A 72089-nucleotide genomic window follows, 5' to 3' on the forward strand; every position below is an offset into this window, starting at 1 on the left:
CCACGAGATTTTTCTTGGGTTATTTCCTTTGTCTTATCTTACGTCTCGCGCTAGCTCCTTATCAATAACATCTCGGGCAGTAACCCTTACTTCCTTTCCTTGACGTCATGTTTGCATAATGTTCCGGAATCGTAGCATATCAGTAGGATTTGCATAAGTGCAATCTCATTCCTTTCTCATTTTTATTGCATTCTTCGTTGACCATTCCATAGTTACTAAACCACTTAATTCTGACTTAATGCCACATAACTCCATATTCCGCCCTTTAGGGCAGTGCTAAGATTTAGCGCTATGATGATTTACCTCATTGGCATCTTTTCACATCATCGATGACTCTTACCCGCCTTGTGGTAATCCTTCTGCACTAAGGATAACAAAATTCCTTACTCGCGATGGCCACAATTAATGTAACTGGCATATACAGTCATTTAAGCTTAACTTTGCTCACATTGTTTGCTTTAGGGAAGCGTCTTCCTGAATGATCATTCTCTGAATTTCTCATGAATCTTCTTCTGTTGTCCATTCTATTATCGTCGGAACGCAATCTAAAATTCTCATGATATCGACTGTTATCAAATCACTCAGTCCCTAATTCATGTTTAGTTTATCTTGTTCACCAGCCCATACTGATTTCTATTATTTCTGTGGTCTAACTTTTCGTTTTGGTAATCACGTTAGAGTCACAAACTTATTCCTTGAAATGACTTTATGGCCTATACTCTTTTGTTGTCCTAAGGCCTATCGCCTCTCGTCTCTTCCTTCACTTGACTATAGATTCTGTAGTACTGGCATCTTTTGATCTACCGTTGTCATCCATGTATCATATCTTACTCATAATGCTTCATTAACTCTTTTCTTATTTTTTGCTAACATTTATGCCTATCACTTTATTCTGATTCGAACAAGACATTCTTTTACTTTGAGCTCCCCTTTGCTCCCTCCAGTGGCTATTTGGGTTGCTTAACGTTCTCGCTATACTAGGGACACGAGCCACACTATGGTAATATTTATTCTTTCAAGGCTTCCAGGTTTTATCTTCATAGTACTTATATCTAGCTATACTATTTTGGAGTGTGTCATCCGGGTGTCTCACAAGGAGATCTATTAGCACATTTGCAATATCCTTCGAAAATCTCAACTAACGCAAACAATTAATTCATCATTTTGGGTCACTCTAACCCCAGCCGGATCCTGATATCCCTTCCTTTTCTTAATCTACACCTGTTCGCCCCCAATTGGGTATAATAGAGATGGGTATGGCCAATTATACATACCTCTATTATTGTTGAGGGTAACTCACAGTGCTTATATTTTTCTGTCGGAACTGTAATATTGATAATCTTCATTAACTGGGCGTCTCGTACTCTTCTTCACCTTGCATTTTTTACATGCTGAAACTTGTGTCTCCCTCCTTATTCCTTTTTACCGTAAGAGTGGATAGACATTCTTGCCTTAGGGATCCTTATCAAGAAACTTACACATCTTAGTATATACACGATTTGCTGAATACCTTATATTTATCAATCATAAGCATGATGCAAAAATTGAGTTCCTCTAACTCAACTCTTCCACAGCTCTATCTCTTACCAACCGTCTTTCTAGATATAGACATTGTCGTATTATGAATAAGATCGAGTTTAGGAAATTGAGTTCTTACAACTGAGCTCTACCACACGATCTAGAGTAGGAAGAAAGAGTGACAGTCCTAAATACCCTGTAGCCTCCTACTTATAAGTGCAGTGCACGACACACCCATAAACAAGACACGACTTGTAGACTCCCTAGGACAGAACTGCTCTGACACTACTTTTGTCACGACCCAAACCGATGGGCCTTGATGGGCACCCAGTACCTTACTCAACCGAGTACCAACATAACGTATCTTTTCATGTCATACTATCATAGATAACTGAGGTGGAAGGCTAATGTGAGATAAGTAGAATACAACATGTGATATCAACTTATACATAAGACATACGGGCCTATGAGGCCAAAATAACCACTCGTACACTAAACATAGGCCAACAAGGCCATACAATCTTTTACGTGCATGACATCTGTCTACAAGCCTCTAAGAATACATAATTTTCATAAAGTTCGGGACAGAGTCCCGCCATACCAAACAATACACATCTAAATTATACTAACCAAACAAGCAACTCTCAAACAAATGGAGCACACCAACATCTTCCGCTGAGCTGATAGCCTACTTGGAGGGCTCTCGAACTGTCTATCGGGACTTGGGGGCATGAAACGCAGCATCCCCAAGCAAAAGGGACATCAGTACAAATAATGTACCGAGTATGTAAGGAATGAAAATCAATAAATAATAGACATGAGAGAAACATGGAGTAAAAGACTCGACATATACTTTTGCATAGCTCTATGAATCATTTCATTTTTATAATATCATGCATATGCGTATAAATGTCATACCATGCATAGGTATATGCGTTCATAACATCATCAAGCCTCTGAGGGCATTCCATAATATCATTTCAGCCACTACGGGAAAATCATCAATGTATACTAGCTGATCAGGTGGTGGTGCATATATAACGCCATAACCTTTCCCATATCCCATATACATATATATACGCGTATATAACGCCATCTAGTCATAGGTCAATGTGCATATGTAAATGCATGTAAAAATATGTTAATAAAATCTCTCAGTACGTCATAAGACCATTATGACTCTGACTAATATCATGAAATAAATTTTACCAACTTACGTATTTTTAAGACCCATGAACAGATGATAGAATAATATGACACATAGGGAATCAAAAACATCGACATCTCTAGTATTTCGTTGAACAGAGTTATTTATGGAATTTATGTATTTTCTCGTTTCGTTCGTGTCGTATAGATCATGTTAAAAAGAAAGAAGGGATAGCCTTAACATACCTGAGTCGATTCTCTTAACAATCTTCTAACATACGTCAATTGCGACAAATCACATAACGGTGGATCAAAGTAGGAAAGAATCCGTATGATATTGTTTGAGAATGATTGCACCGTACTCCCTTAGAATCGTAAAACCTCGTTGCTATAACATCACATAGTCTCGTATGATCATTGGTAGCAAAGTCACATTGATAATATTTGAATAAGTTGCTGAAGCACCCTTCTTCATTTTAGAGATTCTCAAATGAATTTGAAAGGCTTTATTAACCTTTAGGAGTGGGCACTATATTTTGTCTTAGTTGTCCATCCAATTCTCTAAGAATGACACCTTGAATAATTATATAATAGTCATATATTAGGGGTGTTGTGGGCTGCCACATTTTAGTAGTTAATTCTTATCCAATAGTGTCCTAATTAATTGTTTATTAATTTCTAATCCCCATTAACCAATAATTAGTCAATTATCCACATAATTAGGAATTATCTCAATTTACTTAAAATACTACTCACTTTTAGTTCACATTATACACCTTACTATCATGGCCATGTGGTACCTTATATGGTACTAGTCCATAAATACCGGGTATTATAACTCGGACCATATTTTATCCCAAATTGAAAAACTTTGATGAAACTCATTTTCTTCGATTTGCTTGCCCTCTCACCTTCACAAATTTACTTATTCCTTATTTGAAATAGCATAATACTTATAATTACAAAATAATCTCATTCCCAAGCTTGCGTCAATTAACTTACGACGAAACATCAACGTACAAAAAAAATGTGGGACGTAACATCTCACTTATAAGCTCTCATTAATTTATTTATGGAGTTTTCACGTATGAAAATATGGGATGTAACAAGTAACTCTTCTAAACTTAGTGCTGAGGATATAAAACCTCGAATTACGTACTATGTAATAGATATTGAGGTGGCGCACATGCTAGGTGACAGGCGTATATACGTGCATCCTGTGAATTGTGACTCCATTTTTTATGGCACTGTTTAATGGCCCTATTTTGTTGTTATCTGTGTTTTTACCATGTGATTAAGTAATTGAGTTGTCAATCATGCTAGATATCATGTTTAGGCTTTATGTCGATATTGTTGGGACCCACAGTGGTCGTTTCTTGCTGTCATCTCACTATTTTCGTTTATATCCCGTACTCAGTTATATTCATGCATTGTTATATCATATTTCAGTCTCAGTTATTTATTGATTCATCATGTCATTGTTCTGAGTTATTTTCATGACATTGTGAGACCGTGGGTGAGACTGGAGAGGTTGATGACCGAGTAAGGCCGAGAGCCTGGTTATGAGTGACAGTTGTGAGATCGGGCTGCACGCCGCAGTAGCTATATAGATGATTATGATAGTGTTTGGGCTGTAGGAGCCCCTCCGGAGTCTGTACACACCCCCAGTGAGCACAGATTATAGTATTGAGGGATGGATTTCCCTAGACATGGATTTTTCCGAAGTACTTGATACCTGGAGATGTATTTCTCCACAGGGTTGGATTGCCCTTTTTCCTCGATATTGGGTGACTTATATCTAGTGCTGTATATATTTCGGGATGGATTTTCCTGGGTCGTCTGGGCCATATACAGTACCGAATTGTTGATCATGATGAGTGAAAAGTGTGAGACAGTGAGATTGAGTGCTCTAAGAGTGTGAGTACATGATTCATCTCTGAGATACATGGCATTCTCGTGCACACATGACATACATGCAAAGAGATGCATATTTTCTCATGCTCTATGGTATCACGTCATTTATGACTTTATTACACACATTGAATATGTAGGCATAGATAGGTATTTTAAACTTTCTATTTATTGTGGAAACAATTTTTGGAAAAATTTACAGTTTTCAAACTATCTCATATTTTACGACGATTTCGGTAAATGATTTGAGTTTTCACGGATATTCTTGAAAAGTGAAATTATTTTAGGAAAATTGGGAAAAAGCTGAGCATGTTTATCTCTAAGTTGCATTCTTATTTATATGCTCTACGGTGTTATAAACTGCTATTGGTTATTGGTGTTGGACCCGACCTATGTTCCAGCTCGTCACTGATTTAAACCTAAGGTTAGGTTTGTTATTTACTCAGTACATGGAGTCAATTGTATTGATTCTACACTTCTGCACATTGCGTGCAGATGTTAGTTGTTGTTTTTGCTGTGCTCGATGGTTGCCGGATTTGAAGATGTACCTGCGTTCCTGTTGTAGCTACCTCTTGTTCATGGTAGCCTTAGATTTATAAAAAACTTTGTTTATTTACTTTTCAAACAGAAGATGCATTTACTTCTTATCAGCTTTGTGAATTCTATTCTTAGAAGCTTATGATTATACTACCGGTCCTTGGAAAAGGTTTAAGATTCAGATAATTCCTTTGTTTGATTGTCTCATTACTAATATTGAAATTGGACAATTGTTAGTTGGCTTACCTAGCAGGTTGGGTTAGGTGTGCCATCACGACTAGCGGATTTTAGGTCGTCACTGATTGGTATAAGAGCTCTAGGTTCATAGGTTCTACAAGTCATGAGCAAGTGTCTAGTAGAGTCTTGCGGATCAGTATGATGATGTCCATACCTATCTTCGAGAGGCTACAGGGCATTTATGATATACTTCCTATCTACCTTTCCCTATCGTGCGGCATCGATTCATCTTGAAGCGTAATTCTTTGAATTCTTTCCATGCATTCGTATGCGCACGTGAGCGCTCGGTATCAGTTGTGCATCAACGGCTTGTGATTCCATAGATAAGGTACGAGATCTGATTTTTGTATGTTGATGATGGGCCAGTCTAGAGGACTTGAGGTCGGGTTTCGACCGTAGCTTGAGCATGAAGATTTAGACAATGTGAGCACGAACTTATGGATTTATATGTCCGGTAGTATCCCTATTAGTGGAATTTATGGCTGGATGGCTATGTGATGAGTATGATGTGACTGCGAGATGTGTTCATATAGTTTGAACATGACAAGAAGAGTTTGTTTGATGTGTAGAAGGAGCTATTGGGTGCTTGATTTCTGTCTTTATTCGATGTATAGGCTCGAGTTATAGGCGTGTTAAAGGATCTTTCATGTTGTTTAGTTGTAGAGTGAAGTAAGTTTTCAATGTCTTGATATGAGTTCAGACTTAGGAAGATTAAATGACTGCGTAATAATTATGACTATAGAAGAGAATAGAGGAATGTTAGTTTGATGCAAAGCTGGTGGGTTATCTCCTGCGCGGGTGTCTTGAGGTTTGTGTGATCCTTATGTTGTTTTGTAGCGAGTTCTCTTTTACCAGTGAATTATATGTGTTGTAATTTGAGTTTGGATCGCTTATGAGAGATAGTAGATGATTTGAGATATTAGATGATTTGTGTTTCATGAGCTTATAGAGGATTTAGTGTAACCTCACTGCGGTATTCTAGCAGTAATAGAGTATGGACATTATGAGTTATTGTGTGTTTTGATCTATGACTTTTATCTAAGTGGGGGAGTCTGCTATTACTAAGTTGATTGCACGACTATATGTTGTATTGGTTTCGGTTTGAGGTATATTTGTGAATAAGTTATGTTTTGTAGAGGGTGAGATCGAGTAAAGGAATTTCTAGATATGAGTTGTATTATTCTTTATGAGGATATGGGAAACGTGGAATAATTGAGTTGTTATGCGTAAAGGATGTAGTTTGCATGGAGTGGGGTTTCGCTCGGTTGCTTAGAGGTATGGATTACTTCCCAGGGTGTTGGTGAGCTAATGGGGCACGGGTCATGCAGTCCGTTTGGTCAGTTTAGTCGAGATTTAAGCAGAGTGGGAGATTCTTGTGAAAGGTCCTAATGGATTCGAAATTTAAATGTAGCAATGGGAAATTTTCAAGATTTGTATATGGTTAGGGTCGGGGATTTTTCATTGGATGGTGTCGAGACTCACAATATTTCTATATCATTATGGATTCTACATTCAGTATCAAAAAGGTAAAATGAATAGCTTAAATTCATAGAAGGTCTCTTCAGATTGGGTGTCTTGGTTATGGTACTTTTGGGGTGCTTAAGAAGGGATGCAACGGTTTATGAGCCTTAGGGCGGTGTGGTTCTATGCTAAAGTTTGTAGGGCAAGTTTTGGTTAAGGTTAGTAGTGTTCTAGCAAGGAAAGGTATCAGTTTAAAGATAATTCGAGAGAAACTCGGAGAATTAGGACAAATTGGTAGTAGGTTGGACTTGCACATTAATGGATATTATTGGTTCTTTGGGTACTTATGATGCGGCCAGTCTCTACAGGTATTTCATGGCAATGCTCTCAGGTTTTGGCGACCTACATGGCTTGGTGAAGTTAGAAAGATTCGGTTATGATAGCTTGGTTATGTGCAAATGGGCTTCGAAGAGTTCTCAGTGGTTTCTGCCACAGTTTGAGGGATATATTTCCTACTGACATGAGGAGCATGTGGTGTATAGTGATTTTCTCCTGGATGAAATCAAATGGAAGGTCCTTGGCTAATTTAGTATGTAGTTGATTGTGGCAGGGAGTGGATTACGAAGTTCTCATATTTTTCGTATGATGGCATGGTGTATGCGGTGTGTTGTGTAGGATTGGGATTTGCATGTGTAAGGGTACAGTTCAATTTTAAAGGGAAGGTCATGAGTCCTTAGGCAGCATGGATAGTTTCAGATGACTAGGTAAATGATACTACTATCTGGCATGGCTTGATGAGAGTATACATTTCAGAAGTGGCAATGCGTTTTGATCTATGGATACTTCATTGGTATTGCGGCACTCTCCTGGTTGATCGACTGTTGATGCTCAAATTTTGCTTTATGGCACAGAAGAATTATAGAAGTATTCCTCGTAGGATGATTGTGTATTGGAGAAATGTTAGACATTCAGGCGGTAGAATTAAGATCGAATATGGTGATCCATAGGTTCTATGGATTTGGAGACTGGGAGTTCTCATGAGTGGATGGTTTCGTGGTAATGGACTGTGAAAATATAGCCAAGGTTAGTCAGAGGGTAGTATGTGTTGTGATTTTATTATTGTGGACTTTCTGAGGGTTATTTATCTATCTATAGGTAACCAGAGCTGATTTGGGGGTCCATTGGTAGGATCAATTAGGATGTGTATTATGCACCGAGTCGGATTGGTTGGCTCCATACTGCTATTGTTGAGGGATGTGCCTTTCGGTTGTTGTTGAGGTTATTTGTGTTCTGAAGTGATCTGTGAGTTACTCTTCTATACTACGAGGTGTTGTGATTCGTTGGCCACATGCACATATGGTGCAGTTCTATTTTGGGCTTTATAGCAGAATTTGAGCGAGATGAGTATTTGCATACTGCAGGATTGATTGCGTGTTGGCTATGTTCTTTCCGGATTGTAGTGTCGTGTTATTTGCTCTCCATGGTTATGGTAATGCACTTTGGGTACTCTATGTCGAATCTCGCGTGGTTATTGATTTTGAGCAAGGCGGCTCGAGGTATATAATATGGACCAGCATTTGGATGGGGTCACACATTGCAGCGGAGTTATGTTGAGATATGATCCTTTGTGTTGGATTCATGTTTTTTGGTTCTACGGTGTGTGCTAGGCTCTTAGCATGGCGTTGTGATGGTACTTGTTAAGATGGCGGGACAGTTCTCTCGTTTGAGTCATTTTCATGATTGAGTACATTTGGAAAGTTGCTATTTGGTGCAGGGGTTGCACGGGTTGTGGTTTTAGATTGTATTGATGTGTCATGTAACTAGAGTGGATGGGTTGGATGAGATGAGGTCATTGGACCTTGAATGTATACTATCGGATTTGATTGTGGTATGTTTGGAAGGATGATATCGAAAGTCGGCTTACAAATCTACTATGGTTCTTATCGGAGGAGAGGGAGCTCCACGACTTGTTGATCTGGTGAATGGTTATGAGTTTCTACGTGTTTCTTTCATCATTGGCAGTGTATGAAGGTGCTAGAACGAGGCTTTGTTTGATAAGAGGTTTATTACTGTCATTGGGTTATTTTGAGTAGCCACTATGATTAGAAGACATCGCTATAAGTAATTGAGTTATGCAGTATATCATGTGATTATATCTTGGGTCATGGTGAAGACTTGATACAACTTATTCAGACTAGTATAGTGTGTAGATGTAAGATTCTAATCTTATGGAAATTCCGGATGTTAGAAATTGGATTCAAGGGCTTATGGGTTAAGGTTGAAGTAATGATTTTCAGTTACGTCGTGTTATCAGACCTATATAGGATAGGGTGATGTGGGATCATCCCCTGGGTATGTTCATGGTAAGGTTACACGGCGATTTGATGGCTTTTGGAAAAACTCTTGGCACGTTCGAGGACGAACTTAAGTGGAGGAGAATGTAACGACCTGGTCAGTTATTTTGAGCATTTGCACTTTGCTCGGTTGTTTGGGGGCATGAGTAGCTTCTTATGATGTATTAGTACTTATGTGAATCGTCGAATTTGGTTTTCAGGCTATTCAGAATTGATTTAGAAGAATGATTTTCAGCTAGAAGCTTTAAAATTTGAAAGATTGACAAAGTTTGACTACTTAGTAATTGGCCTCGGATTAGATTTTTTATGGTTCTATTAGCTCTATTGGGTGATTTTGGACTTAGAAGCGTGTTAAGATTGTGATTTGGAGGTCCATAGTAATGTTTGGCTTGAAATGACGAAAGTTGAAATTTTAGAAAGTTTGACCGAAAGTGGAACTTTTAATATTGGGGTCGGATTCCGATTCCGAAAGTTGGAGCAGGTCCGTAATGTCAAATGTGACTTGTGCGAAAAATTTAAGGTCAATCGGACGTGATTCTATAGGTTTCGATATCGGCTGCGGAAGTTTGAAGTTTCAAGTTCATTGATTTCGAATTGAGGTGTGATTCGTCGTTTCGATGTTGTTATGTGTGTTTTGAGGCCTCGAGTAGGTCCGTGTTATGTTATGGGACATGTTGGTATGTTTGGACGTGGTCCCGAGGGGCTCGGGCGTGTTTCAGATTGTCTTCGGATCATTTTCCTTTATGTTTTCAGTGCTGAGGAGCTGCTGGTTCTGGTGTTCCGCACCTGCGACTGATATTGCATAGGTGCGATGGAAACAAATACAACCCAAGCGTTGCAGATGCGAGATATCACTAAGAGGTGGAGGTCCGCAAATGCTGAGGTATTTGCGCAGAAGTCCGACCGCCGATGCGGTCAGGGCCATCGCAGAAGCATCTCTCTCGCAAATGTGAGTCCATCATCCGCAGAAGTGGAGGTCGTAGATGCGATAATTTGACCGCAAATGCAGAATAGCAAGGCAGAGTTATAAAAATCGAGGTTTTGGTTCTTTCTTCATATTTTCAGATGTGAGTCTCGGATTGAGGCGATTTTTAAAGCAAATTTCATCACAAGGATTGGGGTAAGTATGCTCTACTCAGTTTTGATTACATTTCATGAATCTATCTTCATTTTTGGTAATTGGTTGATGAATTTAAAAGAGAAAATGGAGGGTTTTGGCCTAAAATTGTATAATATGAATTTTTGAGCTTTGAGTGAAACTAGTATGGTTGGACTCGTAACTAAATGAGTTGTCAGATTTTGTGTATTTTATCTGGTTCTGGAGTGTGGGCCCGGGTCTGATTTTTGGCCGGAATCGGAATTTGAGTTAGGATTCGATCTTTATTATTTGAAATTGGTTCCTTAGGTTTATTTGATGTATTTGAGTTGCTTATGGCTAGTTTTGAGCCGTTCGGAGGTCGCTACGCGCGTGAGGGTATTCTTGGAGCATCACTTGGCTTACTCGATATTGAAATTTGGCTTGTTCGAGGTAAGTAACTCTTCTAAACTTAGTGCTGAGGGTATACAACCCCGAAGTACGTGTTATGTGATGGATGTTGATGTGGCGCACATGCTAGGTGACGGGCGTGAGTGCGTGCACCCTGTAAATTGTGACTCTGTTATTTTATGGCACCGTTTAATGGCCCTATTTTGTTGATATCTGTGTTTTTACCATGTGATTAAGTAGCTGAACTGTCAATCATACTAGATATCATATTTAGGCTGTATGCCAATATTGTTGGGACCCTTAGTGGTCGTTTCTTGCTGTCATATCACTATTTTCATTTATATCCTGTACCCAGTCATGTTCATGCATTGTTCTATCATATCTCAGTCTCAGTTATTCATTGATTCATCATATCATTGTTCCGTATTGTTTTCATGACATTATGAGTCAATGGGTGAGACTGGAGAGGTTGATGACTGAGTGAGGCCGAGAGCATGGTTATGAGTAACAGTTATGGGATCGGGCTGCATGTTGCAGCGGTTATTTTAATGATAGTGATAGTGCTTGACAGTTATGGGATTGGGCTGTACACACTACCAGTGAGCGCAGATGATATTATTGAGGGATGGATTTGTATAACGACCCGAATTTCCCACCTTGGGAGTCGTGATGGCGCCTACTAATGTGAGCTAGGCAAGCCAATTATTTAACCATCTACCTTTTTTTACCAATTTTATTCTCTTTAACAATTACGAAGAAATAACATTTAAACAGCGGAATATAACATAAGCGGAAGAAAACAATAAGCCATCTGAACATGAATATCTATTACAACTGTTTGAGTCTCGACTACCCAGAACTGGTGTCACAGTTTCACAGAAAGTCTAAGAATACTACAAATAAAGGTTTGAAAGAATTAATTACAACACTGTTTCTGGAAATACGTGTAAGAAATAGAAAAGTAGATAGAAGGAGACGCCAAGGCCTGCGGACGCCTATAGGACTACCTCGGGTCGCCTGATGATCAAGAACCAGCAATCTCACTGTGGTCCGAAGTCCACAATACTAGAGTCTGCACAAAAGAGTGCATAGTGTAGTACCAGCACAACCGACCCTATGTGCTGGTAAGTGCCTAGCCTAACCTCGGCGAAGTAGTGACGAGGCTAGGACCAGACTACCAAATAAACCTGTGCAGTTCAATTATATACAGCGGGAAAGAAATACAGAAATAAACAAGTAAAGTTGGGAGGGGGAAACATGCTTCGGGGAATAACAGGTAAAATAAAATATCAAGAGAATTATTAAGGAATCAAAACCACCCACTAACAAGAAAAAGGGAACAAAGGCAGATTTCACTTTCTTTTCATATCTCATGGTAGGCGTGCCACCTGCTCCCATTTCACCTGTCTTGTGGTAGGCATACCACCCGTTTCCATTTCATTATATCTTTGTTGTGGCGTGCAACCCGATCCATATATAATATTGTTGCGGCGCTCAACCCGATTCATATATGATATCGTTGCGGTGTGCAACCCGATCCATATATAATGTTGTTGCGGCGTGCAACCCGAACCATATATAATTTTGTTGTAGCGTGCAACGCGATCCATATATAATGTTTACAATTATAACGAGAGTCCCGACAAAATATCAATAGGGTCTACACTATCCTGGTAAGGGACTCGACAGCAAAAGAAATCACGTCCCGGCAAAAGAGAAACAACTATAGCCAAATTTGATACCATACCTAATTACCTTAGCTATAACCAAACTCGTTACAACATCCAACCACCTCAGCTATAACCAAACTCGTTACCACACCTAACTACCTCAGCTATTATCAACCTCATTCCGATACCTAACTACCTCAGCTATACCCATAATCCCTACCCAACACAAAGAATCATCAACCTAAGTATCCGTAATATCAATTAAGAACACAATGCAAGGGAACCACAATTCAAACATAGCCCGACAAGGGGGGCAACATAATGATCTCTTCTCTTTCTCACTCTTACTTCACAATTCACATCACAACTCGAGCCAATGCTCTAGAGTTTCAGTTATCACTTATACTTTCACAACTCGAGCCAATGCTCTAAAAGTTCAATTGTCATTTATACTTTCACAATTTCACTATACAACTTGAGCCAACGCTCCTCAATGTTCATAGGTCACAATTCTTTCCACAAACTTTATACAATAATTAGAAATCTTCACCAAGGCATGAATAATACAACTAAATCATGAAAATCACAATATAAGACTCACGGTCATGCTTGACACCAATGTATAGATACTCGTCACCATGCCTATACGTCGTACTCAACAAGAAGCAAATAGCGAATATGACACAACTCCTAATCCCTCAAGCTAAGGTTAGACTAAACACTTACCTCGATGCCACGAACACAATTCACGATTCAATTATAGCTTTACCCCTTGATTCCACCGCCAATTCGCTCGTATCTAGCGACAAGTTACTTAATTACATCAATAAACGCTAAATGAATCAATTTGAATGTATGAAAATGAGTTTTCCAAAGTTTTACCCAAAAAGTAAAAATCGCCCCCAGGCCCACATGGTCAAAACCCGAGGTTCGAACCAAAACTCGATTACCCATTCCCCCACAAACTCAAATATATAATTTGTTTTGAAATCGGACCTCAAATCGAGGTCCAAATCCCCACTTTTTGAAAAACCTAGGTTCTACCCAAAACACCCAATTCCCCCATTAAAATCATTGATTTGAAGTTGAAATCATGTTAAAAGATGTTAATGATTGAAAAAAAACTAGTTAAAAATGACTTACAATTTATTTGGAGAAGAAAGGTTGTTTGAAAAATTGCCTTTTACGTTTTTGGGGTTTTGAAAAATGAAAAATGACTGAAAATCCCGTCTCTTTATACCCCTCTCAGACCCCCTGTGAGGACCGCACAAAATGGATAGCGGCCGCACAGGCCTTCCTGAGGTTACTGCGGTCCAGTGCCCTGTGTGGACCGCACAAAGTCGACTACGGCCGCACAGTCTCCACCGCGCACCACACAAGGTCGACCGCGGACCGCACTGGTGGGTTCAAAGACCTGCAACTTCTGGGTTTAAGCCTAAAACATCCCGAAATCTACCCGAAACTCATCCGAGCCCTCGAAACTCCAAACCAAGTGTGCATACTAACTCAAAAATATCATATGGACCTACTCGTGTGATTATATCATCAAAATAACATGTAAAATCATGAATTAAACCTCAAAACTTAACATTTCCATCAAGAACTCTCAAAGTCCATAACTCATCAACCGGAAGTCCAATTCACGTAAAAAAACTCCGTTTTTTCACCAAATTTCACGGAAACGTCTTAAATCATATATAAGACCTATACCGGGCGCCGGAACCAAAATACGGGCCCGATACCATCATGTTCTAAGCAAATTTCATTTCAATTTTCCTTAAACAGTTTCAGAAAACAATTTCTTTTAAAAAAATCATTTCTTGGGCTTGGAACCTCGGAATTCGATTCCGGGCATACGCCCAAGTCCCATATTTTCCTACGGACCCTCCGGGACCGTCAAATCACGGGTCCGGGTCTGTTTAACCAAAACGTTGACCGAAGTCAAATTAACTCATTTTATAACCAAATTTTATCATTTTTCACATAATTTCATATTTAAGTTTTCCGGCTACGCGCCCTGACTGCGCACGCAAATCGAGGTGACTTTAAATGAGATTTTCAAGGCCTCAGAACACAAAATTTCGTTTTTAAACAAGTGATGACCTTTTGGGTCCTCACATTCTCCACCTCTAAAACAATTGTTCGTCCTTGAATGGATAGAAGAAGGAAGTACCTGGGTCGGGGAAAAGATGGGGATAATGGCTCTACAAATCGGGCTCGGACTCCCAGGTCGATGCCTCAGGAGGCTGACCTCTCCACTGAACACGAACAGAAGGAAAACTCTTCGACCTCAACTGGAAAACCTGTTGGTCTAGAATAGCCACCGGCTCCTCCTCATAAGACAAGTCCTTGTCCAACTGGACAGTGCTGAAATCTAACACGTGGGATGGATCGTCGTGATATTTCCGAAGCATGGACATATGAAACACTAGATGCACGGCTAATAAGCTCGGCAGCAATGCAAGTCTATAAGCGACCTCTCCCACTCGATCCAGAATCTCAAACGGGCCAATAAATCTAGGGCTAAGTTTGCCCTTCTTCCCAAATCTCATCACGCCCTTCATAAGCGACACTCGGAGCAATACCCGCTCACCAACCATAAAAGGCACATCTCGAACCTTGCGGTCTGCATAACTTTTTTGCTTGGACTGAGCTGTACGAAACCTATCCTAAATAATCCTGACCTTATCCAAGGCCTCCTGAACCAGATCCGTACCCAACAACCGAGCCTCTCCTAGCTCAAACCATCCAACCGGAGATCGACACTGCCTACCATATAAAGTCTCATAAGGAGCCATCTGGATACTCGACTGGTAGTTGTTGTTGTAGGCAAACTCTGCTAAAGGCAAGAACTGATCCCACGAACCTCCAAAATCGATGACACAGGCTCGGAGCATATCCTCCAAAATCTGAATAGTCCGCTCGGACTGCCCGTCCGTCTGAGGATGAAATGTTGTACTCAACTCAACCTGAGTGCCCAGCTCTCGCTGAAATGCACTCCAGAAACGTGAGATAAACTGCGTACCTCGATCCGAAATGATAGACACAGGCACACCATGAAGATGAACAATCTCCCGGATATAGATCTCAGCTAACCTCTCGGATGAATAGGAGACTGCCACAGGAATGAAATGCACTGACTTGGTCAGCCTATAACCAATGACCCATACTGCGTCAAACTTCTTCCGAGCCTGCGGGAGTCCAACAACGAAATCTATAGTAACCCGCTCCTACTTCCACTTGGGAAGATTAATCCTCTGAAAAAAACCACCAGGCCTCTGATGCTTATACTTAACCTGCTGACAATTCAAACACCGAGCCACGTATGCAACGATGTCCTTCTTCATTCTACGCCACCAATAATGCTACCGCAAATCCTGATGCATCTTTGCGGCACCCGGATGAATAGAGTACCGGGAACTATGGGTCTCCTCTAAGATCAACTCTCGGAGTCCATCCACATTAGGCACACAAACTCGACCCTGCAATCTCAAAACTCCATCATCATCTAGGGAAACCTGCTTGGCACCTCCGCACCGCACCGTGTCTTTAAGGACACATAAATGGGGATCATCATATTGTCGATCAAGGATACACTCCAATAACGAAGAGCGAGCGACTATGCAAGCTAGCACACGGCTGGGGTCAGAGACATTCAACCTCACGAACTGATTGGCCAAAGCCTGAACATCCAAAGCAAGCGGTCTCTCACTGACCGGAATATAAGCAAGACTGCCCATAATGGTTGACTTCCTACTCAACGCATCGGCCACCATATTGGCCTTTCCCGGGTGATATAAGATAGTGATATCATAATCTTTTAACAACTCCAACCACCTCCTATGTCTCAAATTCAAATCCTTTTGCTTGAACAAATACTGAAGACTTTTGTGATCCGTGAACACCTCACATGCCACGCCATACAGATAATGCCTCCAAATTTTCAATGTGTGTACAATGGCTGCCAACTCTAAATCATGAACCGGATAGTTCTTCTCATGAATCTTCAACTGCCGCGAAACATAGGCAATGACCTTGCCATCCTGCATCAACACTGCACCAAGTCCAATACGAGATGCATCACAATAGACTATATAAGGCCCTAAACCTGTGGGCAAAACCAACATTGGTGCCGTAGTCAGAGCTATCTTAAGATTTTGAAAGCTCGGCTCACACTCGTTCGACCATCTGAACTGGGCACCCTTCTAGGTCAACCTGGTCATCGGGGTTGCGATAAATGAAAACCCCTCCACGAACCGACGATAGTAGCCTGCCAATCCCCAGAAACTCTGAATCTCTGTAGCTAATGCTGGTCTAGGCCAGTTCTTGACTGCCTCAATCTTCTTCAAATCCACCTAAATACCCTCTGCTGATACAATATGACCAAGAAATGCAATTGAACTCAACCAGAACTCACACTTCGAGAACTTAGCATATAACTGACTATCCCTCAGAGTCCGAAGAACCACTCTGAGATGCTGCTCGTGCTCCTCCTGGATGCGGGAATATATCAAAATATCATCAATGAAGACTATCACGAACGAATCCAAATAAGGCTTGAACACTTGGTTCATCAAATCCATGAAAGTTGTTGGGGCATTTGTCAACCCGAATGACATAATCAAGAACTCATAATGCCTGTACCGAGTGCGAAAAGCTGTCTTAGGGACATCAGATTCCCTAATCCTCAACTAATCATAGCCAGATCTCAAGTCAATCTTTGAAAATACCTTGGCACCCTGAAGCTGATCAAACAAATCATCAATTCTCAGCAATGGATACTTATTTTTGATCGTAACCTTGTTCAACTGCCGGTAATCAATACACATCCTTATCGATCCGTCCTTTTCTTGACAAACAACACCGGCGCACCCCACGGTGAAACGCTGAGTCTAATAAAACCCTTCTCGAGCAAGTCTTGCAACTGTTCCTTCAACTCTTTCAACTCAGGCGGGGCCATACGATACGACAGGATAGAAATGGGCTGAGTTCCCGGAGCCAAATCAATGCAAAAATAAATATCCCTGTCGGGTGGCATACCCGACAAGTCTGAAGGGAATACCTCAGGAAACTCACGAACAATGGGCATAGAATCAATAGAGGGAACCTCAGCACTAGAATCACGAACATATGTCAAATAGGCCAAACACTCCTTCTCGACCATGCACCGAGCCTTCACATAAGAGATAACACTATGGGTAGAATGACCAGGAGTCCCTTTCCACTCTAAACGAGGCATACCCGGTAAAGCTAAGGTCACAGTCTTGGCATGACAGTCCAAGATAGTGTGGTAAGGTGATAACCAGTTCATCCCCAATATAACATCGAAATCAATCATGTACAAAAGAAGCAAATCTATACGAGTCTCAAGATCTCCAATAACCAATATACATGAACAATGGGCGCGATCTACCATAATAGAATCACCCATCGGCGTAGACACATAAACAGCGGCATTCAAAGAATCACTAGGTATGACCAGATACGGTGCAAAATAAAATCGAAGCTTTTCTACCACAAACCAGAATAGTACCTGCACCTCCACCTCTAATACCTTTACCTCCACGTATAGCATCTCTACCTCCACCTCTAATACCTTTCTCTAAGTGATGTGAAGAAACTTCTCCAGGAATAACTGCGTGAACTGCTCCCAAGTCAAAGCTGGCGATCCGGCTAGTCTAGCCAAGCAATAATTTCTCCACTAAGCCTTGGCGGATCCAGACAAGCAAAAAGTAGCAGAATCGACCTCATCGGTCTCCACGATCCCCATGTTCCTGAGAACCTCATGACAACTGCCTAGAAAGTCTTGGGGATCCTCAGAAGATGCTCCGCTGAAAGTAGTAGTGAAGAGGTTGGTGAAACTTATACAACCTTCACAAAGCCTCCGAAAATGAAGCTAATCTATCACCGGTCTGTGCTGTTGTTGCTCGGCTGAAGAAGCGGTATATGACCTCGCCATTCGCGAAAGGACAAGAGTAGAAATTCAATTAGCATTGAGAAACAGAACCGCACGACATGAAAGAAAAAATGTGAAGTTTTTCCTAACTCTGTAGCCTCTGGGGGATAAATACAGACGTCTCCGTACAGATCCCTCAGACTCTACTCAGCTTGTCTGTGAACTGTGAGACCCATGTAACTTATAGCTCTGATACCAACTTGTCACGACCCAGATTTCCCACCTCGGGAGTCATGATGGCGCCTACTAATGTGAGCTAGGCAAGCCAATTATTGAACCATCTACCCTTTTTTTACCAATTTTATTCTTTTGAACAATTACGAAAAAATATAATTTAAACAACGGAATATAAAATAAGCAGAAGAAAAAAATAAGCCATCTGAACATGAATATCTATTACAATTGTTTGAGTCTCGACTACCCAGAACTGGTGTCATAGTTTCACAGACGGTCTAAGAATACTACAAATAAAGGTCTGAAAGAATTAATTACAACACTATTTCTGGAAATACATGTAAGAAATAAAAAAGTAGATAGAAGGAGACACCAAGGCCTGCAGACGCCTACAGGACTACCTCGAGTCGCCTGATATTCAAGAATCAACAATCTCATTGCGGTCCGAAGTCCACAACACTGGAGTCTGCACAAAAGAGTGCAAGGTGTAGTATCAGCACAACCGACCCCATGTGCTGGTAAGTGCCTAGCCTAACCTCGATGAATTAGTGACGAGGCTAGGACCAAAATACCAAATAAACCTGTTCAGTTCAATTATATACAACGTGAAAGAAATATAGAAATAAACAAGTAAAGTTGGGAGATGGAAACATGCTTCGGGGAATAGCAGGTAAAACAGAATATCAAGAGAATTATTAAGAATCAAAACCACCCACTAACAAGAAAAAAGGAACAAAAGCAGATTTCACTTTCTTTTCATATCTCGTGGCAGGTGTGCCACCCGCTCCCATTTCACCTGTCTTGTGGTAGGCGTACCACCCGTTCCCATTTTATTATATCTTTGTTGCGGCGTGCAACCCGATCCACATATAATATTGTTGCGGCATGCAACCCGATCCATATATAATGTTGTTGCGGCGTGCAACCCGATCCATATATAATATTGTTGCGGCATGCAACCCGATCCACATATGATATCGTTGCGGCGTGCAACCCGATCCATATATAATGTTGTTGTGGCGTGCAAACCGATCCATATATAATATTGTTGCGGCGTGCAACCCGATCCATATATAATGTTTACAATTATAACGAGAGTCCCGACAAGAGATCAATAAGGTCTACACTGTCTCGATAAGGGATTCGACAGCAAAAGAAATCACGTCCCGGCAAAGAGAAACAACTATAACCAAACTTGATACCACACCTAACTACCTCAGCTATAACTAAATTTGTTACAACATCTAACCACCTCAGCTATAACCAAACTCGTTACTACACCTAACTACCTCAGCTATAACCAACCTCATTCCGACACCTAACTACCTCAGCTATACCCATAATCCCTACCCAACACAAAGAATCATCAACCTAAGCATCTGTAATATCAATTAAGAACACAATGCAAGAGAACCACAATTCAAACATATCGTGGCAAGGGGGGCAACATAATGATCTCTTCTCTTTCTCACTCTTACTTCACAATTCACGTCACAACTCGAGTCAATGCTCTAGAGTTTCAGTTATCACTTATACTTTCACAACTCATTTCACAAATCGAGCCAATGCTCTAAAAGTTCAATTGTCACTTATACTTTCACAATTTCACTATACAACTTGAGCCAACGCTCTTCAATGTTCATAGGTCACAATTCTTTCCACAAACTTTATACAACAATTAGAAATCTTCACCAAGGCATGAATAATACAACTAAATCATGAAAATCACAATATAAGACTCACGGTCATGCTTGAGACCAATGTATAGATACTCGTCACCATGCCTATACGTCGTACTCAACAAGAAGCAAATAGCGAATATGACACAACTCCTAATCCCACAAGCTAAGGTTAGACTAAACACTTACCTCGATGCCACGAACACAATTCACGATTCAATTATAGCTTTACCCCTTGATTCCACCGCCAATTCGCTCGTATCTAGCCATAAGTTACTTAATTACATCAATAAACGCTAAATGAATCAATTTGAATGCATGAAAATGAGTTTTCCAAAATTTTACCCAAAAAGTCAAAATCGCCCCCGGGCCCACGTAGTCAAAACCCAAGGTTCAAACCAAAACTCGATTACCCATTCCCCCACGAACTCAAATAAATAATTTGTTTTGAAAACAGACCTCAAATCGAGGTCTAAATCCCCACTTTTTGAAAAACTTAGGTTCTACCCAAAATACCCAATTTCCCCCATAAAAATCATTGATTTGAAGTTAAAATCATATTAAAAGATGTTAATGATTGAAGAAAACTAGTTTAAAATGACTTACAATTGATTTGGAGAAGAAAGGTTGTTTGAAAAATCGCCTCTTACGTTTTTGAGGTTTTGAAAAATGAAAAATGACTGAAAATCCCGTCTCTTTATACCCCTCTCAGACATCCTGTGCGGACCGCACAAAATGGACTGCGGCTTCACAGGCCTTCCTAAGGTTACTACGGTCCAGTGCCCTGTACGGACCGTACAAAGTCGACTGCGGCTGCACAACAATGCCCTGTGCGGACGATACAAAGTCGATTGCGCCACACAGCCTCCACCGCGCACCGCACAAGGTCGACCGCGGACCGCACTGGTGGTTTCAGAGACCTGCAACTTCTGGTTTTAAGCCTAAAACATCCTGAAACCTACCCGAAACTCACCCGAGCCCTCAGAACTCCAAACCAAGTGTGCATACTAACTCAAAAATATCATATGGACCTACTTGTGCGATCACATCATCAAAATAGCATGTAAAATCATGAATTAAACCTCAAAACTTAATGTTTTCATCAAGAACTCTCAAAGTCTATAACTCCTCAACCGGAAGTCCAATTCACGTCAAATAAACTCCGTTTTTCACCAAATTTCACGAAAACGTCTTAAATCATATATAAGACTTGTACCAGGCGCCGGAACCAAAATACGGCCCCGATACCATCATGTTCTAAGTAAATTTCATTTCAATTTTCCTTAAACAGTTTCAGAAAATAATTTCTTTTAAGAAAATTCATTTCTCGGGCTTGGGACCTCGGAATTCGATTCCGGGCATACGCCCAAGTCCCATATTTTCCTACGGATTTTCCAGGACCGTCAAATCACGGGTCTGGGTTCGTTTACCCAAAATGTTGACCGAAGTCAAATTAACTCATTTTATAACCAAATTTTATTATTTTTCACAGAATTTCATATTTAAGCTTTCCGGCTATGCGCCCGGACTGTGCACGCAAATCGAGGTGACTCTAAATGAGGTTTTCAAGGCCTCAGAACACATAATTTCCTTTTTAAACAAGTGATGGCCTTTTGGGTCCTCACAATTTCCCTGGACATAGGTTTGTCCGAAGTACTTGATACCTGGAGAAAGATTTCTCCACAGGGTTAGATTGCCCTTTTTCCTCGATACTGGGTAACTTATAATTAGTGTTGTATATATTTCGGGATAGATTTTCCTGGGTCGTCTGGGCCATATACAGTACCGAGTGGTTGAGCATGATGAGTAGAAAGTGTGAGACAGTGAGATTGAGTACTCTGAGAGTGTGAGTACATGATTCATCTCTGAGATACATAGCATTTGCATGCACACATGACATACAGGCATAGAGATGCATTTTTTCTCATGTTGTACGGTAGCACGTCACTCATGACCTTTTTAGACACATTGATATATGGGCATATAGAGGTATTTCACACTTGATATCTGAAAAGAAAACGAAACAAATAATTTATTATGGAAAGAATTTTTGGAAAAATTTACTATTTTCAAAATATCTCATATTTTACGACGATTTCAATAAATGATTTGAGTTTTCACTGATATTCTTGAAAAGTGAAATTATTTTCGGGAAACTCTGAAAAAGCTGAGCATTTTTGTCTTTGAGTTGCATTCTTATTTATATGATCTACATTCTTATGAACTACTATTAGCTATTGGTGTTGGACCCGACCTATGTTCCAGCTCGTCACTACTTTCAACCTAAGGTTAGGTTTGTTACTTACTCAGTACATGGAGTCGGTTGTACTGATATTATACTTCTGCACATTGCGTGTAGATGTTAGCTGTGATTGTTGTTGTGCTCGGTGGTTGCCGGATTTGAAGATGTACCTGCGTTCCTATTATAGCTGCCTCTTGTTCATGGTAGCCTTAGATTTATAAAAGAAAAAAACTTTGTTTATGTACTTTTCAAACAGAAGATGTATTTACTTCTTATCAGCTTTGTAAATTCTATTCTTAGAAGCTCATGATTTGTATTACCAGTCCTTGGGAAAGGTTTAAGATTCAGATAATTCCTTTGTTTGATTGCCTTATTACTAATATTGAAATTGGACAGTTGTTAGTTAGCTTATCTAGCGGGTTGGGTTAGGTGTCATCATGACTAACGAATTTTGGATCGTAACAAAGTCAAAATTTGCAAAGTTTAAGTATAATCGCCACAGAATTAACTTCACACATACGAGTCTAAAGTTGAAAATTGTGGGTCTAAAGTTGAAAATTGAGACCTCCAGTTCTAAAATTGGGTTCTACTAAAGTCTATGTTCTATCCTTTTGTAGAGTCCAACTTCTAACAAAACACACTTTTCAAATCAGTATATTTTGGAAGCTTGGCTAACTGGATGATTTCTTTGTTACAAAAAAAATTTGATAACTTTTGTGATAATTAGGTTTAGTTAATTGACTTTTTCATTACAAAAAATAGTTTAGTGACCTCGGTGCAATTAAGTGAAAATTGATTGATAGTTCATTGTACTCTGCTCTTATATGTTTAGAGTTGAATTTTATATACCGATAGTTTGAAGGATAACTACTAGTTACCACCCATAATTTATGGAATTAATAACATGAAAAATAAGACAATAATCTGTTACAACAGGTAAATTCACATTAATAGTGTAAAACTTCCTTACAATATAAAATGTTAAATTAATATTTATATGTGGGCACTTCGCACATGAATGTCTCATGAAAAGACAGAACATAATGTGTTATTACCAGATTTTATGGTACTACATTCAAGATTTGAAATTTATTGATTGATTATAAATTTGTCATGTAATTTATAGTTCGTTTTAATTCATAGGTTTGCAATCACATATTAATATATATTTAATAAATTTCTTAATACAAATATGATCTAAACAAAAACTACTGAATCTGATGATATCAGTAACTAATACTCTCAGTACCTGCTAGTACTAGAAAGTATAACTTCTAATTTTGGGGGAGTCAGCGATTTTGAGTGTTTGTTCGATGAGTTTACGAGCTTTCCTACTTCTTATCTCGATTCTCATGCTCTCACTTTTCTCAATCTTGTCGTAATTTGGTTCCTTCATTTTCAGGCATCTTTTTAGTCTCGTCTTTAAGCTCGCCATTAATCTCACCAATCCCATCATCACCACTTCCTCAAGATTTTCTCTGTAATTATCGTTCTTTAAGTACCTACGCAAGAATAATAACCAATTAATGAATACCATTCCAAAAAAAAAAAACGCATGCACACACACAACAATTAGAAAAATTATGTAAATAAGAGTGCGCTCTTTCTAACATCTTAAACCTTTAGATGAGATCTTACATTCACACAATTCAACATGGTATCAAAGTAGACAGAAATATGGATTTGAGTCTCACAGCCACCAATTATCAAAAACTTTCACATCAATTCTTGACATGTGAGTGGTGCGTTTAATTCATAATTAAGTAAAAATAAATACGTATTTTCTCTGGCGATTTAACTGTTTAGATAAGATGATCACACAATTTAATAAGTACAAAAAAAACAAAAAACAAAAAACAAAAGAAAATGGATATCTACAAGAAAGCAAAATGAAAGAGTCATCTGGAGAAAGGAAAGGAGAATTAATTACCTGCAGCGGCTCTAATAATTCATATATGAAGAGGGCATTGTCCAATACTAGTAAGTATATACGGAATATATAGAGGAGATTAAGCTAATGCCAGAAGGAGGAGGATTTTGACAATACCAATAATAAAAGAAAGAATCAATTTATAGAAGTATGAAAGAAAGAGAAGAGGAGGAATTTGGAAGAGATGAGGTTAACTCTTTTTTTTTTAATATATTTCTTTTTTAAAGTCAAGCTACTAAAATCATGATTCATGGCAGACTAGCCCTTCATTTAATGTGATATAGTATTACAAAAATTGACAGTATAATGTTTTTTACATTATTCGTGTAATTTTATTGGTTGGAATATTAACTTACAGTATTTTATTAGTAGGTTAATTATCAACGCATTAATTGACTTTCAAGTAATCTGATTATGTAAATTTTGTTAATGCATAAAAGTTAAATCTCTGCTTAATAATGGGGATGAAAATTCTCAAACTCTTGTTTTTGGTTCTGTCCCGATTTGTTTTATTAATTGTGTAATAGTTTTTTGTTTCCAAAATCTTGCACTTTGAAATGGTAAAATAGACTTGGGATTCCTCAAAACGGCAATAGGAATTGTTGGAGATGGTTTCTCACAACACTCAGTCACAATGACTGAGGATTCACGACGGAGACAAGGCAAAGAAAAAGACAATGGTATTTTGAAGAAGAACATCCATCTGAAGAAGGACATCGATGGTATTGATACAACTCAACCTTGTCTGAAGAGTTGACTGGTCAGAAATATACAAATGGGTTTTACAACAAATTGGGCCTAGTATAGATTTTCAGATGACTAATACAATTGGGCCCAAAGCTGAAGACTAAACTTTGTTGGGTCTTCTAGAAGAGAATAGAAGAGTATATAGTTGTATTTATATTTTCTTTATTTTAGTATTTATCTAATAGGTTGTTATAGGATAGCAAATACACATGGGACAAGTGTCCTAGTTAGTTATACATAGATTCTTTCTTGTATAAAAGGACGTCACTCTTCTACAGTGAAATACACACAGAAAAATTCAGCTTTACAATTTCTTTCAAATATATTTTTTACATTCTAATATAGTATCAGAACCCTAAGGCTTGATGCCCTTTTAGCTGCTCTTCTTTTCTTCTGTCAGTTTTTTTTTTCCTTCATCACTTTTCTTGTTTGATATCACCAGCTACAATAGTGGATACTACTGATTCTTCTTCAGCCACTGATGTCGCCAATCCTGCTCAAACTCAACCACAGGCAGGGACTGCTGTACCTGATTCCTCTCACCCATTTTATCTTTATCCCTCTGATTCTCCAGGCATGCTTTTGGTCAATACTGTGTTTTATGGAAAGGGGTATGCAGGATGGAGAAGGGGGATTCTTATAGCCTAGTCTGCTAAGAACAAGGTGGGTTTCATAGATGGGACATTCCTTCAGCCCAAGATCTCTTGTGAGTCTTTCAAACCTTGGGCAAGGACTAATGATATGGTGATTTCCTGGCTGTTGAACACTCTTTCTAAGGAAATAGCAGAGAGTGTTCTCTACTCAAAAACAACTAGAGAAATTTGGTTGGAGCTTGAAGAAAGGTTTGGACAGAGTAATGGACCATAACTCTACCATCTACAGAAGGAAATCAGTCAGACTTCTCAGGGAAATCTGGACATAGCTGGGTACTACACTAAGCTCAAAAGGCTTTGGGATGAACTCGACAGTCTAGACACCTTCCAACACTGTAATTGTGATTGTTCTTGTGGTGGTAAAATCAAGACCTAAAAATCACAGCAAGATGGGAGACTCATTCAATTTCTAATGGGACTGAATGATGCATATAGTGGTTCTAGGGACAGTCTACTCATGCTCTCACCCTTACCATCCATCAAGCATGCCTATTCTCTACTTATCAGAGATGAGAAACAGAGAGAGGTGCAAACTTCTCACCCTAATAGGGAGATGACTTTCCTTGTTTCAAAACAGAATAATGGAGGGAATAGGTTCAATGTTGAAAGAAAGAATGCTGAGGGAAAGAAACCAGTTTAGTTCTGTGCCTACTGTAAGAAGCAGAATCACACCATTGATAACTGTTACAAACTCATTGGTTTCCTACCTGAATTCAATTTTACCAAGTCCAAGAAATATGCACCTGGTCCTAAGAGCAATGCAGTATTGCCTACAAAAGATGAAGGAATTCAGTCATGAGAAAAACCAATGACACAAGATCAGTATCACAGTCTTTATCAGCTACTATAGAATGTTAAAGTTGGAAACCAAGTTAATCAAGTGAATCAGGTTAATGAAGACATTGCCTCTGCAAATTGTGTTGGTATATTTCCTCCTCCTTGGCCCTCTACTCCTTCTAGATCTTTCATCAGTGTTTCTTTAAAATCTATTGCTTGGATCTTAGATTCAGGTGCATCAGAACACATGACCTGTAATTCTAAGTTGTTGTTTAATGTACAGACTCTTTCTAAACCTATTTCTGTCACTTTACCTAACTCTCTTAGAGTATTGGTTTATCAATTTGGCTTAGTTGTTCTCTTACCTCAGCTCATCTTACAGAATGTTCTGTTTATTCCAAGTTTTAACTATAACTTACTGTCAGTTCATAAATTATGCACTCAATTCAATTCCATTCTAATGTTTTCTTCTCTTGGTGCTACATTACAAACCCCTTCAATGAGGAGGCCAGTGGTGCTTGGTGAAGTAAAACGAGGTCCCTACATTTTAATTCAAGTCAAGCCAAGTCTAGAGCTGGAGTAATTAGCAAAATCAAGGCATTCTGCCATTCTCTTTGTAATCAACATCTTAAGAGCCAATTTTCAAATTCTGTTTTATCATTAGCTTCAATTTCCACTAATGTAAGCCTTTGTTATAATAGGTTGGGGCATTTGCCATTATCTAATATGAAAAATATCAGTTCTATTTCTTACTCTGGTTTCCTTTCTAACAAGCATGCTTGTGATATTTGTGCAAAAGCAAGACAAGTCAAATTATCCTTCCCTTCTAGTGTTATTACTACAAAGCATGTGTTTGATCTTATTCACATTGATACTTGGAGACCATATACAACTCCTACTTATGAGGGGTTCAAATATTTTCTTACTGTGGTTGATGATTATAGTCGAGCTACTTCGATGTTACAACCCATATCCACATGTGTTAGTTCATGCCATATATTAGTTAACATAAATCCAAGAAGGAATTATCTTTGAGATGATAAGAAGTCAATCCTATTGGTCTTAAGTGATACAAGAGTGTATAAGGGTGATTAACCAGTATTAGAAGTTAAACGAATCAAGGATGTTGTAACTCATATTTTCAGGTAATCTAGCGGTGCTTAATACACTCAAGAGGTCATTTATTAAGGTATTTTAATCATATAATATCCGTATCATAAGTCTTGAAGTCAAACGAGTTATGAAACAAAAGTCGACAAAAGTTGTCGCAACTTAGGTTCATAATTTTACTTAAACATTAGGTCAAATGTTTCTAATCTTTTCTCCTAATTTACAAGGAATTACGGGGTGATATACCAACCAAATTAAATATCTATGAGTCTAGTTTCCAACGCATTAAACCTTTCATCGATACGATCTCGGAGTAGAGAGATATTCGCGTTTTCGCGAGACTGCGCCAAGCACCTCTCTATGGGGCCCACTAAGGCGGTTTAAGATATTTGGACCTATATAGGATGCCTCCAACCCGTTTTAAGTCATTTATTCTCACTATTTTCAGACCTTAGAACCCTAGGAACATCCTCTCAAGGTTCTCTCAAGATTCAAGACCCAAAAAAGGGCAAACAACACAAATCAAGTGTCGGGAATTCCGTGGCGCTAGTAAGTCTCTTGTTCTTCTTGTTGTTGCTCATTTTTGTGTCATTCCAGCTCGTGTGGGAGGTTGTTTTAAAGGGTTTATGTTCTGTAAATACTCCCTCATGTTCTTAATATCAATCCTAGGTGATTTCAAGCCTTCTAAAGTGATTCTAGTGCCGAAAAACACTAATTGATCGCTAGTTTCGCTTTTTTGTTGTTGTGGCAGCATTGGAGGGATATTTCATGGAAATTTAAGGTCAAATTGGAGTTGTTCTTTCTGTATAAAGGTAAGGAACCTCTTACTCTATATGTATTTAAGATTATCCAAGTTGCGGCTAAGCCATTGAAGCTAGAACTTGTGAGATATATATCGAAAGGCTTGGTAGTAATGTTATTGTTTTGTGGACTGTTTTGCGTTGTTGTTGGGCTGCGTATTTTACTACTATCTTGTGGAGTTTTGGAGGAGGAAGGGTGTGGAGAAACACCATATATATGTAGGGTTATGGGCTGATAGTTATTCGTAACATTTCCAGGTTGTTTGACACGACTACGGTGGTCGTCGTATGTATGGAGTGATTAGGCTGTGTGTGGACTATTTTGGGAGGCTCAATATGTTTATTATTGATGTTGTTTGGGCTGTTTGGTGACTGTTTTGAATGGTGTGAGGTCATATATATAGGGGAGGTGCTGTCCGTTTCATCGTAAAATAGGTTGTGGTCGATACATAATAGTTATGACGCTTAAATGATAACGATAGTATCGTTTCTCTTATTGTAGACTAAGGAGTTTTGACAATTGCATAGCTTGAGATTGGGGCAGTATATACAAGGTATGTGAGGCTATTCCTTTCCTTCTTTTGCACGACTCCGATTGTACATAATGTAATGAACGAGCTTCCAAGATACTCTACTCTTAGAAGCTAGCAGTACTTGCATTGTTATCCCTCTTATGGAACGATTGATATTAATGTTTCTTCTCTTATTCTTATGTTATCAATGTTGTTCGTACTTCCTAAATCTTATAAGGTTCACAGTGAAGAGTTAGTCCTAATAACGTGTACAGAGGATACCGACCCTACGTCACTCCGAAAGGTTTAGAATGTGATTCCATGAGTCGAGCATGCATTATATATATGTATCTATTTTACTCTACCGAGCCACGCTATAGTTGGCCGGGTACAGCACCTATTGTGCAACCACTGATCAGTTGGGTTTTACCGAGCTCCACGTGGCCGGGTACGATTCTACCGAGCTTATGATGGCCGGGTACGTTTTTTTACCGAGCCTATTATGGCCGGGTACGATATGATGATGATGATGCCCACAGAGGCGAATGTTTTAAGGGTTTATGTATTTATACATATGTATCATGCATTTCATGTAAGTAGCCCTCAGAGGTACTAAGATGTTACAGGTTGTATATTCTCTATCCTTGCTTACATTACTGATCGTATTTATGGTTCCCTGCCTTACATACTCAGTACTTTATTCGTACTGACGTCCTTTTATTTGTGGACGCTGCATGTCGTGCTGCAGGCAGGTGCAGCTCCCCCACCACAGTAGACTGTCCAGTTCAGCAGTGATTGGCGAGATCCCTTCTCCGGACTTGCCTTGGTCTTGGTATGCAATTTTTGTTATAGACATTATGGGTATGTCGGGGCCCTGTTCCGGCTATGTTGCAGCACTTATGTTCTTTTAGAGGCTCATAGACAGGTGTCGGCTCATGTATAGTTTGGTATGCCTTGTCGGCTAGTTTTTGTTGTATAGTCTTTCATAGTAGCGTGGTAGCTCATACCTTATATGTAGTTTCTTGATTGTCTGGTCATCCCCTGCTATGTATGTTCATGCCGTCATATTTTATTGCTGGTTGTCCATGATCTAGGTCTACCATTTATATTGATCTCGTCAGCCCTAAAAGATAATAATGAAGGTTAGATGAAATGTACGTTGGTGCTCGGCAAGTGTGGTCGGGTGCTAGTCATGGCCCTTCAGTTTGGGTCGTGACAAACTTGGTATCAGAGCAAGTCTGTCCTAGGGGTTGTCTATGAGCCGTGTCTAGTAGAGTCTTGATTATGGATGTGTAGCGCGCCACATTTATAATCAGGAGGCTACATGACATCTAGGGTTGTTACCTTCTTCCTGAATCTAGATCGTGCGTAGAGTTGAGTCGTAAGTGTTCGTCTCTAATATTCACCTTGTTTTTTTTCAGTGATGCCTTCGACTAGGAAGCAAACGATTAGTAGACGGCTTGATACAGCAGCGGGAGAGGGTACCAGTCAGGTGCCCCAAGTCAGAGCAGGACAAAGTGAGGCTCAAAGTGAGATGCCCTCTCATACCTCATCTACTCCATCTCCTCCAGAGGATATTAGAAGGCACCCAGCGCCTCCAGTTCCTCCGTCTGGCACTCCAGACCAGGATATGTGGAGTGCTTTGCAGTTATTGACTAGCTTGGTAGCTGCTCAGGCTCAGAGGCAGAATACAGGTGCTGCTGAGAAACCAGTTAGTACAAGAGTTCGTGATTTTATTAATTTAGACCCTCCAGTGTTTACCGGATCAGACCCCAAGGAGGACCCACAGACTTTTATTGACCAGGTTCATCGTACACTTCGGGTTATGCATGTTAGTGATACAGAGGCAGTAGAGTTGGCTTCTTATCGGCTACGGGATTTAGCGGTTCTCTGGTATGATAGTTGGGAGAGATCCAGGGGTCCGAACCCTCCTCCAGCTGTGTGGAAGGAATTTTCTGAGGCCTTTCTTCGTCACTACTTGCCAGTTGAGATACGACGAGCTAGAGCTGATAAGTTCTTGAACCTTAGACAAGGTAATATGAGTGTGCGAGAGTACAGTATGTAGTTTGATTCTTTGGCAAGGTATGCTCCCCATATGGTGGCCGAGATGAGTGATAGGGTGCATATGTTCGTGAATGGGTTGGGACCACATCTGATAAATGAGTGTACGACAGCCTCCTTGGTGGAGGGCATGGATATTTCCCGTATTCAAGCTTATGCCCAGACCCTAGAGGATCGTAAGCGCCAGCAGAGGGCAGTTAGGGAGCAGGATAGAGGCCAGCATAAGAGGGCGAGATTTGCAGGGTATTCTGATGACTTCAGAGGCCGCATCAGGCCACAGTTTTCGAGGAGTTCGGCGCCACCTGTAGCTAGTGCTCCTCCACAGTTTCAGAGGCCTCGATATGATCGATCCTATTCTGGTCCAGGTCAGAGTTCACGGGCATCTGGCTCGCAACATCACAGGGATACTAGTCAGATGAGACCCCCAACACCACATTGTGATCAGTGCGGCAAGGCCCACTTTGGACTGTGTCGTCGAGGTTCTGATGCATGCTATTCGTGCGGGCAGCCTGGCCATATGATGCGGGATTGTCCTAATAGAGGAGGTGATGGTATGGCTCAGCCGACTGGATCTGTGTCTGGTTCTTCCTCATCAGTTCGACCTCCAGCACGGGGTTTTCAGCAGTCGACAGGTCGTGGTAGGGGTAGAGGTGCAGTGCCGAGTTCGAGTGGTGCTCAAAATCGAACCTATGCTCTAGTAGGTCGACAGGATCTCGAGTCGTCTCCAGATGTTGTTACAGGTATTATATCTGTGTTTTCTTATGATGTATATGCGCTGATTGATCCGGGATCTACATTATCATATGTTACACCCTTTGTGGCTAATAAGTTTGGCATTGAACCTGAATTGATAAGTAAACCTCTCGCGGTATCTACTCCGATAGGAGATTCTGTGATTGCTAGAAGGGTATATAGAGGTTGCACTGTGATGATTTGTAGTCGTCAAACCTCGGCAAATTTATTTGAGTTAGAAATGGTTGATTTTGATGTGATAATGGGAATGGACTGGTTGGCCTCATGCTATGCAAATGTTGACTGCCGTACGAAGATGGTTAGGTTCCAATTTCCGGGTGAACCCGTCATTGAATGGAAAGGGAACATTGCTACACCAAAAGGTAGGTTTATTTCCTATCTTAAGGCAAGGAAAATGATCTCAAAAGGTTACATTTATCATCTCGTTCGCGTTAGGGATGCGGAGGTGAAACCGCCTACTTTACAATCAATCCCTGTGGTCAACGAATTCCCAGATGTTTTCCTAGATGAACTCCCAGGCCTTCCTCCTGAAAGGGAGATTGAGTTTAGCATTGATGTGTTGCCTGACACTCAACCGATCTCTATTCCTCCATACAGAATGGCCCCGGCAGAGTTGCGAGAGTTGAAGGTGCAGTTGAAGGACTTGCTGGATAAGGGCTTTATTAGGCCTAGCACTTCACCTTGGGGTGCACCAGTCCTATTCGTGCGGAAGAAAGACGGGTCGTTACGGATGTGTATCGACTATCGACAGTTGAATAAGTCTACTATAAAGAACAAGTATCCACTTCCAAGAATTGATGACCTGTTTGACCAACTCCAGGGTGCCAAGTATTTCTCTAAGATTGATTTACGTTCAGGGTATCATCAGGTGAGGGTTAGGGAGAAGGATATTCCAAAGACGGCCTTCCGGACAAGATATGGGCACTTTGAGTTCTTGGTGATGTCGTTCGGGCTAACAAATGCCCCAGCAGCTTTTATGGATCTCATGAATACTATATTCAGGCCCTATCTTGATGTGTTCGTGATTGTATTCATTGATGACATTCTAGTGTATTCTCGTTCGGAGGCGGAACATGCGGGCCACTTGCGGATAGTATTACAGACGCTTCAGGATCGTAAGTTATATGCTAAGCTCTCCAAATGTGAATTCTGGCTGAACTCAGTAGCATTCCTTGGCCATGTGATATCTGATGAGGGTATTAGTGTCGACACTCAGAAGATCGATGCAGTAAAGAATTGGCCGAGACCTACAACACCATCAGAAGTCCGCAGCTTCCTAGGACTAGCAGGATATTATAGGCGGTTTGTAGAAGGATTTTCCTCTATATCATCACCATTGACTAAGTTAACACAAAAAGCTACCAAATTCCAGTGGTCTGACACTTGTGAACGTAGTTTTCAGGAGCTGAAGAATCGATTGACATCTGCACCAGTGCTCACTCTTCCTGAAGGAACAGAAGATTATGTGGTATATTGTGATGCCTCAGGTATAGGTTTGGGGTGCGTATTGATGCAGCGTGGGAATGTGATTGCTTATGCATCAAGACAATTGAAGAAGCATGAAAAGAATTATCCAACCCATGATTTGGAATTGGCTGCAGTAATATATGCTTTGAAGATATGGCGGCACTACTTATACGGCATCCATGTTGACATCTACACAGATCACAAGAGTTTACAATACATCTTCAAGCAGAAAGAGTTGAATTTGAGGCAGCGTAGGTGGCTTGAATTATTGAAAGACTATGACGTCGAGATATTGTATCATCCCGGTAAAGCCAATGTTGTGGCAGATGCTCTCAGCCGTAAATCAATGGGAAGCTTAGTACATATTGAGGCAGGTAGATGGGGGTTGATTAAAGAGCTTCATCAGCTAGCCAATATGAGAATCAGATTGTTAGACTCTGATGACGGAGGTGTTACTGTATAGAATACATCAGAATCATCTTTGGTAGCCGAGGTAAAAGCACGACAATATGAAGATCCTATCTTAGTACGATTAAGAGAAAGCATTCAACAGTGTAAAAGTATGGCTTTTGGGATCGGAAAAGATGGGGCACTGAGATACCAGAGCCGATTGTGTGTGCCTAATGTGGCAGGGTTGCGAGAGAAGATTATGAATGAGATTCATCAATCCCGATATTCCATCCATCCCGGCTCGACAAAGATGTATCATGATGTCAAGGAGCAGTATTGGTGGGATAATATGAAGAAGTCTATTGCAGAATTTGTAGCCCAGTGTCCCAATTGTCAACAAGTAAAGATAGAACATCAGAAACCCGGTGGATTGCTTCAAAATATAGAGATTCCGACCTGGAAGTGGGAGGTGATTAATATGGACTTCATTATTGGATTACCTCGCTCTTATCATAAGTTTGACTCCATCTGGGTGATAATTGATCGACTTACAAAATGTGCCCATTTTCTGCCAGTGAAGACAACTTACACGGCTGAAGATTATGCAAAGTTGTATATCAAGGAGATTGTTAGGCTTCATGGTGTGCCCATATCTATTATATCAGACCGAGGAGCTCAATTTACGGCTAACTTTTGGAGGTCTTTCCAGAAGGGTTTAGGCACACAGGTAAATCTCAGCACTGCATTTCATCCGCAGACTGACGGACAGGCTGAACGTACCATTCAGACACTGGAAGATATGCTACGAGCATGTGTTCTAGATTTTAAGGGGAATTGGGATGATCATCTTCCACTCATAGAATTCGCCTATAACAATAGCTACCATTCCAGTATTAAAATGGCCCCATACGAGGCACTATACGGGAGGAGATGTAGATCACCAGTTGGATGGTTCGAAGTCGGTGAAACAGAATTATATGGGCCAGATTTGATTCACCAAGCTATTGAGAAGGTGAAAGTGATACAGGAGCGATTGAGGACGGCACAAAGCAGGCAAAAATCTTATTCTGATGTCCGACGTCGTGATCTAGAGTTTGAGGTTGGTGATTGGGTTTTCCTGAGGATCTCACCAATGAAGGGTATTATGCGTTTTGGGAAGAAAGGTAAGCTGAGTCCAAGGTATATCGGGCCGTATAAAATTCTTCGACGGATTGGACAGGTTGCTTATGAGTTAGAATTGCCATCCGAATTGGAATTTGTCCACCCGGTATTCCATGTATCTATGTTGAGAAAATGTATTGGAGACCCTTCTCGAGTCGTCCCTATCAAAGATGTACAAGTTACAGAGGACCTATCATATGAAGAAGTGCCAGTGGCGATATTAGATCGGCAAGTCCGCAAGCTGAGAACAAAAGATGTAGCTTCCGTCAAAGTATTGTGGAGGAACAAAAATATGGAAGAAATGACATGGGAAGCAGAAGAGGAGATGAAGTCTAAATACCCTTACTTATTCCAGAATGAAGATAACAAGGATGCTGGTGGAAGACAGGATACATTGGAAGGTGAAACGGCTCTATGAGGTAAGCAATAATTTGAGAATACTCCTCCTTAATACAAAATGGTGATATGTAGATAATGTAAATACGCATAATGCTTTGTGTAGCCTTGTGAAGCCATATGTTGGGCTTAATTACTTGCAAGTTTTGCTAGTGACCATTTTATAGGGGAAAATTGATCGAAAATTTCCATTGGAATCCACGATGATTTAAACTCCCCATAAACCCTTACATTCGAGGACGAATGTTCCTAAGGGGGGGAGGGTGTTACAACCCATATCCACATGTGTTAGTTCATGCCATATATTAGTTAACATAAATCCAAGAAGGAATTATCTTTGAGATGATAAGAAGTCAATCCTATTGGTCTTAAGTGATACAAGAGTGTATAAGGGTGATTAACCAGTATTAGAAGTTAAACGAATCAAGGATGTTGTAACTCATATTTTCAGGTAATCTAGCGGTGCTTAATACACTCAAGAGGTCATTTATTAAGGTATTTTAATCATATAATATCCGTATCATAAGTCTTGAAGTCAAACGAGTTATGAAACAAAAGTCGACAAAAGTTGTCGCAACTTAGGTTCATAATTTTACTTAAACATTAGGTCAAATGTTTCTAATCTTTTCTCCTAATTTACAAGGAATTACGGGGTGATATACCAACCAAATTAAATATCTATGAGTCTAGTTTCCAACGCATTAAACCTTTCATCGATACGATCTCGGAGTAGAGAGATATTCGCGTTTTCGCGAGACTGCGCCAAGCACCTCTCTATGGGGCCCACTAAGGCGGTTTAAGATATTTGGACCTATATAGGATGCCTCCAACCCGTTTTAAGTCATTTATTCTCACTATTTTCAGACCTTAGAACCCTAGGAACATCCTCTCAAGGTTCTCTCAAGATTCAAGACCCAAAAAAGGGCAAACAACACAAATCAAGTGTCGGGAATTCCGTGGCGCTAGTAAGTCTCTTGTTCTTCTTGTTGTTGCTCATTTTTGTGTCATTCCAGCTCGTGTGGGAGGTTGTTTTAAAGGGTTTATGTTCTGTAAATACTCCCTCATGTTCTTAATATCAATCCTAGGTGATTTCAAGCCTTCTAAAGTGATTCTAGTGCCGAAAAACACTAATTGATCGCTAGTTTCGCTTTTTTGTTGTTGTGGCAGCATTGGAGGGATATTTCATGGAAATTTAAGGTCAAATTGGAGTTGTTCTTTCTGTATAAAGGTAAGGAACCTCTTACTCTATATGTATTTAAGATTATCCAAGTTGCGGCTAAGCCATTGAAGCTAGAACTTGTGAGATATATATCGAAAGGCTTGGTAGTAATGTTATTGTTTTGTGGACTGTTTTGCGTTGTTGTTGGGCTGCGTATTTTACTACTATCTTGTGGAGTTTTGGAGGAGGAAGGGTGTGGAGAAACACCATATATATGTAGGGTTATGGGCTGATAGTTATTCGTAACATTTCCAGGTTGTTTGACACGACTACGGTGGTCGTCGTATGTATGGAGTGATTAGGCTGTGTGTGGACTATTTTGGGAGGCTCAATATGTTTATTATTGATGTTGTTTGGGCTGTTTGGTGACTGTTTTGAATGGTGTGAGGTCATATATATAGGGGAGGTGCTGTCCGTTTCATCGTAAAATAGGTTGTGGTCGATACATAATAGTTATGACGCTTAAATGATAACGATAGTATCGTTTCTCTTATTGTAGACTAAGGAGTTTTGACAATTGCATAGCTTGAGATTGGGGCAGTATATACAAGGTATGTGAGGCTATTCCTTTCCTTCTTTTGCACGACTCCGATTGTACATAATGTAATGAACGAGCTTCCAAGATACTCTACTCTTAGAAGCTAGCAGTACTTGCATTGTTATCCCTCTTATGGAACGATTGATATTAATGTTTCTTCTCTTATTCTTATGTTATCAATGTTGTTCGTACTTCCTAAATCTTATAAGGTTCACAGTGAAGAGTTAGTCCTAATAACGTGTACAGAGGATACCGACCCTACGTCACTCCGAAAGGTTTAGAATGTGATTCCATGAGTCGAGCATGCATTATATATATGTATCTATTTTACTCTACCGAGCCACGCTATAGTTGGCCGGGTACAGCACCTATTGTGCAACCACTGATCAGTTGGGTTTTACCGAGCTCCACGTGGCCGGGTACGATTCTACCGAGCTTATGATGGCCGGGTACGTTTTTTTACCGAGCCTATTATGGCCGGGTACGATATGATGATGATGATGCCCACAGAGGCGAATGTTTTAAGGGTTTATGTATTTATACATATGTATCATGCATTTCATGTAAGTAGCCCTCAGAGGTACTAAGATGTTACAGGTTGTATATTCTCTATCCTTGCTTACATTACTGATCGTATTTATGGTTCCCTGCCTTACATACTCAGTACTTTATTCGTACTGACGTCCTTTTATTTGTGGACGCTGCATGTCGTGCTGCAGGTCCTGATAGACAGGCAGGTGCAGCTCCCCACCACAGTAGACTGTCCAGTTCAGCAGTGATTGGCGAGATCCCTTCTCCGGACTTGCCTTGGTCTTGGTATGCAATTTTTGTTATAGACATTATGGGTATGTCGGGGCCCTGTTCCGGCTATGTTGCAACACTTATGTTCTTTTAGAGGCTCATAGACAAGTGTCGGCTCATGTATAGTTTGGTATGCCTTGTCGGCTAGTTTTTGTTGTATAGTCTTTCATAGTAGCGTGGTAGCTCATACCTTATATGTAGTTTCTTGATTGTCAGGTCATCCCCTGCTATGTATGTTCATGCCGTCATATTTTATTGCTGGTTGTCCATGATCTAGGTCTACCATTTATATTGATCTCTTCATCCCTAAAAGATAATAATGAAGGTTAGATGAAATGTACGTTGGTGCTCGGCAAGTGTGGTCGGGTGCTAGTCATGGCCCTTCAGTTTGGGTCGTGACATTCGACTTTTCTTCTGAGAACTAAATCTAATGCCTTCCCTATACTTAAAGATTTTCTAGCCATGACTGAAAGACAGTTTGACACTAAAGTAAAGATTGTTAGGTCTGAAAATGCTTTGGAATTAGGATCTGGTTCTATCCATTCTGAATTCTTTAGTTCAAAAGGAATCCTTCATCAAACAACATGTGTTTACTCTCCCCAACAGAATGGAGTTGTTGAGAGAAAACACAGGCATCTTCTTGAGACTTGTAGAGCATTGCTATTTCAGTCTAACCTGCCTACTAATTTTTGGGGGGATTGTTTGTTAACTGCAACTCATCTAATAAACAGATTCCCCTCTAAAGTCCTAAAGGGGAGAACACCTTATGAAATTTTATTTGGTTCACCTCCTTCTTACCATTTGAGGTCTTTTGGTTCACTTTGCTATGCTTCAACTCTACCTATACAGAGGTCAAAATTGGATCTTAGATCCATCAAGTGTGTCTTTGTGGGATACCCCTTTGGGAAAGGGCTACAAATTGCTAGACTTACAAACCAAAAAGGTTTTCATTTCTAGAAATGTGGTATTCTATGAACATATTTTTCCTTTTTCCTCACCTAACTCCACTACTTTATTTCCTATTGATTCACATGTACCATCCACAGATCATGTTCCTACACCTCCATCTCAGTCTCCAGCAATACAGAACCCTTCACTTTCTAGACCTGACTTTTTCCCTGTATCCAATTCACTTGGTTCCTCACATACACCTTCTAATTCTTCCTCTCCTAGTATTATGGATCCCCACTTTTCCCATTCTCCTATTCCTTATAACAGTCCAGCTACTTTTTCTGAGGGACACTCTACTTCACCTTCTTCTTCTACAGTCAATCAGCCAGCTCTTAGAAGATCTCTTAGGGACCATCATTTGCCTAGTTATCTTAATGACTACATCTGTAATTCTGTCTTCTTCACTGATTTTTCAGCTCATTATTTTTCTTCCCCTGTTATCCTTCCTACTTTGTCTTTTTCAGCCCTGTCACACTCTAATCAATCCCTTCTAAACTCAGACTCTTATATCTCAGAACCCTCTTCCTATTCTCAAGCCTCCTTACATCCAAGTTGGGTAGATGCCATTTCAAAGGAAATCCAAGCACTAGAGGCAAACAACACTTGGGAAGTGGTAGAATTACCCAAAGATAAGAAGGTTTTACCTTGTAAATGGGTCTACAAGATAAAATACAAACAAGATGGATCACTTGAAAGATTGAAAGCACGTTTGGTAGTTAGGGGGGATATTCAGAGAGAGGGTATCGATTTTACTGAAACCTATTCTCATGTGGTAAAGATGACTACTATCAGATGCTTGCCAGCTGTTGCAGTCAAGAGAAATTGGGAGGTTTTTCAGTTGGACGTTAATAATGCATTTTTACACGGGGACCTACAAGAGGAAGTCTACATGAGGTTCCCAGTTGGGATATCACCTCCAACACCTAAACATGTATGCAAACTCACAAAATCCCTATATGGTCTTAGGCAAGCCTCAAGACAATGGTATGCCCGACTTACAGTAGCATTAAGTTTCAAAGGTTATTCTCATTCACTCAATGATTACTCTCTTTTCTTTAAGCATTCAACAAGGAAGACAATTGTTGCAGTTTATATCGATGACATATTGTTAACTGGGGATAATCCCTCAGAGATTATTTCACTCAAGTCTTTTCTTGATTTAGAGTTTCATATTAAGGATTTAGGAAAAGCCCAGTACTTACTTGGCATGGAGATTATTCGCGAACCACAAGGGTTAATCTTAAGTCAGAGAAAGTTCACCTTGGATATATTGTCTGAATTTGGTTGCCTGACCATGAAACTAGCTTCTTCTCCCATTGAGCCTTCTTGCCATCTTCGTCTAGATGATGGGGAATTAATTTATGATCCCATAGTTTATCGGAGGCTCATTGGTGAGTTAAATTACCTCACCCGCACTCGCCCAGATCTCTCCTTCACCGTGCAGCATCTTAGTCAATACATGCAGTCTCCTCGAGCACCTCATTTCGATGTTGTTGTTCGTTGCTTAAGATATCTCCTCACAGACCCTTCTATGGGGTTGTTCATGTCTGCTACTTCCTCTTTTGACTTGGTTACTTTTTGTAACTCCGATTGGGAGAGATGTCCAGATTCTCGTCGATCTATCAGTGGATATTTTATCTCTCTCGGTGGAGCCCCGGTTTCTTGGAAATCAAAGAAACAATCTTTAGTTTCTTTGTCCTCGGCAGAAGCAGAATATCGCTATATGCGTAGGGTTGTTGCAGAGATTACATGGCTGGTTCGTCTTCTTCAAGTCCTTTCTTCATCTCCACCGTTGCCGGTGCCGCTCCACTCCGATAGCCAAGCCGCCATCCATATCGCCAAAAACCCTGTGTTTCATGAGCGTACAAAGCACGTCGACCTCGACTGCCACTTCGTACGCCAGCAGTACCTCGCCGGGCTTATTTTTCTTTCTTTTGTCCCTTCAATTTCCCAAATCGCTGATGTATTCACGAAACCCCTTTCTAGGCCTTCTCACCGATCTATTATGGGCAAGTTGGGGGTTGTTTCACATCCCTCCAACTTGAGGGGGATGTTGTAGATGGTTTCTCCAACTTGAGGATTCACGGCGGAGACAAGGCAAAGAGAAAGACAATGGTATTTTGAAGAAGAATATCCATTTGAAGAATGACATAGATGGTATTGATACAACTCAACCTTGTCTGAAGAGTTGACTGGTCAGAAATATACAAATGGGTTTTACAACAAATTGGGCCTAGTATAGATTTTCAGATGACTAATACACTTGGGCCCAAAGCTGAAGACTAAACTTTGTTGGGTCTTCTAGAAGATAATAGAAGAGTATATAGCTGTATTTATATTTTCTTTATTTTAGTATTTATCCAATAGGTTGTTATAGGATAGCAAATACACATGGGACAAGTGTCCTAGTTAGTTATACATAAATTCTTTCTTACTTGTATAAAGGACGTCAGTCTTGTTTTTGGTTCTGTCCCGATTTATTTTATTAATTGTGTAATAGTTTTTTTGTTTCCAAAATTTTGCACTTTGAAATGGTAAAATAGACTTGGGATTCCTCGAAACGGCAATAGGAATATTAGTTTAAAATTGGTGTTTGGAATTGTCACCACTCGCTAAACTATACCTTTTTAGTTCAACAGAGAAAATAAAAACCATTTTTTGAACGACAAAGTCAAAAAAATTTAAATAATAAAAACAAAATACACTCAAAAGTTTAATTCCACAACAGCTTACAAACATTCAAAATTTATCACTTTGTGTTTTCTTTCACAAGTTACTTTGAAATATTTACATACTTGAATTGAAGCTGAGTTTAATAATATGAAATAAAACCCAATGAAAGAGTTATTCTATCTGAAAATAATTCTTGAAAATTTCTCAAAATATTTTCCACCGAACATTTCCACAGATTTGTCCCAGCACCATCTGAACTTTTCAATCTTTTAGAAGCTCCACATTCTATGGCAAGGACAATTTGGACGGGGAATTTAAACAATAAAAACTAAAAAAATTCATATTTTTGGGGTCATCAGATTAGTGGACTTCTTATGGTCTGAATCAACAGAAAATCTGCTGACATCGACATGTAGGGGAAATTTCTCTTATATCTTCTAAAAAGTTTCTCAAAAACTGTGGTTTAGAATTGTGTAGCTGTGGGATAGTTTGTATCATTATATCAGTGTTATAGATAACAACGAATTAATAAAGGGAAAACATAAGAAAATAAAGTGAAGGTCAATCATTTTTCAAAGAAGTTTTTGTAAAATTGGTTGATACCAGATGACCGAATGGTAAGATGATACGTGGAACCGAAAATAGGCAAAGGATGAGTCGGGAAATAAGTAATACCAAATACGACATGTGTGGCTAATAGCGAATGGATTCCGTAGGGAACGTAGTCGGCATTAGAAGTTCAAAGGTTTGTCATCGGACAACATTCAATGAGAGAATATTTGCTAGCATTAAATGAGTAACCGTTACAGCGAATATTTGCATTCAAGGCATGCCGTTATATATTCATCAATGACTCTTTTATTCTCATTTAAAGAGGAGCTTGATCTCAAGATCTTGTTTCCCTATGTAGAGCTATAAATAGTGGGGTAAACAGCCATTGTAGGGACATGAAACATTCTGCACACAAAAGCTATACTTTACCATTTTGCTCTCACGCTTTACTATTTAGCTCTCAATCTGACAAACTTTATCATCGCTTTATCTTCATTTGTATTGTTGCTCTCGGAAAGGCTGAGTTCGGAACCAGGCTTGTTATCTTCTTTAAATTCAATCATTAAATCTTATTTTAATCTTATTTCTTTATCATTCTTAGATCCAATCGATTCACTTGTTTATCAACCACGTTACAAACACAGTTTGTCGTCTACCGTGGGGCCTAGACAGCTGCATAATCACTTTGGTTGATTCATTTATTACTAACAAATTTTGATTCGTTCCTTAGTAAAAATCATATATGACAACCAATGACGTCAACTACACACAACATTGAAGCACGCGTCAAACAGGAAGAATTGTCCCAGCGCGATGACTCAATCAGCGAGAACTACAATAAAGGGGATGAGATGACCTCGGTTCGTGAAGGTCAGTATCCTCTGCATGTGCGAGAACCAACTCCTGATGATGCGGAGGAGGAACATGTCGTAGAAACGGTCAAACTCCTGAGGGAGAAGCAAAGAACAATCATGGATCACCTCTCAAGACAGGATCGGGTTATGACAGAATTAAAACAAACATTGATAGGTGCTTGTAATAACGTGAGCAGAAGGGTCCCGATTCCTCCAGTGTTCTGGCAAATCAAACGACTTAGAGAACCGATAATAAAACTCCAAGAGGCGAAATCGGTCTTGACGAAGCTGAAACCTGTAGCAAATTTGGGAATTATAATAATATGGGTTATCCTTTTAAAACCGAGCTCATGAGATTCATGAGAGAGATAGTGAACAGATGGATCAGAATGCAAATTAGTTTCACGCCCGGATGGATCAAATTCCGGGTGTGCCACCGGTGTTTAAAGGTCCATATTCGAAAAAATACATAATTGTCGTTCAAGCCAAGTACGTCACCAGAACTAATTCGAAGAGATTCAAGATGTCGGACATACCAAAATACAATGGGATGTCTGATCCGTAGAATTACATCATAACCTACACTACGACAGTGAAATGAAATGATTTGGCTCAACATGAGATCAAGCCGGTTCTGTTAAAACAGTTTGGTAAAATCCTCACAAAAAGGGCCTTGACATGGTTCTCTCTCTTACCCGAGCATTCTATTGATTCTTTTGAAATGCTTGCAAACTCATTCATTAAGGCTCAGGCTGGAGCAAGGAATGTTAAGGCCAGAAAAGCCGACATATTCAAAATTGCACAAGGTGAATTCGAGTTGTTGTGAGAATTTTTTGATCCGGTTCTAGAAAGAAAGGATGTTGCTATCGACAGTTCCATATGAATTGACAACAGATTCATTCACAAAAGGTCTAAATCCATTGAGTTCCGATGTCTCCCAAAAATTAAATGAGATCCTGCTCGAGTTTCAAGCAACCATATGGGCAGATGTCCATAACCGTTATGAGTCAAAATAAGGATAAAAGACAATCAACTTAGGTCTTCGGTATCGACCAAGGGACGAGGTCGAGATAAAAACTAGGGCAAGTTTAAGAGTGACTTTGATGTGGATTGACAGTCCTCTAGAGGCCGTTTTCTATCGTATAAGAGAACCGATGGATGTAGTAGCAAAGGGCTTCAACAATCGAATAGGTTCACTCCTGACAGAAGAGCCGATCGTGGCCGGAACAACAAGTCGTTGCAGGAGAAAGAGGTGCCAAGGGCTTGAGACTCCACATATCCCAGGTTATTGGATTATAACTTCAACATCAGCCTTGTAGAGCTGGTATCAACTATGAGAAATATCAAAGAAGTGCGGTTCCGGAAGCCAATCCGATCAGATCCTAACTAGAGAGATCCAATTTATGGTGTGAATACCATAGAACTCACGACCATATAACTAGGGACTACTGACATCTTCGTGAAGAGGCGGCGATGTTGTTAAAGAATGGCCATCTTATGGAGTTTTTAAGAGATCGAGCCAAAAATAATTATGGTCGAAGTCGGGATAATGCGAAGCCTTTGAAGATAGCAGAAAACAAAGATATTGGTGTCTCACAACAAGAGACTCCGGGAAGTTGCGGAAGATGACATCACATTCACGGAGAAGGACGCTGGCAGACTTGGTTTGCCATATAATGACGCTTTAGTAATCTCTCTCAATATTTTCTATTTCAAAATTAAGCACGTTCTGGTTGATCTAGGAAGTTCAACTAACATCATCCAATGAGAGTTCTGGAAAAAGCAAAGTTAATTGGCATCATCGTTCCGGTGACATAACTCTTAGTTGGCTTCAACTTGACAAGCATTGTGAGCACGTGATTTTTTTCCTACATGAAAATAACTCCTAAAAATCAACAAAAAATAATTTTAATTGATTTTTAGAAGTTTTTTCTTTATTTAGTTGCATTTCATGCATTTTTAAATCCTAGAAAAATCATAAAAATTGTCATGTTTTAATTTCATGCCATCTTAGGTTTAATTTGCATTTAGAAATTTAATTTCATAATTTAATTGCATTCATTAAACAAAAATCACAAAAAATTACTACAATAATCATGTCCACATTTTAGCTTTTAGTTTTAAATTAATAAAAATAAGTAAAATTAACTTTACAAAATAATTTAAGATAGAGCATAATTTAAGATTTTATTTAGCTTGTTTAATTAGTTCAATAAAAGTTTTTAAAATCAAAGAAAGAAAGAAGTACAAAAGAGAAAAAAAAAAGTTGTCTTATTTTCGAATTGGGCGAATGCCCAAGAGGCCTAAAACAAACAAGTCAAATTTACCCTTATTGATACTTATTGATAGATGAAGATATCTAGACCCAAGAAGACATTCAGAAACGAATGAGACCCCCCCCCCCCTCCCCCCGCCCTCTTTGGAAAAAAGAAAATACGGCGCCCTCATCTTCTCAAAAAAAAAAGGAAAAACCAGAAGCCATCACCCCCAATTCTCTCAAAGAACAGACCCTTCTCCTACACCCATGAAGCTGTCGCCCCTGCTCTGAACCCGTATTCACTCACTCCCATTTTTCTCACCTTCACACACACACTAGAAGATGGCTGAAATAAGATTGGATTTGAAAAATTCAAACTAAGATCTGGAAATTTCAAGAGCTTCAAAAATAAAGAAAAGTAAAAAAAGAGAGAAAGAACTACGAAGAATTGTTAAATCTGGTCCGATTTCTGTTGCATTACTTCTATAACTTCTGGGGTTCTAGTTGATTTCAATTTCAGAAATGGAAGCTGGGTTTTGTTGATTCTGCTGTCGCCGAGCTTCAAACTCGTCAATTCCAGCCTTATTTGGCTTTTCTTCTCTTTTAAATTTGAACCTTGCGCGGCAAGGTATGTTCTTCATAAAAATTGTTCTCAGATCTGTTTTTTTAATGGGATTATTGGTTGTTGTTTAGCTTATCTATGAAAGAATGGTTAGAAACTTAAGCTCTTTTATTTGATATGAAGAATGTTGGAACAGTGAAGTGAGTTCTTTTTGTTTGTGATATTGAGTTAATCATTTACTTATCCTACTGATTCAATTCCGCTAGTAATCGTAAGTTTCTTTTTCTAGTTTGAAATCACGTTTTTCCTGGTTTTATTGTTTGTTTGTCTGCGTTTTAGATTTAGTTCGAAATTGTTGTATCAGTATGCCATGTTTATTGTCCACCTTCATTGGTTTTGGAATTCTCGACTTTGCCCATTTTGGTTTGAATGAGTTATATGAAATACTGGAGATTTCATTTCCCTAGTTCTTGCCCTTTTTGTTGTTCGTTGTTGGTTTAAAGAAGTAGGCCATTGTTTAGTTAGTTAAGGATGCACAAAAGAGAGGAAATACTTGAATTTTTAGATATTAGAGTTGTTGATATAGTTAAATGATGAGTTATTTAGTATTGGATAAAATGGATGGGAGCAAAGAGGAAGGTTCAGAAAAGCATGTTAAAGTGTATGTTTGGATAGCTTTTCTCATATAACTAATCTCATATTCAATTCCATGAACTAAATTTATATTTCTGACATGCTCTTGCCTTATCATTTGTGCAATACTGTCACACTTTAGCAATATCTGCTTTGCTTCTTGTTTCTGAGTGCTGACATGGAATTAGCTTAGATTGACTTCTTGGTAACTTGATTAAAATGAGAATGTTGTTTTAACTCAGATTTCTTTGATAAACGAATTTGTTATATTCGTTCATTCTTCTCGTGATATCATACGCGTGGAAATTGAGCTCATATAATCAGTTGGATTAATTGATTAGTGGTTCATTAGTCATTGAGTAGCGTAATGGTTGTGTGACGATGCCTATAGGGATTTTGGAGTGTTCATTGTTGTAAAAGGAAGGAAGGCAGCAATTTGTTTAAACAAATAATTTGTGATCATATACAAAGTGAGCTTTGGGGTGTTGAGGATATTGGATTTGGGCCAAAGAGTTCTGCCAGCCCACCTTCCATAATTAATTTACCACACTTTACCCATAACAATTTCTATAATCCATGACTTTGCAATAATCTCACACATAAAAATAAATAATTTATGAACATCGTAGTTTATTTTAGGCGCGATTAAACCATTGTAACTATGGGTACGGTTCCCGTGACATAGTTACAATGTCTAATTCCAAAATTCGGGTGTGCATTTCATGTGACCCGACCATAACAACTTTGAACTTTAATAAAATAAACATGTTGCAAATTGCGGGGGCATTTTATGTAGCGTGATTTGCGGCGTATTCCAAAACGGCAAGTGTACGACAATCGTAACTTGTTCAAGAAATAATTTCATAAAACCTAAAAAGGGTTTAAAATAGTTAAAAGCGGTTATAAAGTTTAAAATGCACAATAGGTTTAAAACGTGTAGTAAATCAAATAATAGGCCAATTATTAATAGTTTAAGCGACTGTGCTAGAACCACGAAACCCGGGAATGCCTAACACCTTCTCCCGGGTTAACAGAATTCCTTATCTAGAATTTTCGGTTTGCAGACTTTTAAATAAAGTCAAATTTTCTCGAATTGGGATTTTAAAATAAACCAGTGACTTGGGACACCAAATAAATAATTCCAAGTGGCGACTCTGAAGAAATTAAATAAAATAATCTCATTTCGAATAATGTCACTTTAATTGGAAAAACTCCCTTATATTACCCCTCGGGTGGTAAAAAGGAGGTGTGACAAGCGTAGCAACCCGAGGAGAGATTTTGCTGCCCACATATGTGTAAGGATTAACGAAGACCACTCTATTCAAAGTGGTAGATGGCGATATGGGTTACAATATAATCCTTAGAAGGTTGTGGATATGAGATGAAGGTTGTACCCTCAACATATCACTAGTTTTTGAAATTTCTGATGCCGGAGGGAATCAAGCAATTAAGAGGAGACCGGCCAGAGGTGAGGGAGATGAAAGCAGTGACTATTTCCAGCAGCAAGGGTAAAGAGTCCAACAAATAGCAATCATAGGTACCGATGCCTTCTCCCTTTCAGAATGAAGATGATAAAGGCGAGGAGTCAGCGGAATCCTACCAGGTTCCGAGATATTTTCAGATAACAGAGGAGACAGATTCGATCAAGTCGACCATAGAAGAACTCGAGCAAGTGGCCTTGTTCAAAGAGTTTTTGGAAATGAAGTTTCATCTGGGAACACGATTAAATCCCGATCTCAAGTTAGAATTTATAAATTTTCTTAAAGATAATGTTGACTTACGTGGTCGCACTCAGATATGATAGGTATCCCATTGGAGATAGTGGTTCACAAGCTAAGTCTGGATCCAAACTTTCCACCGGTAATGTTACATCTCGCGTTTCTCGTATGTTGAAGTTTCGTCTTCAGTTAATTGACGTAGACTCTGGGATGAGATTTTCTTGAGATTATAAGCATTATGCTATTTCAAACACATGATGGGTAAATTCGTGAAGGAGAGAAGGTAAGAAAATAGAATAAAATGAGTTTCGTTGAAGATTGTCGATTTGGGATAAAATACGGTCCGAGCAATATTTATGGACTAGTACCATATAAGGTATGACCATAATAGTATGATGTATAAAGTATATTAAAAATGAGTAGAATTTTAAATAATTTGAGATAATTCTTAATTATGCGGGTAATTAATTAATTACCGGATAACGGGACATTACCTAATTAACTAATAAGTTTGATAAAGATTAAAAATTTCTCCCCCACCCCCACGTGGCAGCAAGACCATAATCAAACAAATGACTCATGGTCATTTTTGATTAGGTGGCAACCTATTATAGTGATTTCAAGACACCTTATTCTAAGATTTTAGATACAAACTATATTTCATTCTCAAACACTAATAATTTAATGCCAACAAAACATTACAATCAGACGTGAGAGTTCAACGTGATTTCTTACCAATTTCCCACAAAAAAATGTGAATTCTTGCAACCAAAAGAAATCCAACGAGAATTATTAGCAACGTAAAATTTTGCGGTTCTAAAGGAGTATAGTGCAACCATTTCCAAGAACATCATACGGATATTTTCCTACTCCAGGTATGTTAAGGCTAAGCTCTTCCTCCATTTTTCATGATCTCGTAACTACACGAGTTTGATAACTAGGCATAAAGAAAAATTCATATCCTGGAATTTACGTATATTTTTCTAGTCTCGTAAGTTACAGTATTCTCCTTATCGGGACTTCATATTCAATTGAGTATTTCCTTCTTCCAGTCAAGAGAGCAGAAAGTTTATATATACAATATTACATTATTTTCATTACCATCGAGCTATAGTCGATGGGCGAGCCCCTATTGGGCAATCTCTGATCAGATGGTAAGTTATATACCGAGCCTATTATGGCTGAGCGCCTATGAGCGAGCCCAGCATAGCCGAGATACAGAGCCTAGTATGGCCGAGCGCCTATGAGCGAACCTACTACGGAAGAGCAGTTATATATATACCGAGCCTTATAAGACCGGACAACTATTTTACTTACTATATTGAGAGAGTTGAGTCAGTATCAATAGGTGAGCATATCTTTAGATTATCTTTGACTTCTAGTTACTTCCAGCTATTATATTATTAGTTCAATTTCAACTTTCAGTTATATTATTGCCTTGCATACTCGGTACATTATTTTGTGCTGACGTCCCTTTTCTGGGGATGCTACATTCATGCGTTCAGGTTCAGATAGACAGACGGGTAGACCTCCTTAGTAGGTGTTGCCCGAGTTCAGCTTTATCGGTAAGCTCCACGTACTTCGGAGTTTTCAGGTCTAGAGTTTTGTATACATCTATATGTAGATAGGTTATGGGTAGGTCGGGGCCCTGTTCCGATCACAGTATGCCCATCACAGTATGTCCATCAGTAGAGGCTTGTAGACATATCCTGTCAGTTATTGCAGTATGTTGGGCTTGTAGGCCCTCTATGTATATTTTGTTGGCTTGTCAATTGCAGTATTTATGTTGGCCTTACTGACCCAGCTTTATATTGACATTTAATCAGCGTTAGTTTCCATTCAGTTTTATATTTTGCTTCGCAAATTGTCTTGCAATGTGGCCCCTAGCCAAAGTATGACATTTGTCACACCTCCTTTTTCCGCACCTGCGAGGGTGCAAGAGAGTTTTTTCCAATTAAAGGACAATCGAAACGGGATTTGTTTATTTATTTCAGAGTCGCCACTTGGGAGGTTTAGGGTGTCCCAAGTCACCAATTTTGATCCCGAATCGAGGAAATGAATGACTCCATATTACAGTCTGCGTACCAGAAATCCGGATAAGGAATTCTGTTAACCCGGGAGAAGGTGTTAGGCATTCCCGAGTTCCGTGGTTCTAGCACGGTCGCTCAACTGTTATATTCGGCTTGATTATCTGATTTTATACAAATATGAACTTATGTGCCAATTTTATCTTTTAACCGCTTTCATAATTATTATTATTTTTTACAAGGAATTGCAACGTCGTGAAAACATACCTCGAATCACGTTACATCAATGTACACGTGATTGTTGACATATCTCGACTCGGTTGAGATTTGGATTTGGGTCACATAAATGTGCACCCGAGTTAAGGAAAATAAATTATTAAAGGCGCGCTTAAAGCAACTAGCGTATTGTTATTTTGGGGAAAAGCCATGAAATTCGCTAAACGGCATGTCCCGAATTCTAAGTATTTTTTATGTATATACATTTAGAGAACCCCGCACCTTGTACATCTTTGTTTGTCGAGGCTCGTCTCATTCCTTATGAAAAGAATTTGCAACGTCATGGAAATGCATCTCAGACCACGCCACAATCAATGTACCCGTGGTTAGAGACACATTTCGATTCCGTTGAGATTTGGATTTGGGTCACATAAATGTGCACCCGAGTTTAAGGAGATAACATTATTAAGTACGCGCTTAAAGAGACTATCGCGTTATTATTCTGGGAGGGCCGTGAGATTTGCTAAACGACCCGTCCTGGAAACTGAATGCTTCGATAATATACATTTAACGAGGGCCCCGCAGCTTGTGCAATTTTATTTATTTTTGTCGAGGCTCATCTCGTTCTTATTTTAAAAGGATATCCTATAGCAACTACGTTTCTTGTCGCGTTTGTCTCTACTAATTGAAAACAGTAGATAGTCCTAATTAATTACGTGCTTGCAAGTTATCTATAACAGCATTCGAAAATGCTTAAAAATCAGAAACGAGTTTGCGTGCACAGTCAGCCGAACAAATAATCACGGGCCCAAATCCAGCCCATGTGTGATGGGCCAGACCTGGGCCATGGTTTGTTCGATGCGGGCCTGCTTGGTCCGTTTCGACCTGGGCTCGACCTTCGCGAGGTTGAGATTGCAAGCTATGTGTTCTTTGGCTTAAAACATGGTTTACCAGTTATATAAAACAGTTTATCGGAAAGGAAAGAACTTAACTAGTAGAGTACGATTTTCATGCTTGGCCTACATTAAAGGACACACTACAAAGTTAAACTAAGTCTGAGATACAACTTATTACATTGGGAATATTTTTACCTATCAACATACGTATATAAACTATCGTTCAGCTTAATCTACATTGATATACACTGGGCATACAGGCTACTTCTATTGTCAACACAGGAAGGAAAATTATTACACAGTACATGATATCTAATGTAATAAACTATGTATGAGAGTCGACTTCAAGTCTTTTCTTTTCGTATTCATGCTCAATTTTCCAATTACATTTGACAGTGTATGGGTTGTGTACCTGGTATAGAGGACAAAAAAGAAAGGAATGATCAGCTGGGCAGTATGCAGTAAGCACAGCAACAGCAGATACACAGCAACAACACAGCAACAAACCAACAATCACAAGTGTTTTCCACAGTCCAAAGACAACCAGCAACAATTCCCAGAACAAAGAAAACCAGCAGATGGTCGAGCACCAAACGAGTAATCCCAGAAAGAGTAATTAAACAAACAAAAGTAACGGAGTATTCTATGCAGCAACACCAGCAGTCCAACAATCACAAACAGCTCAATCAATGCAAACAACAGAACTTTGGCCGAGACAACTTGACCAAATACAAACTCTTATGTAGCTTTCAGACAGTGTTTTGGTTACAGTGTTTACTAGAAATTTCCTTATGTTTTCAGTTTTTTTCTTTAAGCTCACAAGACCTCTCTTCAGACTCAAATTTTCAGCCCATTTTAAGTTCTGAAATGGCCTATTTATAAGCCAAACGACCCAGTACAGCTAAGCTGCCTGGATCCTCCCACTTGCAGACTGCCCATACTCTTTAAACCCATGCCTAAGCATCTTTTGGTGCCAGCCATTTGTTCCCCACGCCTGGTTTATTCTTTAATCAAGGATTATGGGCTCATTTTAGTATTCATTTTAAACCCATACTCTTGTGTCTTGTTCCCCATTGGCATTAGTTTAATCCTAATTTAGTACCCTACTTGTCAGCTCATTTAAACTAAGCTTTTTTTGTCCTTTTCAAACCCTAGACTACCCCTGTTAAACCCTGCTTATTACTGCCCTGCCCATTGCAGCATCAGGGCATTCTGAACTCATGAAAGTTCAAACTCAGGACTGCCCTGGACTGAACCTTTTCAGTCATTTTTGCAATGCAAACAAACTTATTTCAGACGATGTCGGACATTCAGTCAGTGACAAGGTTCAATTAGTCACGTGAAATTATTAGCTCATTTGATCCATTAGTTATAGAAAAACTAATCGACGAGGTTTATCGAGTCGACTATACTAAATACAACAGGTAATAATCAATCGTTCACATAAACAATACGTACAGGGACCCAAAAGGGCATCAGACAACTTTTGTTCAATTATTGGGAACCTATATGAATTATTTATGCGACGACTAATCTAATCGAACATGTATATCACAGAATACGTTCAAAACATACACAGAAGACAATCGACCAAATAAAAGGTCTTTACAAGGACGGAAGAAATTAAGAAAAGTATCAGAAAATACCGAACAAACACAACAGAACATGCTAACAGACTCATCCACACAAAAACAGAAAAGGAAAACTTACTAGAAAATGTTCAAAGCAGGCCGACCCCAGTCCGAATTAGATTTGACCATTTGAGGCCAAACAAACTCTAACCAGGGTGTTCTCAACCGAGAACACCTTGGTTAAGGTCTATTAGACCTCAAACCCTCTATGAAGCAGGTCGGATTCCTCAGGCTCTTGTGTTCTAAGGTTCAGATTCTCAGATTTGAGTTTTTGGGAGTTGTGGGTAGATTCGGACCAAACCAAATCTGGTTTGGTCACGAGGAGGGTCCGGGGAGTGTCTGGTATGAAGATGGGGTGGTTTGGTATAGATCGAGTTTCGTCTCGAATCTTCAAATCCAGATTCGAGACGATGGAAGGTGATTCGAGGTACAGGGTTAGTAGATTCGTGTTCAGGGTGGTTGGATGTTTCAGGGGTGTGAAGGGGGTGGTCACCGGCGTTCATGCCGCCGGGTTCTGGTGAAAGGGAAACTAGGGCGGCGTTAGGGTTTGGGGGTTTCAGGGCTTGGGGGAGGAGATGACTGAAGGGGGGGTTCGGATAGGGGGTGCGGGGTAAAGGGTCAAGTTTATATATGGAAGGGGAAGAGAGATTGGAGCCGTTAGATCAAGTGATCTGAACGGCTTAGATCTATTGGTGGGTAACAGGACGGGGTCGTTTGGTATGGGAACGGGGTCGTTTTGGTTTAGGTGAGGGGTTGGGTTGAACCGGCTAAATAGGTCGGGTCATGAGGGAAGCCAGGGACCGTTGGATCAATGGGGTTGGACGGCTCAGATCAACTTGCCTGAAACGGCGTCGTTGAGGTGAGTTGAACAGCCTGATCTGGACCGTTCGTTTGAATCAGATCAACGACTTCAATAGGGACGCCGATACGGCGTCGTTTGAGTCCGTGCTTGGGCAGGCTCGTCTTGGACTGGATCAGTGCTTTGGTTTTGGGCCTCGTTTTGGGGCCCAATCAGATTTTCCTTTCCTTTTTAATTTCAACAAATTAACCAAAAATTCCTAAAAACAATGCAAATAATTAAAATAAACTTACACACATATTGTGTAACACCTACAACAATAAACACACATATTAGAATTTTAAAAATGGTTAAATCACAGCCTAGAGTAAAAGCTGCATATTTTTTTGAATTTTCTCTTAAAACCGGACTACGGCCTGATTACCCAAGGCGTTCTTATTTTTTTTTTATTTTTTGTTTTTTGTAAGATTAATTGCAACACGGGCCGAACCACAAATGACTAGCAGCGCATGTCATGAAAAAAATTGGGAATTTGTACAGCGAGGTCACTGGTCACTATTTTTGTTTTCTTTTGGAGTGATTGCCCGTGAAGCAAAAATCACGTGCTTACAGATGCCCCTCTTTGCACGAGGACACGAAGGGTTTTCGCGCAAAGATAAAGCGGGCGATTTTTGCTCGTCCGAGTACTCCGTGTGAAGCATTTTTTGAAAAAGATTTGACCGAACCTTTGCTTCAGAGGTTTCCTACATATCCTGGGCTAAACAGGAATCAGGTCAATGTAGTTCGGGAAACTTTGGTAGCTGGGACTACCGTGTCACTGTAGTGCTTGCTGTTGTTGTGCGCTGTTGCCTGCCGCTGTAGGATGCTACCGCTCAACCGATCTCCTTGTTACATTGTTCTTGAAAGGAAAAACAAGAAGCTAAGTTAGGGTATGAGATCTCATCTATCTTCAACTTGTTCTTGTTGCCTTGCTTTCTTGTCGGCTAACGCTTTCCTCTGATGCCCTTATTTTGTGAACTTGGGAGATGATGCTGGTCCTTTGCCTTTTCTGGATGCCAGTTCTCATCACTTTGCTTGATTTGCTGGGAACATGGCTTTCTTCTTTAAATCTTTCAATGGTTTCTTCAGTGGTCTGGCTTCCTTTATCAAATTTGTTATGTTGGGCATGCTACAACGTTCCCAAACTGCTTCTTTTGAGACGCGTTCCTTCTTCCTTTTGAATTGCGCGCTTGCCTTTGCAGCTTTCTGCTTCTTGGTGCTGGGGATTTTATTGTATACTGCTTGGGGGACCTCTGTTGCAACCTTCCGTCTTCAGGTGGGGTGACTGATTCCAAAATCTAGAGCTGAATGTATTCCCGCATTATACTGGTGGGCGACCTAGAACTTAAATGTATTCCCGCATTATACTGGTGGGCGACCTAGAACTTAAATGTATTCCCGCATTATACTGGTGGGCGACCTAGAACTTAAATGTATTCCCGCATTATACTGGTGGGCGACCTAGAACTTAAAAGTATTCCCGCATTATACTGGTGGGCGACCTAGAACTTAAAAGTATTCCCGCATTATACTGGTGGGTAACCTAGAACTTAAATGTATTCCCGCATTATACTGGTGGGCGACCTAGAACTTAAATGTATTCCCGCATTATACTGGTGGGCGACCTAGAACTTAAATGTATTCCCGCATTATACTGGTGGGCGACCTAGAACTTAAATGTATTCCCGCATTATACTGGTGGGCGACCTAGAACTTAAATGTATTCCCGCATTATACTGGTGGGCGACCTAGAACTTAAATGTATTCCCGCATTATACTGGTGGGCGACCTAGAACTTAAATGTATTCCCGCATTATACTGGTGGGCGACCTAGAACTTAAATGTATTCCCGCATTATACTGGTGGGCGACCTAGAACTTAAATGTATTCCCGCATTATACTGGTGGGCGACCTAGAACTTAAATGTATTCCCGCATTATACTGGTGGGCGACATAGAACTTAAATGTATTCCCGCATTATACTGGTGGGCGACCTAGAACTTAAATGTATTCCCGCATTATACTGGTGGGCGACCTAGAACTTAAATGTATTCCCGCATTATACTGGTGGGCGACCTAGAACTTAAATGTATTCCCGCATTATACTGGTGGGCGACCTAGAACTTAAATGTATTCCTGCATTATACTGGTGGGCGACCTAGAACTTAAATGTATTCCCGCATTATACTGGTGGGCGACCTAGAACTTAAATGTATTCCCGCATTATACTGGTGGGCGACCTAGAACTTAAATGTATTCCCGCATTATACTGGTGGGTGACCTAGAACTTAAATGTATTCCCGCATTATACTGGTGGGCGACCTAGAACTTAAATGTATTCCCGCATTATACTGGTGGGCGACCTAGAACTTAAATGTATTCCCGCATTATACTGGTGGGCGACCTAGAACTTAAATGTGTTCCCGCATTATACTGGTGGGCGACCTAGAACTTAAATGTGTTCCCGCATTATACTGGTGGGCGACCTAGAACTTAAATGTATTCCCGCATTATACTGGTGGGCGACCTAGAACTTAAATGTATTCCCGCATTATACTGGTGGGCGACCTAGAACTTAAATGTATTCCCGCATTATACTGGTGGGCGACCTAGAACTTAAATGTATTCCCGCATTATACTGGTGGGCGACCTAGAACTTAAATGTATTCCCGTATTATACTGGTGGGCGACCTAGAACTTAAATGTATTCCCGCATTATACTGGTGGGCGACCTAGAACTTAAATGTATTCCCGCATTATACTGGTGGGCGACCTAGAACTTAAATGTATTCGAACTTAAAAGTATTCCCGCATTATACTGGTGGGCGACCTAGAACTTAAATGTATTCCCGCATTATACTGGTGGGCGACCTAGGACTTAAATGTATTCCCGCATTATACTGGTGGGCGACCTAGAACTTAAATGTATTCCCGCATTATACTGGTGGGCGACCTAGAACTTAAATGTATTCCCGCATTATACTGGTGGGCGACCTAGAACTTAAATGTATTCCCTCATTATACTGGTGGGCGACCTAGAACTTAAATGTATTCCCGCATTATACTGGTGGGCGACCTAGAACTTAAATGTATTCCCGCATTATACTGGTGGGCGACCTAGAACTTAAATATATTCCCGCATTATACTGGTGGGCGACCTAGAACTTAAATGTATTCCCGCATTATACTGGTGGGCGACCTAGATCTTAAATGTATTCCCGCATTATACTGGTGGGCGACCTAGATCTTAAATGTATTCCCGCATTATACTGGTGGGCGACCTAGAACTTAAATGTATTCCCGCATTATACTGGTGGGCGACCTAGAACTTAAATGTATTCCCGCATTATACTGGTGGGCGACCTAGAACTTAAATGTATTCCCGCATTATACTGGTGGGCGACCTAGAACTTAAATGTATTCCCGCATTATACTGGTGGGCGACCTAGAACTTAAATGTATTCCCGCATTATACTGGTGGGCAACCTAGAACTTAAATGTATTCCCGCATTATACTGGTGGGCGACCTAGAACTTAAATGTATTCCCGCATTATACTGGTGGGCGACCTAGAACTTAAATGTATTCCCGCATTATACTGGTGGGCGACCTAGAACTTAAATGTATTCCCGCATTATACTGGTGGGCGACCTAGAACTTAAATGTATTCCCGCATTATACAGGTGGGCGACCTAGAACTTAAATGTATTCCCGCATTATACTGGTGGGCGACCTAGAACTTAAATGTATTCCCGCATTATACTGGTGGGCGACCTAGAACATAAATGTATTCCCGCATTATACTGGTGGGCGACCTAGAACATAAATGTATTCCCGCATTATACTGGTGGGCGACCTAGAACTTAAATGTATTCCCGCATTATACTGGTGGGCGACCTAGAACTTAAATGTATTCCCGCATTATACTGGTGGGCGACCTAGAACTTAAATGTATTCCCGCATTATACTGGTGGGCGACCTAGAACTTAAATGTATTCCCGCATTATACTGGTGGGTGACCTAGAACTTAAATGTATTCCCGCATTATACTGGTGGGCGACCTAGAACTTAAATGTATTCCCGCATTATACTGGTGGGCGACCTAGAACTTAAATGTATTCCCGCATTATACTGGTGGGCGACCTAGAACTTAAATGTATTCCCGCATTATACTGGTGGGCGACCTAGAACTTAAATGTGTTCCCGCATTATACTGGTGGGCGACCTAGAACTTAAATGTGTTCCCGCATTATACTGGTGGGCGACCTAGAACTTAAATGTGTTCCCGCATTATACTGGTGGGCGACCTAGAACTTAAATGTGTTCCCGCATTATACTGGTGGGCGACCTAGAACTTAAATGTATTCCCGCATTATACTGGTGGGCGACCTAGAACTTAAATGTATTCCCGCATTATACTGGTGGGCGACCTAGAACTTAAATGTATTCCCGCATTATACTGGTGGGCGACCTAGAACTTAAATGTATTCCCGCATTATACTGGTGGGCGACCTAGAACTTAAATGTATTCCCGTATTATACTGGTGGGCGACCTAGAACTTAAATGTATTCCCGCATTATACTGGTGGGCGACCTAGAACTTAAAAGTATTCCCGCATTATACTGGTGGGCGACCTAGAACTTAAATGTATTCCCGCATTATACTGGTGGGCGACCTAGAACTTAAATGTATTCCCGCATTATACTGGTGGGCGACCTAGAACTTAAATGTATTCCCGCATTATACTGGTGGGCGACCTAGAACTTAAATGTATTCCCTCATTATACTGGTGGGCGACCTAGAACTTAAATGTATTCCCGCATTATACTGGTGGGCGACCTAGAACTTAAATGTATTCCCGCATTATACTGGTGGGCGACCTAGAACTTAAATGTATTCCCGCATTATACTGGTGGGCGACCTAGATCTTAAATGTATTCCCGCATTATACTGGTGGGCGACCTAGATCTTAAATGTATTCCCGCATTATACTGGTGGGCGACCTAGAACTTAAATGTATTCCCGCATTATACTGGTGGGCGACCTAGAACTTAAATGTATTCCCGCATTATACTGGTGGGCGACCTAGAACTTAAATGTATTCCCGCATTATACTGGTGGGCGACCTAGAACTTAAATGTATTCCCGCATTATACTGGTGGGCGACCTAGAACTTAAATGTATTCCCGCATTATACTGGTGGGCGACCTAGAACTTAAATGTATTCCCGCATTATACTGGTGGGCGACCTAGAACTTAAATGTATTCCCGCATTATACTGGTGGGCGACCTAGAACTTAAATGTATTCCCGCATTATACTGGTGGGCGACCTAGAACTTAAATGTATTCCCGCATTATACTGGTGGGCGACCTAGAACTTAAATGTATTCCCGCATTATACTGGTGGGCGACCTAGAACTTAAATGTATTCCCGCATTATACTGGTGGGCAACCTAGAACTTAAATGTATTCCCGCATTATACTGGTGGGCGACCTAGAACTTAAATGTATTCCCGCATTATACTGGTGGGCGACCTAGAACTTAACTGGCGTTGCATCTCGCTGCCATCATCAATCCTTTGTTTTCCTGCAGCAGACAAAAGGATTTAATTAGTTTTAATCGTGGTGGTAGAGGGTGCCTTTCCGGCGGATGATTTTTCCTCTCTTCCCCTTTTCTTGCTCTATGTCCCCATAATTGGTTAGTGGACAAAATTGCCTGCTGGGGGTCTCTAGCCTGCTGGGGCTGGTTTTCAATTTGTTCCCTTTTATGCTTTTTCTTTAAGCACATGCTGTGGGAATCTGCTTTATTCCCGAAACCATTCCCTTTGGAGCTTACTTCCTCCAAACTGCGAGGCACGATTATTGTATTGCCTAGGGCCGGCTTTTAAGACTGTTTGTGTTGTCCTGCATTGGATGAATTCCCCTTCGGTCTCTGGTAGTAAGCTTTGAAAAATCCTTTTCAAGACAAATTTTTAGGAAGAGAAAATAAAAAAAAATAGGAAAGGAGAAAATCTTTCTGAGCCAATATTTGGTGGGAGAAGAAACTCAGAAGAACTTATCTGGGGGACATGACTGGTCCCCGTGATCATGACGTGCACCATAGATTCCCGACCCAGTCTATTTGTATCAATCGATTTGCCCGATGGTCTGACTTGCTGGGGATGATAAATGACTGTCCATTTCGTTGCGAATGTGGTCGCTTTTTGTTGATCTGTCTTGTCGCCTCATAGTGCCCTTCGAGGGGTTTTCACCAATGAGACTCTCTCTTTTCTCTCATCTCCCGGCGCCTTATGGTGCCTGTGAAGGTTTTCACCAATACGACTCTCTCATTTCATATCTCTCATCTTACGTTGCCTTTCGGTGCCTGTGAAGGTTTTCACCGATAAGACTTTCTCATTTTATATCCCTCATCTTACGTCGCCTTTCGGTGCCTGTGAAGGTTTTCACCGATAAGACTCTCTCATTTTATTTCTTCATCGAGAAATCGGGGTGTTGTTGATACGACCCTCTCACCTGGAGATTCCTTTGACCATCAATTCATTCCCAGTCTTACGATCCTCTTCTTTGCTGGGGATTGGTGTATTATTCTCGGCCTTATTTGCCTGTCTTGGCATCTCTTGGATATTGATCGGGAGGTCTTTTGGACGTCGATGTTGGTTTTGGTGTGGGGTTAAAGAAAGGCTATAAACATGAAAATAATTTGATGGGTGATGTGCTACAACTTTGGAATCAAACCTTTGTTGGAACTTGAAACATACCCTCTGCCCCAGTTTTCTTGCTTGGGGAATTTATTTTTTACACTTATGTTGCGCTATGTGCGTTACGCACACTGTGCCTATTATGCACACTATGTACATTATGCATCCTATATTCACTATGATGCATACTATGACCGAGCCGTGAGGCGCCTACGTATCCTCTTTGAGGAATCAGGTCAAACGTAGTTCCCACGGTTTTATATTCCTTGATTTTTCTTTTCTTTCTTTTCATTTTCTTTTCCTTTTCTTTTTCTTTTTCTTTTCTTTTCCTTTCTTTTCTTTTCGAGGGGTATGAAAGAATAACTTAAGGCTCAAAAGGGGAAGCAAGGGTTAAAAAGTGTTTGGATAGAAGAAAGAATTGCCTCCGTCATCTCATTATCCAATAAATGCCAAATACAAACAAATAAACCAAAAATTGCCATAATTAAAGAAATTACGCATAATATCTCTTGACTGCATCTGAATTGATAGCCATGTCGACACATCTACCTTCGACATCTGTCAAACACAAAGCACCGTTGGACAATACTCTGGTCACGATATAAGGCCCTTGCCAATTTGGGGCGAATTTGCCTTTTGCCTCGACCTGATGTGGGAGGATCTTCTTCAATACCTGCTGCCCTACTTCAAACTTCCTGGGGCGCACCTTCTTATTATATGTTCTTGCCATTCTCTTCTGGTACAGCTGACCATGGCACACTGCTGCCAATCTTTTCTCATCTATCAGGCTCAACTGTTCCAATCGAGCTTTGACCCATTCATCATCATTAATCCCGGCTTCAGCGACAATTCGGAGGGACGGAATTTCGACTTCCGCTGGTATTACGGCCTCAGTTCCGTACACCAACAAATAAGGAGTTGTGCCTATGGAAGTTCGGACGGTAGTGCGGTAACCCAACAAAGCAAAGGGTAATCTCTCGTGCCATTGTCTGGATCCTTCCACCATCTTTCGCAGTATCTTTTTGATATTCTTATTGGCTGCTTCGACCGCTCCATTCGCCTTGGGACGATATGGGGTGGAATTGCGGTGTGTAATCTTGAATTGTTGGCATACCTCTCTCATCAGGCTGCTATTAAGATTCGCACCGTTATCCGTGATGATCACTTTTGGGATCCCAAATCTGCAGATGATATGGGAATGGACAAAGTCCACCACTGCCTTTTTGGTTACTGATTTGAAGGTTTTAGCCTCAACCCATTTGGTGAAGTAATCAATGGTCACTAGAATGAACCTATGACCGTTGGATGCTGCCGGCTCGATGGGCCCAATGACATCCATGCCCCATGCCACAAACGGCCAGGGTGCTGACATCGTATGTAACTCTGTTGGCGGAGAATGAATCAAATCTCCATGTATCTGGCACTGATGGCATTTCCTCACGAAAGTGATACAGTCGTGTTCCATGGTGAGCCAATAACACCCTGTTCGAAGGATCTTTCTTGCCAATACATATCCGCTCATGTGTGGCCCACAAACTCCAGCATGTACCTCTGCCATAACCGTCGTTGCTTGACTGACATCTATGCATCTCAACAATCCCAAATCCGGGGTTCTTTTGTACAATACTCCTCCACTGAGGAAGAAACCATTCGACAAACGCCGAAGGGCTCTTTTTTGGTCTCCAGAGGCATGTTCTGGATATATCCCCATTCTGAGGTATTCCTTGATATCATGAAACCAGGGTTCGCCATCTGCTTCTTCTTCTATGGCATTGCAGTAGGCGTGCTGATCACGGACCTGGATGTGTAGAGGATCAACATACATTTTGTCAGGGTGGTGCAGCATTGATGCTAAGGTGGCCAAGGCATCCGCAACCTCATTGTGAACTCTCGGGATGTGTTTGAACTTCACCGATCGAAATTGCTTGCTCAGATCATGCAAGCATTGTCGGTATGGTATGAGTTTTAGATCTCGTGTTTCCCATTCACCCTGAATTTGATGTACCAAGAGGTCCGAGTCTCCCAAGACCAAGACGTCTTGGACATCCATGTCAGCAGCCAAGCGCAGACCCAGAATGCAAGCCTCATACTCGGCCATATTGTTGGTGCAATAGAAGCGTAGTTGAGCCGTAACAGGATAATGGCGTCCTGTTTCAGAAATGAGTACTGCTCCTATTCCAATCCCTTTTGCGTTTGCAGCTCCATCGAAGAAAAGCTTCCAACCCGGTTCCTCAGGTAATTCCAACTCATTTGTATGCATTACCTCTTCGTCAGGAAAATACGTTCTTAAAGGCTCGTATTTTTCATCAACGGGATTCTCCGCCAAATGGTCTGCCAGCGCCTGGGCTTTCATGGCCGTCCTCGTCACATAGACGATATCAAACTCTGTGAGCAGAATTTGCCACTTTGCCAACCTTCCCGTGGGCATAGGTTTCTGAAAAGATATACTTCAATGGGTCCAAACGGGATATGAGATAAGTAGTATACGAAGACAGGTAGTGCTTCAACTTCTGAGCTACCCAAGTTAGGGCACAACATGTTTTCTCGAGTTGAGTGTACTTGACCTCATGTACTGTGAATTTCTTGCTAAGATAGTAGATGGCCTGCTCCTTTCTTCCTGTGTCATCATGTTGCCCCAATACACAACCAAATGAATTTTCCAAGACCGTTAGGTAAAGAATTAAGGGCTTCCCAGGCTTCGGCGGGACCAATACTGGTGGATTAGACAGATACCCTTTGATTTGGTCGAAGGCCTCCTGACACTCTGCCGTCCAACCTACCGCAACATCCTTTCTCAGCAACCGAAATATGGGCTCACAAGTTGCTGTGAGTTGGGCGATGAACCTGCTGATGTAATTGAGTCTACCCAGCAAACTCATTACCTCTGTTTTGTTCCTTGGCAGTGGCAAATCTCGGATGGATTCAATTTTGGATGGGTCTAACTCAATCCCCCGTCGACTGACGATGAATCCTAGCAGCTTTCCTGATGGAACCCCGAATGCGCATTTGGCCGGGTTGAGCTTGATATCATACCTTCGGAGTCTTTGGAAAAATCTCCTTAGGTCTGCTACATGGTCTTCCTGACGCCAAGATTTGATGATCACATCATCGACGTACACCTCGATTTCTTTGTGTATCATGTCATGAAACACAGCAGTCATTGCTCGCATGTATGTTGCCCCGGCGTTCTTCAGTCCGAACGGCATTACCCGATAGCAGTAAGTTCCCCATGGCGTAATAAACGCTGTTTTTTCCGCATCTTCCTCGTCCATTAGGATCTGATGATAACCCGCATAGCAATCTACAAAGGATCCGATCTCGCGCCCCGCGCAATTATCGATCAAGATATGGATGTTGGGCAATGGAAAATTGTCCTTGGGACTTGCTTTGTTGAGGTTGCGGTAGTCGACGCACACCCTGATTTTTCCATCCTTCTTTGGGACTGGTACCACATTGGCCAACCACTCGGGATATCGAGTGACCCGAATGACCTTCGCTTGCAACTGCTTAATCACTTCTTCTTTGATCTTTACACTCATTTCTGTTTTAAATTTCCTTAGTTTTTGCTTGACCGGAGGGTATGCCGGGTCAGTGGGCAATTTGTGAACCACTAAATTGGTGCTTAATCCAGGCATATCGTCATATGACCATGCAAAAACATCTTTGAATTCCACGAGGGTTTTGACCAATTCTTCCCTGACATTCGGCTCAATGTGGATGCTGATTTTGGTTTCTTGGACGTTATCAGCGTCTCCTAGATTTACAGCCTCAGTGTCATTTAGGTTAGGCTTGGGTTTTTCTTCAAATTGGCATAGTTCTCGGTTTATCTCTTCGAAGGCTTCACCTTCGTCACATTCAGATTCATCATCACAAACGACCTCTTGCATTTTTGAGTCGGATTCAGATTGATTTATTAGACTAGGTCGAAGATCCGCTGTGCATGCCATGTCATTAGAACCAGTAAAAAGAGAACTGTTCAGAAAGAAAAAGAACAAAACAAAATTAAAATGGGACAAAAGAAAAGAACTTTATTAAACTTGCGGGATAAAAGGGTTCACACTTTTACAAAAACGAAAGTAAAATTTGGATTACACCCTTGAATAATCCGGACAAAACAAAACACACAAAACATAAATCAAAGCCTACTACCAAGACTCCCCTCGGACAGGAAGAGGAGTAACCGTCCAATTGTTGGTCTTGGCCTCAGGCCCCACAAACTGTATCTCTGCTCTGCTGGAACCTTCTCCAGCTTCCACCATACTGACATCCGCGAATAGCTTCTCAAAACTCTGATTCAGGTCTTCATTTATACCGATCAAAGGTCCTAGAATCTTTGGGACCGGCGACCCCTTGGCACTTGCTTTGACAAAAGACCTTGAGAGACGTGGCACTGGTTTAGGCAGAAACCAGACCCTCTTCTTCATTTTTCGCGCTTGCTTCCTATCTGCTGCGGTTGGTTTGAACCCCAATCCGAAAGTTTCCAGATTTTTAGGAAGGGAGACAGGTTGGACAATCCCTTGAAGCTCGACTCCCAGGCCTTTTCCCGGCACAAATCCATTACCCAGCATTTCTGAGACCATCATGACTGTTGCGGCAGCTACCCTAGGGTGCGGGATGATTTCTCCTTCAGAAATTTTGTTGGCCGACCCTGTATCGAAAATCTGGTAGACCCAAGGACCTTTGTCATCAGCGGTCTCTATGAAAGGTACAATGGTTCCGCCCATGGTGCACGTTGTATCCTCGCCGTGTAACACGACCTCTTGTCTTTCCCACTCGAACTTCACCATCTGATGTAGGGTGGAAGGCACCGCTTTGGCTGCATGAATCCAGGGTCGTCCCAACAGCAGGTTATAAGATACTGTGGCGTCCAACACCTGGAATTCCATGGTAAACAGGACCGGACCAATGGTCAGTTCAAGTACAACATCCCCCACAGTGGCCGTTCCATTTCCGTCAAACCCTCGGACACAGATACTGTTCTTGTGGATCCTTCCGTGGTCGATCTTTAACTGGTTCAAGGTAGATAGTGGGCAAATATTGGCGCTTGAGCCGTTATCCACCAATACTCGAGTTACCACCGAGTCTTCACATTTGACAGCTAGGTATAGAGCTTTATTATGCTCCGTACCTTCCACCGGCAGGTCATCATCTGAGAATGTTACCCTGTTCACCTCGAAAATCTTGCTGGCAATGGTTTCCAGGTGGTTTACAGAAATCTCACTGGGTACATGAGCTTCGTTCAATATCTTCAACAGGGCCCGACGATGCTCCTCAGAATGGATCAGTAACGACAACAGTGAGATCTGGGCCGGTGTTTTTCTCAGCTGTTCGACCACAAAATAGTCTTGTACTTTCATCTTCCTCAGGAACTCTTCAGCCTCTTCTTCGGACACAGGTTTCTTGGTTGCAACTGGGTTGGTTCTTCTTAGCTCCGCCGGAGCAAAACATCGACCTGATCGAGTCAACCCTTGCGCTTCACAACTGACTTCTTCCACCTGTTTTCCTTTGTACATCACCACCGCCTTTTCATATTTCCAAGGCACAGCCCTGCTGTCAATCATCGGCAGCTGGACCACAGGCTTTATGGTCACCCGTTCTCTACATACCCCTTTCAACACGACCGCCGGTGTGGGCGGGATCCCTGGTATTACCAACTTGCTTGGCTCGGGTTTGCTTGTTATGGCGGACGGGCTCTTTCCCAATATCACTACCGGCTTGACGCCTTCTCCCTGCGACTGTACACTCGTTCCTCCACTGGTTGAGACTTCTTTCGGGGCGGCTTGGATCATCATCACTGTTTGTGAGGGTTTTCTCAATTCTCCTCCCTCACACACCAACTCAATCATGTGAGTTTCGTGGTGCGCTGGCAGTGGGTTTTGGTTGATGTTAGGAGCCTCCGGTGTCTGGACCTCGATCTTATTGGTGTCAATAAGATCCTGTATGGCATGCCTTAATTTCCAGCACTTCTCGGTATCATGCCCGAGCATCCCTGAACAGTATTCACAACTGATTGATCGATCCAAATTCTGAGGTGGGGGATTTGGTTCTCGAGTCTGGACAGGACTAACCAAACCCAATTGCCTCAGCTTGTGGAACAAAGCGGTGTAGGTTTCTCCCAGCTCCGTGAAAGTTCTCTGCTTCCGCAACCTGTCATTCCTAGCATCTGGATTTCCCCGAAAACCTGCCCCTGAAGGGTTTCTATACGCCCTTGGTGGAGGGTAGGTGTTTTGTGGTGGTGCATATATGTTCTGGGGAGCCGGTGCGCGCCATTGTGGGCGAACCGGAGGCTGAGTGTATGCCTGGGCTTGGTGTACGGAACAATGTGGTTCTCGAGGTGGATAGAAATTTTGTGGTGGGTTGTATGGGTATTCTGACCTGTGAGGTCTGGGTTGGTTGTAGTGCGGCCTGCCAGCCCTGGACCAACTGCCTGCCTCGATCGTGGCAACCTCTTCTTTCTTTCTTCTCAGCGCACCTCCCGTGCCGCTTTGAATAGCCTGGGTTGTGGCTTTGAGTGCCGAATAGTTCAAGATTTTGTCAGATCTCAGACCCTCTTCTATCATGACCCCTATCTTGACCACCTCGTTGAAAGATTTTCCAACTGTTGTCACCAAGTGACCAAAGTAGGTTGGATCTAGTGTCTGCAAGAAATAGTCCACCATCTCTCCCTCTCTCATGGGAGGATCGACTCTAGCTGCTTGTTCTCTCCAGCGGAACCCGAACTCGCGAAAACTTTCCCCGGGTTTCTTCCCAGTTCTCAATAATGTGAGACGGTCAGGGACTATCTCGAGATTGTACTGGAAATGACCTGCAAAAGCCTGCGCCAGATCATCCCACGTGTACCACCTGCTGGAATCCTGCCTGGTATACCATTCTAGTGCAGATCCGCTCAGACTTTGGCCGAAATAAGCTATCAGCAGCTCATCCTTGCCGCCTGCCCCTCTCATTTTGCTACAGAATCCCCGCAAATGTGCCATGGGATCACCGTGCCCTTCATATAAATCAAACTTAGGCATCTTGAACCCAGCCGGGAGTTGGACGTCTGGGAAAGGGCACAGATCTTTGTATGCTACGCTGACTTGATTGCCCAGCCCGTGCAAGTTCCTGAAGGACTGCTCCAGGCTTTTGAACTTTCTCAATACTTCATCCTGTTCAGGGGCCTTAGCCGGCTTCTCAATCTCTGCCGGCACTTCCAAATGTGGATTGTAAGCCTGTGGTTCGGGGGCATGAAACGTAGGCTCGTGGGGATAATATTGTGTATCGTGAGCCTGAAACAATGACTCACTGGTCGTTCTTTGCAAAAGGGCTGATATTGGTCCCACAAAAATGGGAATATTGGGTGTTGGGAGAGGTTGATGGGGTGGTGGAGCCTGGGAATCATGAGGGCTTCTTTCTTGATGATAAAGGGGATTTGAGCGGCTTGTGGAAGGGCCGGAGTGAGGGTATTCTGGCATGTGTCCCAGTGTTTCAGGGCTCTTTTGTGTTTTGGCCATGGCTAGCTGCATTGCATTCATCTCTAGTCCCATCCTTTCAATCTTTTCCATCGCTTCTTTCAGCAACTGGCTCATCGGCCTCTCTTCCTCATTACTATTCTCTGAAGTAGTCATGCTTGTTGCTATCGGTCCCTTGGATCTGGTTTGATAGGAGTGTGTTGCCAGAGTTCTTTAACAACTAACTTGTCTGGTATAGACAACAACAAACTTTGTTAGCGTTAGAGTTTAACAGATTTGATCATAACACATAGAGGATGCAATGCACCTAGGCAGTTAACCGTTTCTACATGCTTTGCTTCAAACAACATGCGTCATCCCGGTTTGCTCATTCGTCCCTTTAAAGTATTTTGGGAAACCCTATGTTTTATTTTATTTGTATTTTCTTTTCTTTATTTATTAAAGCGGTCGAATCTTATGGGGATTGCCTACGTATCACGTCCCCGCGCGAATCAGACCAGGCGTAGTTCTGCCTCAAAGTAAAGAAATACAAAATTCTTGTGAAGCCATAAATTCATTCTCAAAATTTTGCTATTACAAATTACTTCAAACAAGGAATAGCAACAATACAGACTCCACGGTTCTTTGACCCTATTTGATTGAAGGAAAAATAGAAAACAACATATGGGAAAACATCAAAGCTCAAATAAAACAAGACTCGACCAGAGGTTAATTTTCCAACTTAGGGACCCGCGAGGCATCATTCGGCCTTTTCGCGGTTCTAGGTGCAAGATCCCTTTCGAGCTGCTCCAACTCGTGCATGGTCTTTGACATAACCCATCACTGCTGGGAGAACGGTAACGCAGGTCATGTTTTCGCACCACCGACACCGTCTGATGATGGCATGGGCAATGGCCCTGATCTTATCTCTGGTTTGTTTCTTCTCTATGAGTAGGTGTCTTATCTCATCACTGCACGTCTTCAATACCTGTGAGTCTTGTATATGCTGATTCTTCAGCTGCCGCACTTCTGTCTTCATTTGGGCCAACAGGTCGTAACAACATCTACTCTCCAATTGGAAATCCCTGGCCCGCTCAACTGCTTTAAACTCAAGTGTAGCCATCTCTCTCTTTATTTTGGCAACAATCTTCTCGTGGTCACGTTTCAATTGGTTCAAGCATCGGCGATGCTTATCTACTCTTGTATCCCACTGTGCCCTGAGCTCTGCTATGACGTTTTCGGATTTCTCCAAACCATCTTGCCATTCCCTGATTTCACTTTTTAGCCTTTTTATCAGCTGCTCGTCTGATCGACGCCTTGGCTGTTCATCCGCATCCATCCTTATCTGTTTGATCTGGGCTCTGAGCATTTCGTTTTCCTGAATTAACCTGTTCCGCTCTCCCAGATTGGCAGCAACCTGCACATTGTGCTCATATTTCAAGCTTTCCACTTGTTGTTTCAACCTGCTGATTTCGGCGCAATAGCCTCTTTCTTTTGCTAGCCAATCCCATTGTTTTTGCGATGTTTCAGCGAAATTCAGGATGTGGGGTCTCTTAGCCGGCCTTTCATGCTCAAGTTCCCTTCTATACCACGCGAGGTAACCTGGTGCCGTCTCACCTTTGGCTCGATCCCGTACGCAAGTATCTGATTTCAAATATTGACACTCACTCCAGATTTGGCGAATTTTCGCTTCTGGAAACTGTCCGTCAGGACTTATCTCAACTGCTTGAGTGCTAAGATCTTCCTCATGAGGTACTGTCTGGCATCTTCCGAACTGTCTCAAAACTCGGCAGGGTGCGTAAGGTTGAATGCTCTTAAGCCCCATCAGTAAGAAATGAGTTTTAGCTGCCGACATATATAGGATCTCATCAACAGGCAGCCATCCTAGTGTCCATTGTATTTGGCCGACAGTAAGAGCTTGAAAGAACGAGGTCCATGCCAGGACTCCTTTGGGCAAACTGATCTCTTTGGTTCTCGTGTAAGATTCTTCTATGCAAGTTTTTTCGGGGAACGATGGCTCAAAATCTCGGAATGATGGCAAAGGTGCTCAGTCATCCATATCTGTAGGAGCAAGTTACAACCTTCGAAGAAATGTCCCCCAGCTTTACAAGCTGTAAGAGCTCGAAAGATGTCAGATACCACCATTGGCGCGAGAGTACTGTCACTTTGCGTGAGTAAAGTGCTGACGACCCCGGATATCTTCAAATCAATGTTTCCGTCTTTCCTTGGAAATACCAGAAGGCCCAGGAACATCATCATGAAAGCTACCCGTCTGTGTTTGTCCCACTTCTGACGAACACCTTTGCTGCACAGTTTGTTGATTGGATTATTGAATCCCCCCTCATGACCGTACCTATCATATATGAAGCATGGAGTACAAAATCCGGCTGCCAGATCCGGGTTGTGGACCGTTCTGGGTATCTTCAATGAATCTAGGAATCGATGTACTGTGACAACTCTTGGGGCGACCAAGTATTTTTGCCTCAACGGAAGTTCCGCATTCCCGATGTACCCGGCCATTTCTTCCAAAGTTGGGGTGAGTTCAAAATCAGAGAAATGGAAAACATTGTGCGCCGGGTCCCAGTAGGTAACCAAAGCTCTTATGATATCTCCCCGAGGCTGGATTTCCAACAAACCCACAAGACCTTTCAAATATTTCTTGACCTCATTCTGTCCTTCAACACCTAGATCATTCCACCATAGCCGTAACTTGACAGGGATTTTGGTCATTATTGAAAAATGTTCATTTTGCATCGTGCTCATCCTGCACATTTATTAAGGTGATTTTAACAAAAAATGACTTGACTCAAAATATTTTACAGAGGGGATCAAGTTTTGAACACGACCTTTAAACACTTTGGGGACGAAGATTTTAAGGCTGTGTGGGTCAACTGGACAAAAATGCTAAACAAGACCCAAAGGTGGCTGTTCATGCAAAGTCAGCCTTCCGGCGTCCCTTTTCGGGAACATTCGGCTATTTATGACAAAACAATATCACCTGACTTATTTACGACTCTTTTAAAAATTGACACAACTTCTTCTTTTTTTTTTTTATTGATTTTGGCTTTTTTTAGCAAAATGGGGTTGAACTCGACGAGGGTTGCCTACGTATCTCACATCCGGTGAGAATCAAACCGGCGTAGTTCGGGCTATCGTGAATAGAGAAAATCAAATAAATCTAGAAAACAAGAATATATATTTTTATACTATTTTTGAAAAGAGATAAAGACTAAAGAAAATATTTATTATTATTTATTTATTTTTTATTTTATTTTTTTTTATATATTTTAGAAGAAATTCCGACGCGGTTTTGACACTACTTGGACATTGGTTTTTCCAAAAGAAGTAATTATCTCCCTACGCTGCTATTTTTCCTTTTTAATTTTTTTTTTTAAAAAAACCGGTCAGCATGCGGAACTGAAGCAAATAAATGCGCAAAACAAATAGGATGCAGCAGGATGGTCTTTTCGTTTCAGGTTGCCTGTCCTAGACGGACCCAACCCCTGTGTTGAGTCCCCTAAGTCAAATGCCACATGATGCAAATAAGCGTTCCTACTAGGGATCCGGCATGAAGTCAAGTTATTCTAGGTTCGTAACCTGGGTATTGTTCTAGACTGTGTACCCGAGCGGACAACTCGAGTCGAGGAGGGGGCTACGTACCGGGGACCCGCGAGATCGTCCAGCTTTGTAACTTGTCCGACCTCCTTCTTATTTCAGGTATTGACACTAACAGAATAGGGAGTCTCGACCAGCGAGCTTCTCCTCGGAGGTAAGAAGAGAAGGGTTTCGGCACAGTTTATATACAGTTCAGATAATATCAAAGCGGTAAAGACAACATTTAGCACGTTATGCAAAAACATGTAATAAAGATCAGATAATAAAGCCAAATATAACAATTATCCTAAGCTCGAATTCTTGAACCCTGAACCAGAGATTCTGGGTCCGATCCCCAGCAGAGTCGCCAGAGCTGTCACACCTCCTTTTTCCGCCCCCGCGAGGGTGCAAGGGAGTTTTTCCAATTAAAGGACAATCGAAACGGGATTTGTTTATTTATTTCAGAGTCACCACTTGGGAGGTTTAGGGTGTCCCAAGTCACCAATTTTGATCCCGAATCGAGGAAATGAATGACTCCATATTACAGTCTGCGTACCAGAAATCTGGATAAGGAATTCTGTTAACCCGGGAGAAGGTGTTAGGCATTCCCGAGTTCCGTGGTTCTAGCACGGTCGCTCAACTGTTATATTCGGCTTGATTATCTGATTTTATACAAATATGAACTTATGTGCCAATTTTATCTTTTAACCGCTTTCATAATTATTATTATTTTTTACAAGGAATTGCAACGTCGTGAAAACATACCTCGAATCACGTTACATCAATGTACACGTGATTGTTGACATATCTCGACTCGGTTGAGATTTGGATTTGGGTCACATAAATGTGCACCCGAGTTAAGGAAAATAAATTAT

General features: G+C 40.9%; 1 long non-coding RNA gene across 1 annotated transcript; it reads right to left on the bottom strand.

Moving 5' to 3' along the window:
* Positions 1–23515: 23515 nt before the first annotated feature.
* Positions 23516–40809, bottom strand: LOC138877059 (uncharacterized). Its single transcript, XR_011402371.1, has 2 exons — positions 39898–40809; positions 23516–23873 (listed from the first exon to the last, which is right to left on the bottom strand). It is a non-coding gene; the product is annotated as an uncharacterized lncRNA (long non-coding RNA).
* Between the last annotated feature and the right edge of the window lie 31280 nt (positions 40810–72089).

Source organism: Nicotiana sylvestris, chromosome 9 (genome assembly GCF_000393655.2).
Source record: "Nicotiana sylvestris chromosome 9, ASM39365v2, whole genome shotgun sequence".
Classification (NCBI taxonomy): Eukaryota; Viridiplantae; Streptophyta; class Magnoliopsida; order Solanales; family Solanaceae; genus Nicotiana; species Nicotiana sylvestris.